Genomic DNA, 72,089 nt, shown 5'->3' with positions numbered 1-72,089 from the left:
GTGCGGTGGAAGCGGCCAGATTTGTGGCGGTCGGGTGACTGGTTTTTCCATCATGGCAATGCCCCTGCTCACACAGCCCTGTCTCTACGACAATTTTGGACCAAAAATGGCATGACCCCTATTCCTCAACCCTTATACTCTGCCGACCTTGCCCCGTGCTACTTTTTTTGTTTCCTAGAATGAAAAAATAGGTAAGCGTTTCGCTGATGTTGCTGAGGTGAAGAAAAAAACGACGGAGGCACTGTCAAGCATCACAAAAGATGAATTTAAACAATGTTTTCAAAAATGGAATGAAAGATTCGGCAAGCGTATCATTGCAAGTGGGGAATACTTTGAAAGAGAATGAAGGTCTGCGCTTAAAATGGGAACAAATAAGTTCAAACAAAAATAAGTCCGGTTTCTTTTGGGTACCCCCTCGTATGCTGATTGATGAGGAATCCCACACCTAGTTCTTGTCTGTCTGCTAATCCACGATAGCACAGTACGTGTCCGCCCTTTAGTAGTGTATACGTCTCATCTGTCCTCACTAAGTCCTATGACATCCCACTACCCTCTAATTCCTCCATCAGCACTGCTACGCTAGCCTTACTTGATATAGTTCTTGCGTTAAATGTTGCCAGGTTCAGTTTCCAATGGCGGCCGGTCCGGAGCCAGTGATTCTTAGCACCGTCTGCGGCGCCACAGGTATGACTGCCGTCTTGGTCAGTTACTTCGCAGCCGCTTGGGACTAAAGGCCGAGGGTTACTTGGGTTGTCCGTAGGTAGTGAACTCAAAGATCAGTAAAAGTGCATTTCTGCAGTGAAGACAGACAGATTATTGAAAAAAAAGGGGTTAGTTCGGCGGCAGGCACTCTCGCTACTCGCAGAGAGCCAGGTGCTCCTTTCTTGCGTTGGTAGGTGCCGCTTAGATACAGTTTCTTCTAGTTTCGGCGCCTTTCGCATGCACCGTATTAACCTGGCCGCACCTGCACGTATGCTGGCCGCTTTATAGGGACCTCCACATCAGCCAGGTGGCGCTCCTAGAGTGAGTACTGAGCGCTCTATTTCGAGAGAATATCCCAAGTAGGAACAGTGTCGGCTTCGTAGCTTCCGTGTGAGCACTGCTCGGACAAAAATAAACTTTTGGTTTCAGAGTTTGGACGCTCTTGCAGCAATGCACCGTTTGCATCTCGGGCTTCAGACTTCAGTTGTTTTGTTATGCATTTCCTTAGGTAACAGCAGGGATTTAAAAAAAAATCAGTGACAGAAATAAAAAAGTCACAACGCACATGAAACGTTTCTAAGTGCTAGGAAAAAGGCGTCGCGCCTATTAAGCGCCCACTTCAAATGCAGCTGAAAGTGCTTTGCATGTGCTGTCGCCGACAATAAAAGATTAATAGAATATTAAAAAATGCACCAGCATTACAAAAGTATAAAAGGCAGCGCGCTACGGTAACAATGAAAAGAAGTTAGGTTCGATAAGCACTTTGTAGAACAATCATAATAACAGATTGTACGTTTCAGGTTATTATAATGCTGGCGTCAAGAAGCGGCCGCTTGAACATTCGCCTTCAAAAATCGGTTCACACTGTTTCGTTCTTTGCGACGCACTTACAAGGCAAATCCAGCAATCGATATTGGCGTTATTCGAATCTTCCATTTACCACAGACGTACGAATGCGGCCTCCAAGCGCAGCTGAGAATTCGAAACCACCATGATAGACTCGAAGCACAGAGGGACAGTGAAACACATACAGTCCTGAAACCGTTTTCCTTCTTTTAGTATGTTGCGCTCTTGTGCTGCTAATTCCAAATGAATTGAAACTAACTAGTTTAACTATCACCTCTGCTAGTCTTAGTTCCGTGCCCTACTATAATATTTATGTCAACCTCATAAATAAAATCACGCTGCCTTCGCACACATGAAAAACAGAGCTAATCCCTTCCGAAGGCCAGCCTTCGTGTTCTTTACAGAGATGTAGCTACGACTGCTATTACCGCTGCATGATCTGAATGAAGCTCATGTTACCTGGACTGAAACACGGCACTCTGCGGTCTGCTGCGATCCTTGTTTTTCGCCTGTATTTTTTTGCACTGCTTGGATGGACAGTCCCCGGTTTTTCGTGAGTCGCGGTAATTGTTGTTGCGTTCCACAAAATAACAGTTATAACTTCCAGATGTCCGCGAAGACAAAATCCATGCCATTGCACAGAGCGGAATAATAATAAGCGCGAATGGTGTTTTACACAGCTCACGCGCCTCTACGCGAGTTCCTTAAAAATTCGCCTTTCGCGACCAGGGAAGCCACTCGCGGCACTGCTGTCACGCCCCCAGAGCTAAGCTTCGGTTCCAAATCAACTACGAATTAAGGAATCCACCGGGTACCTGATGGTTTGGGCAAGAAACCGGGTATCAAGGCACAAATAGCAGGTGCCCTTTGCCAGCCTGTTGGAAACCCGTAACCATAGCTCTCGTGGAGTCGTTAAATAAAATCCAATGGAAACCTACTCTGCAGCATTATGAAGTTGGTTCCAGCACGGTGACACGCCACTTAGATTTCCATCGTGACGTAATAATCGGCGCCGGGATATACATGAAGCAATGAGAGTATCCGCGGATAGGGAAGAAAGTGATGCCGACAATACTGTCTGCACTCACCAGTTCGAATTGTGTTACGACTTGTTCTATCCTGGTATCTAATACCTCATCCTACGGTTTCTAAGGTATACGGAACATAGATGTCTCTGTAGTTCGCGCACATCGCTACCAGCACTGGCATTTGTGATGATAGCGCAGTTGTGATAGTAGCTGTAATCATAACCGATCACCAAATGCGCGTGAGAATGAAGGATAGGAGAAAATGGAGAGTTGAGCTAGTTGGTACATGTTGCTTGGAAAAAACAGCGCTAAGATGAACTAAAGTATCTTGATCAAGGGGAGTGATGTATCATTGTAGCTTTCGGTGTTGCCATGCGCTCTTGGTTGTCGATGGAGTATATATTGCGTGTTGTTTCTAATAAAGCTTTAAGTTTATTGTCAGCGCCGGTCATGTGGTCCTCTTTTCTTTGTCTTTCGTCTTAGCGCTGTTTTTTCCAAGCAAGGATAGAATAAATTGTGGTGTTTGAGAATTTAACGGAAGAAAGCGACTCAGGCCATGAGGGACGCCGTAGTGAAGAGCTCGGGAAATTTAGACCACCTGGGCTTCCTTAGCGTGCACTGACATCGCACAATGTACGGGCCTCTATAATTTTGCCTTTATCGGAATTCGACCGCGGTGGACGGGATCTAACCCGCGTCTTTCGTTCCAGCAGCCGAGCGCCATCACTAGTGAGCCACCGCGGCGGCTATTATATCACCAGGAAATACGCGCTTCATCAGATATAAGGCATCACGGCCGTAACGAAAGATTCAAAAGAGGATGCGCACCATCCTCACTGTTCTTGTTTCTGCTTAACGTGTGAGACGAGATGCCTAGCAGTCTCGTCGAGAGAGCTCCCTAGTGCACAGAAAACCGACAAAGCACAACATGGCCCCGACGTCAACCTACTGGCTGCAAACCGACACGCGAAGCAACATCCGCTCACCGCTACGGTGCTACGGTTGAGTGGCCCGGTCGAAGATGATAGCTCAGAGAGGACTAACTGGCATATAGAAAAGAAGTTATTTGCACTGAAAAAGGTGGGCCGGCTTAAAGCCCCTATTTGTAGGCGGCGGGTGTGGTGCAATCACATTTCAGATCGCGCCAACGTTATTTAGCTGCGCAGCGGCTGCCTGGCCCGGTTCTTCTCTTGGGCGACGACAGGTGGTTAAAGGCAAGTTCAGACACGGTCGGTCTGGAGAGTACGCTCTGCATACCGATCGTTATTCAGATCAGCGAAGGGAGTGTTGAATCCCTATCTAAAGCGCCACTAAAGAGACGTCCTGATCAAAAAACATGAACTAAAATAAGCAGCGTGCCATATAAGCCAAAGTTTCAGAAGAGTAAACAAGGAAAATACAAGCTTCAAATTTTATATTATATAGAGAAAAAATACTTTTAGATATTGCACTAACTGGGCAGCGGCACCGTTTAAACTTTAGACACGTGCAGCTGGTACTGAATACAACTTCTGCCGGCACCGCTGAGAGGCAATGCTAAGCTATCCTAAAGAATTAAAACATGACCTCTCTTTTGCATTTCTTTTCATAATTTAAAGCAGTAAAAAGCGACTTTTTAGGTGTGTTATATTTATGAAATAATAAGAATTATTCAGGAAATTTGCAATAAAATCGATGAGGTTGCTTTTCTATAACGTTGAAATCAAAGCTGCCTGTTTTTTGACGTTACGGGTTCGGTAAATTTTGTGGCGCTATTGAGGAAAACGTTAGAGGTCTACAACTATGAATTTAGTTTGAAAGAAGGAAAAAAGACTGATGAATACTGAAAGAAGATTAAGCGCAGATATCTGAGTGCGTCCTGCTAAAATTCAGGCCGAAAAGTGCTCTCTCAGCAGCCTGTATAGCTCCTGTAGCAAAGTTCGGAATTTTTGAAAAAAAAAAATACCCCACACATAAACTGACTTTCAGTTTTTGGAAAGCGCAAGGTAAACGTGATTTCTGGAAAAAGTCTGGGGCGCAGAAAACTTTTATTACACATGCAGCACGGCTCGAAGCTTGCCATTTTGCAAAAGCGTAAAAGCGACGCTGTGCACTACTTTCGGGACATTATTATTTTTTTTTAATGTACATGGTTTCTTGCGAGTCGCCGCGGTGGCTCAGTGGTTCAGCGGTGGCTCAACGATGGCTCGGCTGCTGATCCGAAGGACGCGGGCTCGATCCCGGCCTTTGCGGTCGAATTTCGATGGAAGCGAAATTCTAGAGGCCCGTGTAATGTGAGATGTCAGTGTACGTTGAAGAACCTCAGGTGGTCGAAATTTCCGGAGCTTTTCACAACGGCGTCGATCATAGCCTGAGTCACTTTTTCGGACGTTGAACCAGTGTTGCCGACCCTAGGGAGTTTTTCGTAGATCAAGATAATTTGAACGTCATTTAAGGGAAAAGGGATTCTTTGTATAATCTAGGGAAATTTCATTTGCTCGGAGAGTTTTTTTTTTCTCTCTCAAATTGAAAAGACAATACAAGGTTTTCATTGCTTTTGCTCTACAACTGAAGAAGGCCCGCACAACACCTCTGCGAGCTCAAGTAAAGCCTGTTTCGCGCGCAAGTGAAAACACTTTGTTGCTGCGGCGCAAAAGGTGTTTAGAGCCATCGCGACGGCTCCAGCAGTCATAGAGGCGATGTTCCAACAAGTTACAATGTTTTCATAGCGCTGCGCTGCTGAATTTTCAGTCACTTGCACGCATATGAACCAGCCTTTGCACGGACGTAGTCGGACGTGTATGGTCCCTGACGTAGCCAGTGGAACCCGCTGCTGTGACCTGGCGTGCCACTGCCTTCCTTCAAAACGCGTGCCCCTTCCCCAGGCGCTATTTGGAGCTCACTGCACGACGTGAAATTCTGATTTAGTAAGCATATCTGCATGCTTATTTTGATAATTGGAAAAGAACAAGGGCGGCATTTTTTTTACAAAGGAGCGCCGTGTTGTAAATCTTAGCTAGTCTAACTAGGGGAACCATTCCCAGTTCACCTGCCGCGGTGGCTAAGTGGTTACGGTGCTCGGCTACTGACCCGAAAGACGAGACTTCGATCCCAGCCTCGGGGGTCGAATTTCGATGGAGGCGAAATTCTAGAGGTCCAACTGTTCGATATGAGTGCACGTTAAAGAACCCCAGGTGGTTGCAATTTCCGGAGCCCTTCACTAGTTCATCCTTTATAGCCTGGGTCACTTTGGGACATTAGACCCTCCAAAATGATAAACCATAATTCCCAGTTCCACTATGACGAACAGAGTGAGTTGCGGTCACATGAGGCATACAAAAGCTGTAGCAAACACTGCTTCTCTGTTTTAATTGACTCAAACTGTTACGTCAGTCACATTCTAAAGCAGTCGCAGCAAATGAGCAAGCAGCTTTCATATCGCAGTTTCCGTACACGCCTCAAGCGACCTCCGGGCATTTTGTATGTGGTATCCTTCGGCTGAAGTCTAAACCGACACATGAGGGAAATACATTCAGTTAATTCCACAATTCAGTTAATTCCACTAACATCTTGCGTACAGTGAAAAAAAAACATATACACGATATAGAGCGTCTAACTTGTAATTTCCAAAGAGCGTTAAGGTTTATATTGTAGGTTCATTTAGAAGTTCTTCATTTCAGACCCTTCATTTCAAATTTACAGCTAACTTTCTCGCCAACGTCTGGTATTAAGGTAGCTGCATAATACAACTTGCTAGTGAACTACGCATAAAAATACATTTTTTTCATACTTCTTGACTATATTTGTATCTAGAGAAATCTGGGGGATTTTTAGTTGAAAATTGAGGGAGAAACGGCTCTGGAGGTTGGCAGCACTACGTTGAACGCCCATAAGCCACAAGTCAATTATGGTTTCTTACAATACTGATATTAATTACTTTGTTTCTGCATAGTCGTCCATTACATGCAAAAACTCTTTTGAAGAAAAAAATGCCCATGGGACCTCCGTTACCGTTCTTATCTGAACACATCCATAGCAAGTAGAACATATGTCCAAGTAGATCATATATCCACCTATTTCTTCGACCACAAAGCTTCGTTCATGGCTATCAAGGACTGTTAGTGGAGTGTTTATTGAAGAAGGATTATGTGTGGGAAAATAAGTTTTCTGTAATTGCACATGCATGTCTTGCTCGAATTCTTTCCCTCAAGCTATCGAATTTCGCATTAGGAAATAAAGTAATCATCGGCAATTTTTTCCCGTTCTAGACTGCATTCTGCACACAGCCACGGCAACTGGTTTCGTAATATCCACGTGCAAGTTTAATGTGGGCAGGAAGCTTAAAAGCAATCGCGTTCGTTGTCTACCGCGGTGCTCGAACTGTGCAGTCAAAGCCGAGATAAAAGCGTATAGGTTCTCTCTAAGTTGTAAAGCTCTATAGAAGTAGTGGATAATCCAGTAATCTAAAATCTCTGTGTCAGCCGGTCATTTACACTTCATTAAAATTTAAGGCATTAGGGTATAAAACGGCGTCGACAAAGAAACACACAAACTACAACACTCGCGCTCTTTCTGCTGTTGTTGTCTTCCTTTTGTTTCTATGTTTCTTCAGCACCTTCGTTTTTCCACACCCATTCACATTTGCAGCATAATGAAGGTTTGCATTGCACTGCAAGACATGTGATAAAGTTATCTTGACTGGCGTAAATGGTGGGTCACCCGTGTGGCCGATATTGTTCAGCAGCGACCACTTGAGCGTATACAGGCACTGATTTGTAAGAAGCAAAAAACCACTGTTTTCTGCTCGATTCTGTGCATGTAGATTGCAATCACTAGTCGCCACATGCGCGCTAAATTCGAAGTGTGTATTGAACTTTACGAGGCGTGGAGCTACATCTGCAGCCGGTAATATTATCTGTGGCACCGAGCAAATAGTTCTCGCGGGTCTCCATCAAAGCAGGGGCTAACCCGCGTACCAAGCACTCGTTGAAATGAAATTGTTTTTTATTAATAAAGAAAATGGCGCAGTGATTGTACTACCTCTCAGTGGAGACCCGAACCACACCGCAAGGAAGGGAGGGAGATGGAAGTGAAACAAGACGGATAGAAAGAGGTGCTTAGTGGAGGGCTTCGGAATAATTTCGACCACATGGGGATCTTTACTGCGGACTTCAATTCCGTCCACGCTCATTTGCGGTGATCACTGCTTACCTGCGTTACTGCAAGAGAATCAAGTTATTACAATTCGTCCTGCAGACCGTCATTCTCTTAGCAAAATTTATAATTATTAAATCGAATTCTTATCTCATTAAAATGATCAACCGTCATGTGGTGGTATAGTCGTTCGTTTGGCCGTCGAAGAACGTTTATTCGTCTAGTTCGGTTAACTAGTGGCCCTTTTTCAAGCCGAGCTGTCTTGGCAGCAGTGACGGCACCGTGAACGCGTCGCTCCTTTGCTTACGTCGCCCCCTGTCTAATTACAGGTTAGTTTTATCGTATTTTTGTTACACAATCTTGTTACGCTTTGTTGCCGTTACTGCTGCCACTTTGAAACCGCACTGGTTTTCTTTGTCGCTTGTGCCAGTTGCCTATAGTGCCTTTTGCTATGCCTTCTGAAGTGAAAAAACTTCGCGAAGAGCTGAGAAAAGAGCTTAGAAAAGAGATTGCAGCTATGCGGAACTCGCTAGAACGCGACTTGCGCAACGACTCAAGAGAATTAACTAAAAGCGTTGAACACTGCAGCAATGAATTTGATGATATTGTAACGTACTTGCTGACGAAGGGGGGCTTTATTAGCAGGCACGAAAGAGAAGGCCAGGCAAGCTGCGGCAACAACAGCGACAGACTCCACACGGCGCGAGCCCTACTTCGTCGTCGTCGCCTTACTTCGTATGCGCCACCTGGCAATACTAGGTGGCATTATTCCCCCCTTATGAAGGAAAAAAAAAAAGAGCGCTGTCGCTGTCGACGTAAGGGTGAAACAAAAATAAACAAAAAAAAACAAGCAAACTGCCGCAACTGAAGCGCGCGAAAACATCAGCACGGTTGCGTCACCGTGTATAGTACGGCTTAAGCCGCACAACGTGCACAATGTCAGAGTCGGGCTGTCGGCGTCGCGGTTGCGCAGCACCGTCCGGAACCACTTCATAGTTAACCTCACTCACACGCCGTACCACTCTGTAAGGGCCAAAATAGCGGGAGAGCAGTTTCTCACACAAGCCTTGGCGACGAACAGGAGTCCACACCCAGACTTGGTCACCGGGTTTGTAGTCAACCTGTCGGTGGCGAAGGTTGTAACGGCGCGCATCCGAGCTCTGCTGTTGCCCGATGTGCACGCGGGCCAGCTGACGGGCTTCTTCAGCACGTTGGGCAAACTGTTGGGCGTCTGGGGCGAGTTGGTCATCCTCTGGGCACGGGAGCATGGCATCAAGCATGCTCTGGACTTCGCGTCCGTACACAAGGCGAAACGGGGAGAAGCGCGTAGTTTCCTGCAGGGCGGTGTTGTAGGCAAAGGTGACATACGGCAGGACCTCATCCCAAGTTTTGTGTTGAACATCTACGTACATGGACAACATGTCCGCAAGGGTCCTGTTTAATCGTTCGGTCAAGCCATTGCTCTGCGGATGGTAGGCCGTGGTCTTGCGGTGTGTTGTGCAGCTCAGCCGAAAGATGTGGTCGATTAGTTGCGCTGTAAACGCCGTCCCTCTGTTTGTAATCACGTGCGAAGGCGCGCCATGTTGCAGGACGATGTTGTGCATGAAAAACTCTGCGACTTCTGAAGCTGTGCCACGAGGGATCGCCTTGGTCTCGGCGTAGCGAGTCAAATAGTCGGTAGCAACTATGATCCACTTATTGCCGCCCTGCGACAAGGGGAAAGGGCCGAGGAGGTCCATGCCGATCTGGTCGAACGGAGCACGAGGGGCAGTAACGGGCTTGAGAAAACCCGCCGGCTTAAGTGGGGGCGTTTTCCGGCGCTGGCATTCTCGGCAGCTTTTAACGTATCGTTTGACATCAGCAGAAAGTCCAGACCAGTAATACATGTTCCGCACTCTGGCGAGCGTACGTGAAAAGCCCAAGTGGCCAGACGTGGGCTCATCGTGGCAGGCGAAAAGAACGTCAGCTCGGAGGTCGGCTGGAATGACGAGAAGGTAAGGTCTATCGTTGCCTCTCGAGTTCTTCTTGTACAAGAGACCTTGCCGCAAACAGAAGGAGCCAAGACGTCGAGAGAAGGGGCGAGGTATAACCGTATCACTACCTTCAAGGGCGTCAATGAGAGGGCGAAGGTCCGAGTCCGCCCTCTGTCGAGTCAGTAGGTCGGAGGCGGTGAGAGTACCAAGGAAGCCGCTGTCGTCATCGGGCGCTGCGTCGGCAGGATCAACTGGTGCACGCGACAGTGTGTCGGCGTCTTCGTGTCTGCGGCCGGACTTGTAAACAATAGTAATGTCAAATTCCTGGAGCCGTAAGCTCCAGCGTGCCAGGCGTCCAGATGGGTCTCGCAAATTTGCCAGCCAGCATAGGCAGTGGTGATCGGTGACCACTTTGAATGGGCGGCCGTTAAGATAAGGTCGAAACTTCATGGTGGCCCACACGACCGCAAGACATTCTTTTTCAGACGTGGAGTAATTGCTCTCGGCGCGGGAGAGAGTACGGCTAGCATAGGCGATAACCCTCTCAAGGCCGTCTTGGTGTTGAACAAGGACCGCGCCAAGACCGATGTTACTGGCGTCGGTGTGGACCTCGGTATCGGCATCTTCGTCGAAGTGCGCAAGAACGGGAGGTGTCTGAAGGCGCTGGCGGAGCGTAGAGAAAGCGGTCTGTTGCTCAGTGGTCCAGACAAAGGAGGTGGTATTCCTTGTGAGGCGCGTCAACGGCTCAGCAATCGTGGAAAAGTCCGCAATAAAGCGCCGATAATACGCACAGAGACCCAGGAAGCGCTGGACAGCTTTCTTGTCGGTCGGAACGGGAAAACGTGCGACGGCGGCAGTCTTTTCGGGGTCCGGCCGCACTCCCTCTGCGCTCACAACGTGACCCAGAAATTTGAGCTCTTCGTAACCGAAATGACACTTCTGGGGCTTCAGGGTAAGGTCTGCCGAGCGGAGGGCTTCGAGGACAGCCCGCAGGCGCTGGAGATGTTGGTCAAACGTTTCCGAAAAAACTACGACGTCGTCCAAGTAAACAAGACAGCTTTGCCACTTGAGGCCTGTGAGGACGGTGTCCATCATCCGTTGGAACGTAGCCGGGGCGGAGCACAAACCGAAAGGAAGCACTTTAAATTCATAGAGGCCATCTGGAGTCACAAAGGCGGTTTTTTCGCGGTCCCGTTCGTCTACTTCAATTTGCCAATAGCCGCTCTTTAAGTCAATGGATGAGAAGTACTTAGCGCGCCGTAATCTATCCAGCGAGTCGTCAATGCGCGGCAACGGGTAGACGTCCTTTTTGGTCACACTGTTCAGTTTGCGATAGTCGACACAAAACCGGAGAGTGCCGTCCTTCTTCTTAACAAGGACTACAGGTGAAGACCACGGGCTTTGGGAAGGTTGAACAACGCCGTCGTCAAGCATTTCCTGAACCTGAGTTTGGATAACCGCCCGTTCTTTAGCAGAAACACGATAAGGCTGCTGTCGTATAGGGCGAGCGTCGTCATAGGTGATGATGCGGTGCTGCGTGATGGGTGTTTGACGAACCTTCGAGGAGGAAGCGAAGCACGACTTGTATTCCTTCAGCAGCTGTTCCAAAGCCAGGCGTTGCTCCCGAGACAGGTGGCAGTTTATGTCGACGTTTTCAAGGGAAGGTTCGTCAGTGCCGGCTGCCGCGGACGCAAAACAAACGGGAATATCGGTAACAGGTTCGGCAGAAGCGATAGCCGTTCCTGCAAAAAGGTGCCGGTACTCATTAGAAAAATTAGTGACCAGGACCGCAGACCGGCCACCACGAAGCGTCAGTAGACTGCGAGCGGCGCAGATGCCTTGAGTAAGCAGAAGTGAACGGTTAGCCTCGGCGACTGCTTCTGCGTCATGCAAGTCGTTGCAAGTGACTTCAACCAAAACAATGCTCCGTGGCGGCAACGTGACACTGTCTGCAGAAACACGAAGGGCGGCACTGCGGTGGCAAGAGTCGGCGAGGTGGGTCGCGTTACTGGTCGAAAAGGTGATGATTCGTCGGCGGAGGTCGATGACAGCACCATACTCCCGCAGAAAGTCAATGCCGATAATGAGATCGCGGGAGCAATGGCATAGAAGTACACAACTGACGACGAACGTAGATCCCTGAATCTGAACGCGAGCCGTGCAAATACCCTTTAGAGTAACGAGATGACCACCGGCAGTACGGAGATGCACTACAGAACAAGGCGTAAGGACTTTTTTTAGAAGAGTCGCCAATTTATCACTGATAATTGAATAGTCGGCCCCGGTGTCCACTAATGCACTGACTCTGTGACCGTCGAGAAGAACAGGTATGTTCAAGGAAACGCAGCTGTTTTGGTCAGATGACGGTACTATCTGTTCACGGTCGGAGCGTAGCGGCGGCGGCAGGAGGTCTTCAGCGCAGCGACTCCCAGCGACCTCGCCCCCGAAGGTCGTTGGTCTCAGTTTTCCCGGCGAGGGCTCGGCGAGCGACCCTGTACTGCTCGCGGGGAGCTGTGCGGGTTCGGGGAAGAGCGCCGCGGAGAAGATGAGCGCGGCTGATGCGGCGCACGGGCTGAAAGTCGCTGTTCCGCGAGGAAGTCTTCAATGGCTGGAGGCCGGTGGCCAAACCGGGGTCTGGGCGAATCGGCTCGAAAGCCCTGCAGACCGAGGCGTCGATAAGAGCAATTGCGGTAGAGATGGCCTGGTTCTCCGCAGTGAAAGCAGAGTGGCCGGTTGTCAGGTGCGCGCCAGACATCGGCCTTCCGCAAGTGCACTCGGCGATCGTCGAAATACGGGACTGGTGGAACTGGGGACAGCGGTGCAGGAGGCGTTACTGGAATCGGCGGTGGCGAAGCTGCAGCCGGGCGTCTCGCAACTTCGGCATAGGTGGGGCGGCTGTAGTCTCCCGGCAGAGGTGGTGTTTCGACGGTAGGACCCCTGAACGCCTGTTGCACCTCCTCGCGAACAAGAGCGGAAATCGAACCAAGTGCAGACTGCGAAGGGCTGCAAAACTTGAGGACCTCTTCACGCACGATGGTGCGAATCAGTTCGCGCAAATCGTCAGGGTGGCTCCTGGCGGTGGCAAACGATTCGGTGACTGCAGCAGCATGCACGGGCCGGTTGTAAGTCGCAGAACGTTGTTGAAGAACCTTTTCCATCGTCGCGGCCTCGGCAAGGAATGCAGCGACGGTCGATGGTGGGCTGCGCACGAGGCCTGCAAAGAGCTGTTCTTTGACGCCGCGCATGAGTTGGCGCACCTTTTTCTCTTCGGGCATGGCCGGGTCAGCTCGCCGGAAGAGCCGAGTCATATCCTCCACGTACATGGCTACAGACTCATTCGGCATTTGAATGCGAGACTGCAAAGCCCGTTCAGCCCGTTCTCGGCGATCCGTGCTGGTGTAGGTCTCCAGCAGGCGTCGGCGGAACTCATGCCATGATGTTAGCGCATCTTCTCGGTTCTCGTACCACGTACGTGCCCCATCCTCCAGGCTAAAGAAGACGTTTCGAAGCTTGGCTGCGTCGTCCCACTGGTTGAACGAGGCCACGCGTTCAAACTCGACCAGCCAGTCTTCGACGTCTTCGAGCTGACTGCCATGGAATGGTTTGGGCAGTCGCGGATTCTGCAAGGTATAGTAGGCTGCAGCTGGCATAACAGGTCGATGGGTGGGTGCTCTTGCAGACTCCAAAAGCCCGTGCTCGGGAGGTAGGCCTTGGTTTCTCCGGCTAGCACGGTGCACAGGGGTGTCCACCAGCGAAGGACTGGAGCCCAGGGTATGCGGAGGAGTATTAGACATATACAGGGATCTTACCCCGCACCTCCACCAGACTGTAACGTACTTGCTGACGAAGGGGGGCTTTATTAGCAGGCACGAAAGGGAAGGCCAGGCAAGCTGGGGCAACAACAGCGACAGACTCCACACGGCGCGAGCCCTACTTCGTCGTCGTCGCCCTACTTCGTATGCGCCACCTGGCAATACTAGGTGGCAATATGCTCGCTAAGGTTTCATCATTGCAAGAGGAGAACAAGGCATTGAAATCCGAAAATGCTGCAATTTCATCCGAATGTGAAGAACTGAAGAAGCGATGTTCCGACCTTGAGCAACGACTAATAGGACTGGAACAGTACTCCCGAAATAAAAACTTTGAGTAAAGGGACTTCCATCCCAGGAAAATGAAAGCCTGCCAAACATGTTGCAAAAAATCGGCGAAATGATCGAAGAGCCAATACTGGAAAACGATGTTGATGTTTGCCACCGGGCCGCCGCGGTGGCTCAGCGGTTATGGTGCTCGGCTGCTGACCCGAAAGACGCGGGTTCGATCCCGGCCGCGGCGGCTAGAATTTCTTTGGAGGAGAAATTCTAGAGGCCCGTGTACTGTGCGATATCAGTGCACGTTAAAGAACCCCAGGTGGTCGAAATTTCCGGAGCCCTCCACTACGGCGTCCCTCATAGCCTTAGTCGCTTTGGGACGTTAAACCCCATAAACCAAACCAAGCCATGTTTGCCACCCTGTTCAAACGAAGAACAAGACTAGGTCGAATGTGGTTGTCCAGTTCAAAACGCGAACAAAGCGGGACACTGTGCTGCCAAAGGCGAAAAAGACAAAGCTTGCAGCTGAAGACCTCGGTTACGATGGTTCGGATACTGTCTATGTGAATGAGCACTTGTGTCCCCTGCTCAAGAAATTGCTGGGCATGGCAGTAGCTGGAAAGCAGGAGCAGAAATCGAAATTTGTTTGGAGGAAAAGTGCGCACATTCTTGCTAGGAAAACAGTCATCTGCGATTGTGCTTATCGCCTGCGAGCGAGACCTCGATAAGATAGCATTTATCTCGCGTTTTTTCTAATACCAAACAGCGAAATGATGCCCCGAGATGTGCACAATAGTGTTGCCTTCTGAGCTTTGTGCTGTGTCTGCTCAGAAAAAGAATGCTGTATCCTTCTTTTATCTTAATTCGCAAACTTTGAGAAGCAAGGGTGATGAGTTAGAAGCATTTTTTTTGTACACAACACTTCCGTTTCAATGTAATAATGATCACAGAAACATGGTATGAAAGCAGTAACGAAACTTTGCGCTTGCCCGGTTACAACACTCATGTGCAGAACCGTACTGCTGAACGAGGCGGTAGTGTAGTGTCCTGATAGCAACCGAACAAACTTACAAATGCACCATTCTTATAGACTTTTCTATAACCCATAAGGACTACGAAATACTGTCGTTGCAAAGCGGCAGTAGCGTCTTCTCCGTTATATACCGGCCTCCTAAAGGCAGCGTTTCTAATTTCATCTGCTTTCTTGATGAATATCTGCAATGGATTACAGAAACCAGGCTTAATTTAGTTTTAGGCGGTGATATTAACATAGACTTTCGATCTCAATCTGCAAATAAACGTAAGGTAGACTACGTATTGCACAGCAACGGATTTGTAAATGTTATAAATAAACCTACACGGCCGAAGGCAGCGACCACCATTGACGTCTTCATTGGTAACCGTTCAGTTGACTGTCTTCATTCTGGAGCTATTAATGCCCAGATAATTGACCATCTACCCATATTCATGTTTGTAGATTCCTTAACTCCATCAAAACAACGCAGGTTCCCTGTGGTACAATATCGGCGTATAAACCAGGCCAGATTAAATTCCTTTCGGGCAGCACTTGCAGGCGTGGACTGGCATCATGTGATCGGCAAAAATGATGCAGCGGACGCATATGGTGCCTTTATTACTACATTTAAGTGTATCTATGAGCAAAGTTTTCCACTTGAGACTGATAAAAAACACCGCAAGGCCCGCAAGCCCTGGATAACAAAAGAATGCCTTCAAAGGATAAAACAAAAAACGAATCTTTACAACTACTTTATCAAAAGCCATTTCCTTGACGACCTAGCGCGCCTTAAGGTGTACCGAAAAAAGTCACTTACTTTCTTCGCCAAGCAAAGCAAGAGTATATGGAAAAACTATTTTAATCCAGACGTAATTAAAAGGAGTGACCTTGTATGGAAAACACTAAATGAAGTTTTGAACCGAGGTGGACATGCCAACGGCACACCAATGAGTGGGAAACTTTTGGCAGAAAAATTTAATGATTTCTTCGTGTCGCTGGTAGATGGCAGCCATGGCCCCAATACTACGAAATGCCTTGACCAGCGGGTTTGTTCCACGGCATTCTTGATGCCAACGGACGCAAATGAAATTAAAACTTGCCTCTTGACTCTCCGCAATAGTAGGTCACGAGACGTAGGTTACCTTAATAAAATATGTAGCCGATGTAATTAGCCCAGTTTTAGAGCATATTTTTAATTGTTGCCTCGAACATGCAGTGCTTCCCTGACAATTGCAGATTGCCAATGTAACTGGTGTTCATTAGGGTGGAGACAAAAATGATTTGTCAAATTATCGCCCAATTTCTCGAAGTGTTTTGAAAAAATACTATACAAGCGAATGTCCAGTTTCTGCGAGAAAAGTAAAATAATAACACCTAGCCAGCACGGCTTCTGAAGAAACTTTCCTAGAGAAACTGTGCTTCTAACACAGAAATAACTAATTTTAGAGTCCTTTGAACAAAAACTTTTCACTCTCGGCATTTTTACCGACTTTTCGAAAGCGTTTGATCGCATCAATCAAAGCACAATGTTGGCGAAACTCGAGCACTATAGTTAGTTTTCGCGGAAAATTTCATCAAATAATCATATGTTACCTTAGTTGCCGTGTCCAACAAGTAACGGTAAACAACGAGTCATCAAATATTAAACTTCTGTTTACTGGCGTGCTGCAAGGCAGCATTCTAGGGCCGCTGCTTTTCCTCCTTTATGTTAAAGACATAGTCTGCATAAGGAAACTACCAATTTTTGTGATTTACGCCTATGACACCACTCTATTCTACCGAGCGGCACATGTGCGTGATCTTGAACATCAAGCTGCAGATTGTTTGCACCAGCTTCATGAATGGTCTGAGTTGAATTCGCTGATGATAAACACCGAAAAGGGCAAAGCTGTATTTTTTAGACCTCGCAATAATGATCCTGCTGTCTCACAAATTTCTCTAAAAATGGGTTCCTCATTCATTCAAATAGTTCCTACGGTCAAAAGTCTAGGAGTGCTTTTTAATGAACATTTATCTTGGGATGAACACGTTTCAAAGGTCGGGGACAAGTCCAAGGTTGCTGGTATCGTGTCCCGACTGCGATACCTTTTACCAAAATATATTAAGCAGATGCTGTACAATGCACTGTTTTCTTCTGTTGTTAATTATTGTATTTTGATATAGTAAGTAGTAAGTGCATGAAGGAAGAGGAAAGGAAACTAGCACGGGCCTGTGACTGGCGAGTTATCGCCACCACCACTGCCGGCGTGCAGATAGGGAGGAGGATAGGTAGAGGGGATAAGAAAGAAGTAAAGGGAAGGGAAAGAAGAGCGTCTATAGAGGCACCGTCGCTGTCATCAGCCGCCAGGGACTAGCAATAGCTGTCCAAGCGCGTGTCCTCCAGGAAGGCAAGGAGGGACCGAAGGGCCTTGCTGGTGTTGGGTCCGGACGGGAAGAGCAGGGCCCGTGACGTGTCAGCTGGGAGACCCAGTGCCCGGTAGCCAGCTGAGAGCCTAGCCTGTTGTGCGGCCAGGGCAGGACAACCGCACAGGAGGTGTTCTATTGTCTCCTCCGGGTCACTACAGCGGGGGCAGTCTGCACAAGTAGCCAGGCCCTTGCGGAAGAGTCTTGCCCCGGTCCAGGCGCAGCCCACACGGAGCCGGAGAAGGAGGGACCTCTCCCGTCTTGCAAGTCCCTTGTCCGGCAGGAGCGGGGGGGGTGTCCCTTGGGCAACCCTGGTGTCGGGGTGTTCCAGCAGGAGTAGCCGCTCCGTGATGGATCGGGCAGCGTCCAGGGGAACGACTGAGGTGCAGCAGGGCGTGGAGGCCTCGTGGGCTGCCTTGGCCAGGGCATCGGCAGCCTCGTTGCCCTGAATTCCCACATGGCTGGGGACCCAGCCATGTGGGAATTTCCATTTTGATATAGGACACATCATTTATTAATATTAAACGGGTACATATACTTCAGAAGAAAATTGTCCGGAATATCAATTGTTAATGCTTCACGATCTGAACACACCGAACCGATTTTTGCATCTCTAAGCATTACCCCCTCCCACAAGTTTTTGAAAGTATACTGTTAAGGCGGCATAAAACAAGTATTAGACAAAACAATCCATTTTTGATGAACCTGTCGAACTTAAATTGTAAAGAACAGAAGTACACTACCCGTACCGGTTTCACATGGTTCGTGCCAAAAGCTCGAACGAATTACGGTCGCCAAATACTTTGCTATACCCTTCCGTGCTCCTTAAATAAGGCATCTATATTGCTGTAACCCTAGGTACCGTCGGCACTTCGTGCCACGAAGATTTTTACTCACGATTTGTATTTTTTTTCCCTGTGTGCTCACTTGCCGTGCACTGTACAACATTCTGGTGCTGCTGCAAGTTATTGTAGGGTGGGTCGACCTCTGTCAAGCCTTCTCTCTGGCTTTTTGTCGGCGCACCCAACATCCTCAAGATGTTGAATAAAATTGAATTGAATTTTCACGGAGGGGTGACGGAAGTAAGAAAAGCAGGAAAAGAAAAATTCGTCTGCAGTATGGTATATTTATAATTTGTGAGAAATATAACACGTGGACAAAAGTGAAAAATTTGACAATTTTTTTTTTGCTACGAATGTTCAAAGTTTTACTTCTACCATAATGAGAAAGCATTCATTTTCTTATATAAGTATATAGACAAAAATAACACAAAATTAGTATGAAATTATTGAAATATGTTCGAAAATACATTTTTATCGCGGTATTTTTTCGCTAAGGCTGATGATTAATATTCTTTCTTCTTGCGCTAGACCCCGATGTTTTGGGTTCTGCTTTCAAGACAGTCAGAAGCGGTAGTGTAATTGCAAACGTGAGGTGAATTACGGGTATTATGGCGGGGAAGTCTACTTAACGTTTATAGGAATAGAGCTTAATGTTATCGGTATTTGTGCTTACTCGTCGTGCGGTATCGAACGTTTCCAAGCCGCTTCAGAACGTGCCAGACTAGAAGGACCACGCTATCCGCAGCCGAATGTCTAGCTTAACAGACGAGTCACACCTGTGGCACGATTTTTATCGCTCCTGCAATACCTGCGCTCAGAGGGCTTGTACGATGATGGCATGACACCGTGTTTATTTTTGAGCCACAGCGCGCAACAGGGCCAGTAGACAGCTTCCTCGCGCAAGGCAGTATACTCGCAAGAACATTTTGAATGCAGCTCAGCCTTCGAAGCGCAAGGCTAGCGTGGCCGCGGGATCATCGCTCTGGCAGCCATACTGAGACTGCAGTGCTGCCCCCTATAGGCCGGGAAACGCTCGAATATAAGGAGCATTCGCTGGCCGGTCCGGTCACATCGCAGCATAGATAACAGCTTGCAAGGCACATCTAACACGCTCCGCTCCTTCCTTTTGCAGGTTAGTATTGATAAACGCAAGCTTTTCGAACTTTTTTTTGTTGTCGCTTCTACCAGGTTTTTAGGTGTGCTAGTTATTGTGCGCTGGACTGACTTAGGATATTACACAATTACCAGTGGAATACTATGATGTGGGCTTGTGAGATAAAGAAATTTGCGGGAATATGGTGGCCGCGGTTGGCGAAGGACAGAGTTAATTGGAGAGAAATTGAAGAGGCGTTTGCACTGCAGTGGGCGTAGTAAGGCTGTTGATGATGATGATGGTGCGGAAGTTTACAGAATAATTTTGAAGAGAACTGAAGACCCTACTTGAATCTACCAAACGCGGCCTATGGAACGAAATTCACAAGATTACGAAATGACGAAACGGAATTGACTAAACGCATTGAGTATGCGTAGAGGAACAGTGAGGAATTAGGAAGTTTAAGGTTGAAATAGCCAAAATTTGAAGGTAACGAATCTAAAACAGGAGCTCGGTTCTCGATGTTCAACCTTGAAACAAAGATCTCGGGACATTCCGATGCGACTTATTGAAAAGGAGCGATATTCTAAGTACTTAAACATTAAAATTCAAACCGTACTAGGAAAAGAAGATGACAATGACAAAGTGATTCTGCCAGAGCGTGGGTTTGAAGTTCAGGGACCTATTAAGGACCTGGATGTTCAAACCTGCCAGCCTGTATCCACTCGCAACTCTGGCAAATCTAATATCGTCGTTAAATACGACTCCAAAGCAGAACTTCGATATGTGCTGAAAATCGCAAAAAATTTTCTGACGGCTTAGCACTGCTAAGCAAGAAATATTGTGCGAAAGCACGTCTTTTTCAGGTGGACACTCCGACACGTGCCTAAGAGCGCTACTGAGGTGTCCACTGACCCTGGGAGGTTGTTAAGCGTGCTTTCCTTGAATTTCGTGACTTTTGTGCTCAGATGGAAGTTGACTGAGACGACAGCGTGCAATGCAAAGCGCAAGAGTGTGTTGCAGTTGCCGTGGGTTTGTGTCATTGCTTCAGAAGCAACAGCTACAACAACAAGAGGCGTGATCGGCTGCGGTGTTTGCATACTGCTCTCGTGCAGTTCCAATGAACCTAATCTGGCGCATTAGTAGGAGTAAACCCCGAGCAAGATATTGCAGTGTTTGTACGCTTGTTCCAAGTAAATTAAATAAATAAAAATAAGCCTAATGAATATCTATGACTGGAACTTGAAACCACGGATGCGCGAACAGATGAGCTTTGCTGGCCACCGCGCGAAAGCACTAGGCTATCGCAGGAGCCGATTACGCGTTGTGTTAAACTGAAATACACACTCGCGCTGTTCACTGTGCATCGCCTCCCTCATCAGCTAATAATATTATCAAACTAATATTTGCGCTTCGAGCTATGTCCATTGAGAATGTGTTGTCACTTTTTCTTACTCGGGTACGGGTTATAGCGCTTTCTTAATGCTTCTTTTACTGTCTATCAGAAATATTTTCTACTGTAGAAGTAAAAGTGCCAGAAACAATCGCAAAGAAACACTTAACATACCGACCGCTTGAACTACTTCTGAATAAGAAGCGCATGATCTTCGCTAAATTTGATAGAGCTAAGGATACTGTACTGTTAGCCCATTTTAAAACATAGCGCAACGATTTCAACAATGAAATTATGTCAGCTTGGACGACTTATCTCCTTAAGCTGTTTGTTGGAGAGCTCTATTGTAATCCTAATAGAAAACAGAAACGCCTTAATCTGTTATTAAGTAATTTTAAACGTCCAAACAAAGTTACAACCTTGACAGTTGAAGGTACTCAGCTAAGCCAATCCTGTTTGACCAATGCTTTTATTTTTTTTATTGCAGTTGGCAACCGCTCTCAAAGACCGTGCTTGTTGAAATATTTGTGGCAGAGTTTCGAAATTCCTCTCCTTTCACCCGACCGATGAAAAGGAGGTGTACTCTTCTCTAAAAAGATACTGAAGGACGCGACGAGCTTAGACTCTAGCGATGTCCAAAGCCAATCAATGAAGCATGTTTTACTTATAAAAGTACCATTTTTAATGCATATTGAGGTTCTCTCGGTAATATGAATGAATATCTGAAAAGAAAATGTAAGCATTCTTCCTAACCGAAACCAAGTTATTTTCGTTAGTAATCTAAATTAACGGCTAGGATTTCATTCTTCCCGCCTCCTTAACCAATTCGTCGACAATAATGAATTAACTTTTATATATGGGTTTAAACACTGTATGATAAGGAGAGTTGTAGAGGCCATGGGAATGGTCTGACCCATATGCTTCCAGCGGAGTATCCTTAGCTTAGCCCTTTTTATTTTGCAAACAAAAAAAAACCGCGAATTTTAAAAATACCACTATACAGCGTGCTCTGCGCGCTAGAACCCACCGCGCTTTCCATTCGTGTCTTGAAAAAGCAGTGCTGGATTATCGCCTCCTGTGCTGCCCGCGACAGAGCTTCGCGTTGCTTCTGATGCCCGCATTAATGCCGGCGACAGCTGACAGCGCGCTTTTCTGGCGCATCGGCTTCCTGTAATATAATTGCTATTTTTGTATAATGCATGAACTGGCGCTGCCGGATTTGTCAACTTCAACTGTTGACGAAGTATGCTGAACGGCCATTGCGAACGGCTTTTTGTTTCGTTAGCCACGGCTCACGTTCGACAAGAGATGAAATAAATGTTCACGCCTTCACTGATACATAACAAAAAACACACACGCATGTCGCTTATTACACAGTATTCCAAACGGTTATTCGAGAGCTTTCCTGAATCCCCGATGGACAACCCAGTTCATCGCGATCTTTTCAGAACTCAGGATCTGAATTCTAATCGCCCATTGAAACAAGCTCTTCGGTTTTTCGAAGCAACGGAAACTTGCTCCACATCGCCAATTGCAATACCCATCACATGTAACACGAATGTTTCAAAGGGCAAACACCTCTGGCGAATATGATTTGCTGGCAGCAGCTCGAGCTTGTGCCGTGTTGCGAATATTTAATGAGGCACGTGTGTATAGCTGTTGCGGATTCAATGAGTGGTCGTAATTAAGCCACGCTTTCCGCATAAACGGAATACTGATATCCGCTTCTTTCTCGCTCCGATTTTTTGGATTCTTGCTCTCTTCTTTTTTTTGTGCCTGTTTGTTTTCGCTGCTCGGTATAAGCACTTGCTGCTGGTAACGTTTCGCGCAGGTGCGTTGAATTCCGAGTGGAGAACCCTGCGTGGTATGCAAGTGCTTACAAGCCACCGCGCACACAAGACGATCGTCTCTGTGTTCCGTGCAGTGAGATAGCCTTTGTATTGGACAATTAACTACTAAATTTATAGACTTGTATCATGATTAGAGGCCGCATTTTTAAGTACTAAAAGCCCGTTTTAGGCGCCATAAACAGGCAGCTAAAATTGCATTTTAGGCACCTAACAGAGAAAAAATAGGCACTCAAAACTTTATCAAAAGTGCACACTTGTGTAAACTTTATCAAAAGTGTCATTTGTGTAAACAGTGTTTTACAGTTTGTGGCTCCACGTCTCTGGAGCCACACGACTATCACATGGTGCTTGCCATTAGAAGGGTCTGGAAACCATAAATACGAGATGCTAGAAAATGTTACACACAGTGCTGCTTGATGCGGAATATGCCAAAAAGAATCATAGTTCTGCACGGGCTTACGTACATCCACGAGGATTCATGGTAAAATAAACATCATCCATCTAGAAATCACTGTTAAAACTATGAAAGAAGTAGCAGACAAGCACTATCTGGGGCACAGGGAACGAAAATAAGGCAGGTTACCCAGGTGGAAATTTTAATCAGTTAAACTGTTTCGAGCAGGTTTATGGAACATTTTACAGTTGGTTTCAATTGGAACCAACTCGGAATTATTTGGACGAGCCTATAACTTACTGCGTATACTTTCTGAAATGTGGTGCCATCTGGTCAACTACCACTTTAACAGCCAAAGTCATCAACAAGCTGCCACGATACAATGGCAGAAAATAGAAAAAAGGTTGCTTCGTTATTTTCGGCTGGTGTGGTTGGTATTGTGTACACAGCCGGCGTAGGTGCAGTGTTCACCACAGCCACATGACGAAGTCATCTAATGTTGCCACGTGTGTGTTCTACTCGAAACCGAAATTGATTCGAAAGGAAACAGAATCTGAAAGCAAAACCACAGCGTATTTCAGGCCCCTTTTCTGTAAAATAGGACATTTTTAGGCACCGACGTCGGAAATAGGCATTTATAGGCACTGACACCCAAAATAGGCATTTATAGGCACTATAAAAAGAGTATTAAACCTATTGTCAACACTTAATTTGTGCTCATATGTAAGAATGGTGCGCCGACGAAGCGTTGAAAAAAATAGGCATTTGCCTAAAATCCGGTCTCTAATCATGATACAGCCGTAGTCAGTGAAGGTAACGGCAAGATTGACTGTTTGTTTTTAGATTTCCAGATGTCTTTCGGTACTGTCTCTCCCTCGGAGCTTATGCAAACGCTTCATGCTTTTTTTTTAAAACAGTGCTAAAAAGACACGGATGACGCAGATGCAGACGGGACAGGAGCTGTGCCGCCCATTCCTTTTTGCCCTGCTTACTAAACACTGTTACCGAGAAGCCCAAGCCACAATACTGTTGTTTCAACATCTTAACATTTATGAAACTATTACCACCTGCATCGCAGACTAATTAACTTTACGGAAAGAGAAGGTAGTATTCAATGGCACTTCCTAGAGTTCCGTCTTTGTTTCATCTAACGTCCTCAAGGGGTATGTTCTGGTTCTTCCCTTTTTTCCTTGTTTCTATTAATGACATCTCACAGGGCACAACTTCTCAGATGTGATTGTATGCGGAAGTGCGGAAGGTTGTGTTTTATACTGTAATGTCACAAATGAGACTGCTTGTACAGAGCTTTAGGGCAATATATTACTCTAGAGTAAAGAAAAATGCTTCATTTTTAAACACCAGCATGTGTGTTCACGTCAGCTTTACAAAGAAATACAAAAAGAATTCGAATAAGTATATTAGGAGAATCAAATTGTCAGAAATTAATCAAGTTACTAATATCTGGGCTTAAGGTATACGTCTCCCTTTTTGAGAAAATAATTTACAATTTCAATCTAAAACATGCCCTTCTTTTTGGCTTATAAAGCTTTGTGAAATGAAACGTTCTGTATAAATCTTGCTAAAAATATAAATAAAAAATTGATAATAAGGTTTTTCTGGAATGTGGGCATTGCAGCCGTGGTGGCTATATGGTTGTGGCGCTCGGCTGCTGACCCGAAAGACGCGGGTTCGCTGCCGGTCACGGCGGTCGAATTTTGATGGAGGCGAAATTCTAGAGGCCCGTTTACTTTCCGATGCAAGTGCACGTTGGAGAACCCGAGGTGGTCGAAATTTCTCGAGATTTTCACTGCGGCGTCTCTCATTACTCGAACTGCTTTGGTACGTTCAAACCCCATTAACTAAACTAAACAAAATGTCGGTATTGTGCAATTGTTATAACTCTATGACGGGTGGTGCGATGCAAAATCAACTTGGCGGGTATGTCTAGAGGACAATAATCATTGCAATCAACCAGCGTAATTCATTGCCGTACTCGTCTTAATAATAAAAATAAGCTGCTCCTTGAAGACACTGGACAAATAACAAATAATGCGTTTTAAAGCGCAGCTCTTTGGCGCCGGTCCCTGCGTTTCGCGGCGTCGCCGTTGTTCCTCGTAACCAGCTCCGCAGCCGGGGCAGCGCGCTGCTCTAGCTGCGCGCGCTCCTGGCGCCATCTCCCGCCCGCCCAAGCCGAAACGCATGGCCGCCGCCGTTCGCCGCTGCGTGTACACCCAAAAAAAGTAGACACCAAAACCACGCCGCAAGGAAGGGAGGAAAGTGGGAGTGAAACAAGAAGGTTAGAACGTGAACGTAATTCCGGACACGCTCGTCTGCGGCGATTTAAGTCAACCAATATCACTGCTTACCTGCGTTCCTGAAGGAGAATTAAGTGATTAAAATTCGCCCTGCAGACCGTCATTCCCTTAGCGAAATTTATAATTACTAATTTGAATTCCTTTCTCATTAAAATGATCTGCCGTCATGCCGCGGCTGAGTCGTTCGTTCCGCCGTCGAAGAACGTTCACCGTTCTTGGGTGAATTTAACTTGTGGCTCTTACTCAAGTCGAATTAAATATTGTCACAGAGTAGTGGCGGCACTCAGAAAGGCAGCGAAACAAAAATTCGTCTGCAGTAGAGTGTACCTTTGCGATGTCAGAAATATATTGAGCAGACAAAAGTGGAATTTTTGATATATTTCTAAGTTCGAGTTCTTACTTCTACCATAATTAGAAAGCATTCATTTTGTTATTTAAGTATCAGGACCAATTAACACAAAATTACTATGAAAATATTGCAATATCCTAGGAGTGCATTTTTAAGACGAACTTTTTTCGCTAACGGTCGCTGAATAATATTCTTTCATCTTGCGCCAAGACCCCGATGTCTTGAGTTCTGCTTTCAAGGCAGCCAGAAGCTGTTGTGCACTTGCAGACGTGAGGTGAATTACGGGACTTATGGCGGGGAAGTCCACATGATCGTACGTGTGTGCGTTAGTGTGCACTGGGGCATCTTGAAATGCTAGTCCACGAGCAACGTTTATAGGATTAGAGTCTAATATTATCGATGTTCGTGTTTACTCATCGTGCTTTTAACAAGCGTTTCCAAGCCTGATCGGTACGTGTCACACTTGAAGGATCACGCTACCCTCAGCCGGATGTCTAGCATAACAGACGAGTCACACCTACTGCGCGATTTTTATCGCGCCTGTAGTAACTGCGGACAGAGGGCTTGTACGATGACGGATGGCATCGTGTATATTTTTGAGCCACAGCGCACAACAGGGCCTTCATTGACAGCTTCCTCGCCTAAGGCAGCATACTCGCAAGAACATTTCAACGAATCTCAACCAGTGTAATGCAAGGCTAGCGTGGCCGCGGGATCATCGCTCGGGCAGCCATATTGAAATTACAGTGCTGCCCCCTAAAGGCCCGGAAAGGTTCGAATATAAGAGGCATTCGGCGGTCGGCCTGGCCACTTCGCAGCATAGATAACAGCTTGCAAGACACGTCTCATGAGCGCCCCTGCTTCCTTCTGCGGGTTAGTATTGGTAAACGCTATTTTAACTTTTTTTTGGTTGTCGCTTCTGCCCGATTTAAGTGCGCTGGACTGATTTAGCATATTACATAATAACCAGAGGAATTCTTCAACAAGGCACTGAAGCTTATGGGAGAAGTTCGAAGAGAACGGAAAACCCTACTTGAATCTAGCAAACGCGGCCTAAGAAACGAAATCCGCAAGATTTTGAAATGAGCAAACAGAACTGACTGAAAGCATTGAGTATGCGTAGAGGAACAGTGAGGACTTAGAAAGTCAGTTTGAAACGGCCAAAAAGTCGGAGCTAACGAATCTAAAAAAAGGCTCGTTTCGCGATGTTTAACTTTGGAACAAAGAAGTCGGGACCTTCCGATGCGGCTTATTGAAAAGGAGCGATATTCTAAGAACTTAAACATTCAAGTTCAGAGCGTCCACGAAAAAAGAGGATGGTAATGACGCAGTGATTCTTCCAGGGCGTGGAGATGCAGTTCAGGAACCTATTAAGAACCTGGATGTTGAAGTCTGCCACCGTGTGTCTACTCGCAACTCTGACAAACCTAACATCGTGTTTGGTTTGGTTTGGTTTGGTTTATTGGGTTTTAACGTCCCGAAGCAACTCAGGCTATAAGGGACGCCGTAGTGGAGGGCTCCGGAAATTTCGACCACCTTGGGTTCTTTAACGTGCACTCACATCGCACAGTACACGGGCCTCTACCAGTTCGCCTTCATCGAAATTCGGCAGCAGCGGCCGCGATCGAACCCGCGTCTTTCGGGTCAGCAGCCGAGCGCCGTAACCTCTGAGCCACCGCGGCGGGGCCTAACAACGTGTTTAGATATGACTCCAAAGAAAAACTTCGACATGCGGTGGAAATCGACAAAAATTGCTGATGGCTTAGCACTGCTATGCACAAAATATTGTGCGAAAGCAGCTTTTTTCTCAAATGGACACCACCGCCCTGTACCTGAAAGTACGACTGAGGTGTACACTGACCCTGAGAGGTAGTTTAGCACGTTTCTTTTTTTTCTTTTAATTCCGTGAATTTTGTGCGCAGATGAAAGTTGATTAATGCGTAAGCATGCAATGCACAGTGCAAGACTGTGTTGCATTTGTCGTGGGTATGTGCCATTGCTTGACAGGCAACAACAACAAGAGGCGTGATCGGCTGCGGCGTTTACATAGTTCTCTCGTGCAGTTTTCAGTAAAACTGATCTACACTTTTCCGATGTGTAAACCCCGAGTAAGATCTTGCGGTGTTTCAGGTTTTCGCCAAGTAAATTAAATAAATAAAAAACAAGCCTACAGAATATAAACGACTGGGATTCGAAACCACGGAAGCGGGAACAGATCATCTTGCTGGTCACTGCGCGAGAGCACTAGACGATCGCCGTAGCCGATTAAGCTTCGTGTTAAACTGCAACACACAAACGCGCTGTGCAATGTGTATTGCCTCCTTCATCGGTTAATAATACTATCAAACTAATATTCGAGCTTCGAGCTATGTGGCGGCAGTGGCAAAGAGATGTGGGCTGCATGCAGTGGGGTGGACAAGGCTGTGGCAGAAACACGGCTCTAGAGTAATACGCGTTGGCGTTGATAACAATGCTGCAGAAACTCGGCACTGGAGCGTAGGCCGCCGGCGTCCATTGGGTGAATTGGCATTAAGGATGAAAAGTTGAAGACACGCATAAGTGGCTCCCTGGTTAAGTGGACACCGCAGTTGCACGTTCAGGCACGTGACGTTGATGACGACCTGCAAAAAACTGTGCTTTCGCACAATATTTCGAGCTTAGACATGCTAAATGCCCGGCCATTTTTACGGCGCTACCGCTTATAGTGGTCATTCCTCGTATCTGGGCGGTGTTTGTCTGTCTGTCTCTTTTTTCTGAAGCCGGCTTTGTGGCAGGCTGCTGACCTGCCCACCGTGTGGAGGGCAATCTGTCTTCAGTGACAGGCGGCAGCCCATGTAGTTGTGAGAGGCTGCTCGGGAAGCGCAACCTAAGTCGCAACCAAACCCAAGCGAACCCAAGTCCCCTCGGTGGCAGACGGGTGGCTTATTTGCCAAGGTGTAGCCGTTGGTAACCAGGTGAGAACCTGGGGTGCTCATTAGGCGGCACCGCCCCTAAGCGCACCGAGCTAAGCGGAATGAACAGCAGCGGTTAGGAGGAGAACCTGATGCGATTGATGCTTGCACAGTAGCTGAACGAAAGGAGTTTCGTTGGTAACTAAGTGGTAGCCGGGTACCCACTCGTAGGTCGCAGCTCCAACCGACAAGTGACGTCATGCCAGCGCACATTTCCGCATTTGGCCACACATCTGGCATTCTGTTTAGGAGGTGATTTTAACATAGACATAATAGCTAACAAATCGGCACAACAAGAAACAACAATATTGATTGACGAACTTCCCAAATGTCGTTAAGAGGCCAACACGCATAACTCCTATATCTTTTTCTGTTAAAACCTTTCGGTCAAAAACTATGTGCTTCCTAACGCAGGGCGTTTGGCGATAGACATTAGTGACCACCTCCCTATTTTGCTGCGCACCGAAACACATTTGCATCCAGCACATTCCATGAACTCTCGTCCCGCAGTTGTTCTGGCAAAAGAATCTCGAAGCATTCTGGAGTTGCATAGATTTAGTGGATTTAGGAATCTGTTGTCACTTGTTATCACTCGGATACGGGTTATAGCGCTTTCTTAAGGCTCTTTTTATCACAAATATTTTCTACTGTTGAAGCAAAAGTGCCAAAAACACTCGCAAAGAAGCGCTGAATGTACTAACCACTTATACTACTTCTGAGTATGAAGCGCGTGATGTTCGCTAAATTTAAAAGAGCTACGCATACTGTACTGTTAGCCCATTTGAAAATATACCATTTGAACAATGAAATTAGGTCACCTTGGAAGACTTACTGCCTTAGGCTGTCTGATAGAGAACTATATTGTAATCCTAATGGAAAAGAGAAACGCCTTAATCTGTTATTAAATACTGATACACGTCAAAGCAAAGTTACAAATTTGACACTTGAGGGTACTTAGCTAAGCCAATCCTGCTTGACAAATGCTTTAAAATATTTTTTTTACTGCACTTGGCATCCGCTTTCAAAGACCGTGCTTGTCGAAATTTTTGCGTCAGAGAGTGTCCAAACTCCTCTCCTTTCATCCGACCGATGAAAATGAGGTGTACGTTTCTCTAAAAAGATGCTGAAGGACACGATAAGCTTAGAGTCATGCAATGTTGAAAGCGAATCAACAAAGTATGTCTTACTTATAAAAATGCAATGCTTAATGAATATTGAGGCTGTCTCTGTAATGTGAATCAAGATCTAAAAAAACCAATGCATTCTTCCTAACTGAAACCAAGTTAATTTTGTTAGTAAACTAAATTAGCGGCTAGCATTTCATTTTTATTAATTCGTCGACAATAATTAATTAAATTTTTAAATCTGGTTTTAAACAATGTGTGAATACGAAAGTTCTAGAAGCCATGAAAATGGTCCGACCCATATGCTTCCAACGAGGCATCCTTAGCTTAGCTCTTTTTATTTTTCAAGCAAGGAAAGCCCTACAACTTTAAAGATACCGCGTTACAGCGTGCTCTGCGCGCTAGAACCAGCCACGATTACAGAGGTTTCATCCGCGTCTTGGGAAAACACTGCACGATTATCGACTCCTGTGCTGCGTGCGACAGAGTTTCGTGTTGCTTCTGATGCCCATACTAAAGCCCGCGACAGCTAACGGCACGCTCTTCTGGCGCATCGGCTTCCTGTAATATAATTGCCATTTTTGTATAATGCATTAACTGTCGCTGCTGGACTTGTCAACTTCTACGGTTGACGAAGCCAGCTAAATGGCCATTGTGAACCGCTTTTTATTTCGTCACCCACGGCTTACGTGCGGCAAAAGATGAAATAAATATTCACGCCTCCATACACACAAAAAAAAGCAGACGCGCGCATCGCTTATTACGGAGTATTCCAAACGCTTATTCGAGAATCTTCCTGAATCCGTGGTGGAGGATCGTATTCGTCGCGGTCTTTTCAGAACTCAGGATGAGAATCCTAATGACCTAATGGAAGACAAGAAAGCTTGCTCCGCATCGCAGATTGCAATACCCATCATATGTAACTCTAGTGTTTCCAAGGGCAAACACCTCTGGCGAACCTCTCTGCTGGCAGCAGCTCGAACTTCTGCCGTGCTGTGCAGATTTAACGAGGCACGTGTGTACAGCGGTTGCGGAATCGGTGCCTAGACGTAAACTAAGCCACGCTTTCCACATAAGCGGAATATTTATCTCCGCTTATTTCTCATTGCGATCGATTCTTTTAATTCTTTCTCTCTTCTTTTTTTCTTGGCCCGTTCGCTTTCGCTGCTCGGTATAAGCACTTGCGGCGATTAACGCTTTGCGCACGTGCGTTGAAAGCCGAGTGGAGAAACCTCCGTTGTACGCAGGTGCTTACGAATTACCGTCTCTATGTTCCGAGTTGCGAGGTTGCCTTTAGATTGCGCAATTCACTACTAAATTAATAGACTATTGTCGTAATACAGCTGTAGTGATGGTAATGGCCACACTGACTGTTTTTAGATTTGCAGACAGCTTTCCACACTGTCTCCCACTCGGAGATAGTGTAAACGCTTCAACACCTTAGCATTGATGAAACTATTACCACTCACAATGCAAACTATTTAACTTTACGCAAATAGAAGGCAGTATTGAATGCATTTACAAGAGTTCGGTCACTCTTACATCTGGCGTCCCCCAGAGCTCCGTTCTGGGCCCTCCACTTTTCCCCATTTTATTAACGACCCTTCAAAGAGCATAACCTCTAAAATGTGAATGTATGCGGAAGGTTGTGTTTTATACTGTATTGTCACAAATGGGTCGGGTTCTACACAGCTTCAGGACGATATATGTAGTACAGAAAAGTGCTGCCCAGAAAATTCTTTATTCTTAAGCTTTAAGAAGTGCGTTCACGTCAAGTTTAGGATAAAATGCACAAAAATTGTGATATGTAGCATAGTTAGGATAATCAAATTGTCAGAAACTAATCAAGTTACAAAGGTCTGCTCTTAAGCTATGTCACCGGCTTCGAGAAAGAAATTTAGAATTATATTCAAAAATATAACCCCCTTTTTGTCTTATGAAGTTTAGGTAAATGAAATGCTATTTATAATTCTTATTAAAACTGTTAAAAATTGAATTTATTGTGAATATAAGTATTGCCGACGCGGTGGCTCATTGGTTATGGCGCTCAGATGCTCACCCGACAGACACGGGTTCGATCCCGGTCGCAGCGGTGGAATTTTAATGGAAGCGAAATTATAGACGCCCGTGTATGTCAGTGCACGTTAAAGAACCCCAAGTGGTCGAAATTTTCGGAGCCGTGCAGTACGGCGTCCCTTATACACTGAGTCGGTTTGGGAGGTTACACCGCCATAAACCAAACTAAACTGGGATGTGGGTATTGCACCAACACTCATAACTCCGCAACGGGCGGTGTGATTCAAAATAACCTTGGCAGGAGTAGAAGACAATGTCTAGAGGACAATAACGTGTGCAATCAGCCATTATAATTCATTACTGTACTCGTGTTAATAATAGAACTAATCTGCTCCTAGAAGGCACGCCACATATAATGCGTTTTTTTTATTTTTTGCTCAAGTAAACCAACGTCGAGTCTTGTGTAATCTTTTCAATGTTGCTTCAGCAGCGCGAAGCTTTAGGTCGTCTTGAGAGACAGGCAGTTTAACGGGAAATCAGTGCTAGCGTCCGCCCCCCTCCTTTCCCGACGTGAATCTTTTGCCGGTAGATGAAATGAACGGCGGCGCAACAAGGACACTAACAAGAAAGGGGACACCACCTTTCTTGTTAGTGTCCTTGTTGCGCCGCTGTTCATTTCGTCATGCACCAACTCGCTCCTCAGGCTATTCTTCTGAAGTATTTTGCCTGCAGAAATGAAGCCGCCAGCCGAAGCGAGATTTTACCTTCTACCCACCCGCTGCCATATTCAATACCTCTCTCCACCCCACACCCGCCCACATTTTCCCTCGAAAGGCGTCATCCACCTCCCACCGAACCAACTATACCCTCCAAAAGCGCCACCCACCACTCCCTACCCCACACCCCTGGTAGAAGGTCGTTACCCGCCATCACCCTCCAGAAAAATTATATCGCGTTTAAAGCAAATCATGCGTTAGAATCGAAACATCAAAGTAATCATCGAGGCTAAATTCAATTGCTTGCGCAGAATTTTCGCGTCACGTATCTTATTGCCGCGTATTCTTTTTTTCAGATTTACTCTGTTCTCAAGGTTGCCCACGGAAAACTGAAGCAAGGATGTCGGCGACAGCGGGCCTTGTGTTCCTTGTCGTACTTCTCGCCACAATGCTGTTCACGTAAGCACTCGTTGGAGGTCATTTCAGTCGGCTTTGGTTGAGCAGATGACATTGCTGTGCGCGCAAGAAGTAGTGCAAAAACGCATTTCACGTGTCCCGCGACTTGTCACTATCTGGACGGTCGGGAACATGTTTCGTTATCATAAATTGAATGCTTTATTTCAATTTCAGTTTATTATTTTGTTTCTAATGTCACTGCTGCAAGGTCTGGAGAGCTAAAAGTTGTTTCCAAGGCCACTTTGGCAGGTGCTGCAGGAATAAAAGTTGTAATTAGGCAAATCACCTGGGCCTGCAGAAGCTATAACGTGCGAGGGAAAAGTTGGCATTTTAAGCGGTACACAAAAGGAGGGATTGGGAAATTACCCAACAAGTAGATACTAAGGGCTAGGACCAGTATCGTTAGTGTTGGGAGAAATATATGAAGCTGGCCGCCTCGAAGAACATTTAGCTCGCTGTTGAAAGTAAGTGCCACAAAAAGACCAGCGTCATTTTAACAAGCTATTGCTGTGATAAACAGCTCCTAGCCAAATGCTATGAGTTACAATCGTTTACATTCTAGAAACCGATTAGGCTGATTCCGCTCTTATGCCGGTTACTTACATTGCTTCACTATACATCCTATATACCTTACCTTCGAGTGATAAGCTAATTATGAAAACGAATAATATAATGGGAGACAAGTGTTATTTGTTCGTTATTTGGTATGACCTTGACCTGGGGTCACGACATCTACCGCCGGCCTCTGACGATGAAGTGCATCTGTGTTGCCTCTAGCATGCTGCATGGCAAAGCATGAAATACCTCGTACGGGTGGTGCTAAATATCACCAACTCATACGGGCTTCCCTTATCTTTAAAATACTCTAGCAAGAAATGCAGCTCAGCGTGAAACCTCTTACATGCCGTTTTTTATCATAGCATTTCAGTAGCACAAAGTGTCCAATCATTGAAGATGTCGACAAGTTGTGATTTCGGTGACAGCGGCAGAAGCCCTGCTTTACGATCGTGAACATTTTGAAAGATGCGCGAACAAAAATTTGGCCGCCTGCAGAAATTTACTGTTTTCGAACTAAAAGTTAAATATAGACATATATAAAATTTATTTACTTATATGTACGGAAAACTGTGTGCAGCAGAAAAACCTTAAATTATTTTGGGCGAGGCACGGCACTGACAACATTGTGCACGGAGTGGCAATCAACAACCAATAGATTATGGGAGTCCTTAGCCAACGCAAAATAATGCGTAGAATTAAAGTTATTTTTAACCAAAAAGAACTACCTCAATGAATACATGACCAAAATAAACGACCTCCTTGGTCTTTTGTTTTGTTGTTTTTGAAAATCAGAATACAGCATACGAGTCACAAGAGAGTACGTCAGATTTTTTCAGGACGATTCATTAAGGAAGCTCACAATGCACGTTTTGCAGTGTGAATCGAATCAAACCATTGCACACCTTCAGGCAGTGGGTTAAAATATTAAAAGTTTAAAATTTGTTAAAATACGCACAAAAATAAAAATAAGAGGAATATAAAATTGTCTTCGTTTTCCATTCTTTGCGCAAATTTCAAGAACCTTAAAACCGGTTAAGATACTCAATGACTTTTGTAATTTCTGTGGATGTTTGAACTGATGTTTCACCCCTTACGCAATACCCCTTTTTGCGGCCTATAATGTAATGAAATGGAATGGAATGAAAATGACAGGAGTAATAGTTTTTGAGGAGTATGACCTGCAAGTATGCACGACATAGAAAGGACCAACTACCGGTACAGTAATTATAACTTTCTTGTTCAGCTTCTCGTGAGGTGTTCCACGCCGGTAAATTCATAGATATTGTACAGAGTAATAAGGGAGTAATGAGTAATTACTCCCTTATTACAAATCTACCCCACCTTGGGGGATTCCCCTAAACATTTGACCAACACTGTTCCCACTTCGAGTTATTGATCAATTCGCTCTCGCCCTACCGTAAGCTTGCCGTCCCGGTTAGCTCAGTTGGTACAGCGACTGCTCCGGTGTAGCGGTGGTCCCGGGTTCGAACCCCGGACCAGGGCAAATTTTTCTTTAACTACGAAGTTTCTGAGAAAGCTGTATAGTTTTCCTTTGTAGCCGTATGGCTGCGCTCGGGTGGATGCCAATGAGTAATTACTCCCATATTATAATCTGCCAACCTTCCTTCGAATAGAAAGCGGACATTAACTATATATTCAGATACGATACCTGAATACGGAAGCTCCTAAACACGTATACTGTGTTTATAGATGTAATCTAGTAGTAACCTAAGAGTATCAGTAACTAACAGTAACAGTAGCCTAACAGTAACAGTAATTCAAAATAAAACCTCGTTTTCATAACGGCGGTGTGCTCTATATGAGTGAAACAAAATGAACATTGTTGACAGTCGTGTGGCCGAATCAGCCGTATTTTTTTTTCTGAAAAGGTAGTTCAATATGAAAGTTTAATTGGTTAACTTTATGAATATCAGCTACGGAGAAAAAGTAAATTTGGATGTTGCAAATCTAGAAAAAAAACTATGTAGACGATGAAGTAACTTGAAGAGCTGAATGGGGTAGTATTGGATTTCACATCTGTCGAAGCTTCTGTCCCAAATCCAGTGTGTGTGTGCGTCAACTTCTTTGCAATTTTCAGACCGTCAACCGGCATATTCGAACTGCTAGATGCAGTATCCAGTCTCCGCTATGCAGTGACGGTGCCACGACGTTAGCGTATATCAGGTCTTTCACTTAAGAATTTCAGTAATTAGTAAAAAAAGAGGCTTTTTGAGTTTTACCGTACGGATATGCCAGCGTATGCCGATGACGTTGCCCTTTTCTGCTCTGATAAAAAGTGTGTGCTCCAGGTTCTGCGTCTAACATAGCTCGAGTGCGTCTCTTAATCTTGATAAATGAAAGGGGTTCTGGGTAGGCCACTGGGGTACAAAACCAAGCTTTTGTGGCGGCATCAGGTGAGACTGTGAAAATTTGCAGTATTTGGGGGTTCCCTTGCATCAGTATCGTAATAGTGGGCCTCACTGGGATTCTCAGAACTCGTTAGTTAGGCGACAAAACCCAGGCTTTGATGGGTAGGGAGCTGCCTTTATTTGCTCGAGCACAAGTTTGCAATATCCTCTTGGTTTCGAAGCTTATATATGTCATCCGTATGTTGCCTTGTGAAAGAGAAAAAGTATAGGCAATTCATAGGATTTTCGAGACTTTTGTGTAGCGTTCTCAATGGCAGCCTATGCGTCGAGAAAATTTGTTTCTCCCTCTGGAGGCTGGTGGAGCTGGTCTTCAGCACTAATTTGTTCATCAGTTAGATTCAAGGTTTTTTTTTTTAACAGGCAACCAATCCTTCCTCCTAGTTATGTTTACCAAACGATTAACTGTTCATTTGTCTATTCTGTTTGCGTCCACTGGTTATAACAGTGAGGGGACTTTGTGGGGGGTTTCTTAAACAAGTCGCCGACACATTCTATTTTGTCACTGTACGGTTTTCCTCAGAATTCCGATACAGTCTATCGAGAAGACAGATGAGAAAATTTCTGAGGCGTTGTTTCCCGTACCGATGTCTTGGCAGCCTTACCTCTTCGTTCTTGGCAACAGTGCGTTAAAGCGGGTGCAACGGACGTATGTTCAATCGCCCACAAAGGCTTCCTTTTTTAAACTACACAGGTCCACTCTACCTGTCAAAACGTGGCTTCGTGAAGAAGGAAATTTTGTGCCATGCTTTGTGAACTGTCGCTTGCGTCAGCAGCCAGAATCTATTGATCATTCTTTTGTGTTTTTTCGTGATGCCGTGTTTTCTTGGGACATTCTTCGACGGACTCTCAAAAAGGACATCGAGATTACGCCCTATAGTATTATGTTTTTGCCTGCAATAATAGGTTCTAAGGTTCCAAGTGATCTTTTAGTGTTCACAGGACTGTTTAGCCTCTTGAAGAGCCACATGACAGATAGCCACGCAGAACCACCACGTTCATCGAAGCCTCTGTTCAGAGAGCATTGGGCTATGGTGCGGGCGAGTGTAGACCGTTTTTTCGGCGAGGAGGAAAATATCCTCGAACCCGGCTCGCGCGGAGACGCCCTTTCTCCTTGATATATGCGGACGGCGGCGGCTGTCGCATTCTTTTGCGCGAAGAAGTGGTTGTAAACTGTTCTCCGCCCACAAATAGCCATGAGTGAAGACTCAAGGTCGACAGGATACCACTGCGCTGTTGTCGACTGCAAAAACAACTCCCGAAAGCGTAAAAAAATTAACTGCCGAGCCATGTGAACTCCATCAACAGCCGCTGAAAGTGTGTGGGTGCAAACTATTTCAACATTTCAACTGCATCGCTTTCATTCAGACGAAAACAAGTGACGACTTTGGATCGCAAGCATAAACAGAAAAGGTTTCATCCCATCGGCCGGGTCTCATGTGTATTGCGAACATTTTGTTGGTAGAAAACGGACGCCAACAAAGGCAGTCCCCATACTGAAGTTTGGCTGTGAGCGAAAGGTATGTGCTCATCTGGCTGTGTCAAAAAGCGCCTTCCCTTTGAACACGCGGATTTATGCACATCAGATGGGCCAGGTAATAGCAGTGCATGATGCATTTTCGCTCAGGTGAAAATCTTCCGCAGACGTATCGTAAAAGCGTAAAACGAAGAGAAAGAAGGTGAATTAAATTCTATGCACAGATGCTCGGAGTTTGTTTTGTGCATGTCATGGCGCCTTTCCTCCTGACGTTTAGCATGCAAATGTCAGCGCACTGTTCCGTCACTTTATAACTGTACAGCATAGTTCAGTACACAAATGGAATGAGCTACACTCTTAAAAAAAGTTAGTAAAAAGTTAGTAAATGCAGTAACTGCAGCAGTTACTAAGTCTGACTTCGTTTTACTACTTTTTACTGACTACTTACTACTCCCTTCAAAGTATAGTTAGTAAAAGCAGCCCTTGCTACGTTTTTACTAACTGAGGTCGCCAGTTACTACCTAGTTAGTAACCGTTCCTTTTACCCCAAAATAAAGTCAAAGAATGTAACTGACGCAGGCTGTTATGCCAATAAATTGGTTTTGTAATTAAACATTTCTGCAGGGGCATGCGGCTAGGTAGATTAAGCTGTTTCTACAATATCCGCTTCATAATTAAAGCTGGTATCTTAGCGCAACCGGTACGAGCAACTAGCCCGTAATTACGAGCTTGATTTATGGAGTATATAAGCCTGAGAAAGATTTGCAGTGCGCAGTGCGCGAGTGTGACCCTTCCTGATTTGTGCTTTGCGATTTGTGATAAGGTTGTTGATGCCATCATCTCGCATAATTTCTACATGTAATGCGCGGTAAGCTTAAACCTAAGTGTGTGATTTACTGCCAGCACGCTGTGATGTGGATTGTGGAATTAGTCAAATTGACTCTGAAGCTTTTTTATTTTTAGAGTGTGCACAAATTTGACAAGCCACACCAGCGCACCGTACGAAGAACCTAGCAGCATATGCGAGTTTCTATTCATTTTCTTAGTAAATACCACTCGCTTCCCGTTACTAACTGCGGTTTGCAGCCGGTACTAACTCAATGGGTTAGTAACTGTTACTAACCTCCCCGTAACTAACTGCAGTTACTAACAGGATATTAACATATGTGACAACCAGTTACTACCCCAAAGTTAGTAAGTACTACTACCTTTTTTCTAAGAGTGTAGGGTTCACAGCCCCATAAATGTGTTCTACATTTTAATGAACTAAGTTGTTTCACCTGGAAGGAGCTGAGTGTGCCATAACTTCTCGTGTAGTACTTCAACTGCCTCATTTTAACTATCGTGGAAGTGTTTGGGCCCCTGCCACTATGAATGTTTGCTTTGTGCAATAATGCACACGGGCGATAAAAAGAAATGCGAAAAGCGCGGCACCTACGTGCTCCGCATTGTTCTCATTTTATTTCAATCGTCATGTACCTGTGTGGCTGCAAAAAACCGCTTGAGTGGCCCTTGATACAGTCATGGATGTCTGTGCTAGTAAATGGCTTTAGTGAACTAGTTTTTGAATGTCTGCTACAGCAGCATAACAATCGCAGCAATCAGGAGTAAGTACACCTGCTTGAGTACCAGCAGACATCAATGACAAGAAATATGCGCTGACATCGAAAGCTGTCAAGATTAAAATGCCTAACGTTAAATTCTCGGGCGGCTTAATGAAGACAACAAAAATACACCTCCTCGCCGAAAAATAACGGGATGCAGTGCGCCGGAGATACGACGTGGCGTTTTTTTCACTGTCTGGCTGTAAGCAAAAGTTCTGCCCCGTACATCCTCTAGTATTTAATTTCAGTTGTTCGGAAAAAGTTACTCGCAGCCGCAACGTCTTCCACGGTTAGTAGAGTGATGGCAAGAGCAAAGCATCGCTTGTCGCATATACACGTAGGCTTTCGGGATAATAACTCCACGCTGTAGCTACTGGAACAGCTGGGTGTAGTTTCGCATATTGGGCCTACTCGACAAAATGAACTGCTACAAGCATCGTGCTTCAAACAGTCGTCAAGGAATGACCAACTTCACTAGCTTTCAATAGCCCTAACTCGTTACATCAGTCTATCCCAAATTTAAACATTACGGCAACTATAATTTGACAGCAGTTCCGCGTCGCTTCCTCCACCGACGTTTGCGCCAGCGGTACGATATCGCTACTTTGCACCACATCTGTTATTCACAATTCGTAGTCAAATTTTCTTACCTATGTCAATTAGTCAATCACCGGCACGACGGTGAAAGGGCCGCAGACACCATCGTCAGGCGAAGTGACGGTTATTTTTTGATCGAACGGCTTCACTGCTGTCTGAAGAACATTTTCTGTTCGTCCGGAGCTCTTATAGCACGAAAAAAATCAATCCGGAACCAACTAAATACCGAATTGTGCTCCTTCCGTCCTAGCCGGTGTGTGTGTCGCAATATGACCCCACATACCAGCATGTCGATCGCGATGTGCCGAGATGCTAGATGGCGTTACCTTTCCAAAATGGCGGCGCCCTAGAGAAAACTGCCTATATGCTGCGCAGGATCGGCCTTCTGCCTGGCACCCTTTCCTCGATGTATGCGTGTCTCTCCCGGAATTTCAATGTGCCGGCAAAGTGAGAGTCGATGCTGGTGTGGTTGTGTATGAAGGGTTGAGTGATGCGACCTGCTTAAGTAGCACTTGAAACCTATCAGTGTAGGTGCATTTCCACGCAATAAAGAAAAAAAACATGTATGCGTGTCCTCGCTTTAGCCTGTCTGGCTCGGAACCCAATGGTCAGAGGTGTTGTTTTTGGGCGCTCTGCATTTACCACGCGTACCTACATGTCCTAATGATGTTTGACTCGTGTTGCGACCTTCTTATGAGCAGTTTTCTGATGTTTTAATCACATTTAAAATCTGCCAGTACATTTGTGACGTAGCCACCTTTTCATACAATTCGTATTTTTCACGTACGCAGCAAGTTTCGCTCATGCCGCTGACGACTACAACGGCGATGACGACCAATTTTGTGCAGAACCGGAACCTTATACTCTCGCTTAAAAGAATAGCACAAGTGACGCAACTCGCAGCTGATGCGGCGCCGTGGTTTTCGAACACGCCTTAAGGCTTGTTATCGGCGTTTTCCTAAGCACAGAGAGCGTGTTTATCTGCCGTTACGGTGACATATCTCTTGCGTCAAAGGAGCGGTAGCGATGATGGCGCCAGCTAGTCACACGCTGAATATTCATAACACATGCACTGGAAGAACGGTTTGTAATAACCTCATGACTCGCGCAGCTTCCACCCTCTTCGTTCGATGACGTTCTACGTCACACCTGCGGTAACTGAGGACGTTCCACGTCCGCCGCTTATGAATGTGGTGGCGCTGATGAACACTCTCAAGGTTAGGTTACTTGTAAACATAAATACCCCCGAAAGCAGAAGATTTCACAGCCGTCGCCGTAGCTCAGAGGTAGAGCACCGGACGCGTAATTCGGTGGTCGTGGGTTCGGATCCCACCAGCGGCATGTGGTTGTTTTTTCTTCTGCTTTTCTAATCAATTAGCATTAGGCGATAACATAATCAGTAACCTTCTAAATTGATCAACACCACAAATTAAATAAATGAAATTAAAAAAAATCCCCTGTACTTCTTGGTTTCTGTGGCTGATGGCTTCTGTCATATTTATAACGAGCCCCTCATTCCCCTTCCCTTGTTTGCTTAATTGCTTAGCGAGGACCTTGGTTCAGCCTTGACGCCATAGGAAGCATAAGAGGGTTCTCACGCAGCTTCCACCCTCTTCGTTCGATGACGTTCTACGTCACACCTGCGGTAACTCAGGACGTTCCACTTCCGCCGCTTATGAACGTGGGTGGCGCTGATGAACACTCTCAAGGTTAGGTTACTTGTAAACATAAATACCCCCGAAAGCAGAAGATTTCACAGCCGTGGCCGTAGCTCGGAGGTAGAGCACCGGACGCGTAATTCGGAGGTCGTGGGTTCCGATTCCACCGGCGGCATGTGGTTGTTTTTTCTTCTGCTTTTCTAATCAATTAGCATTAGGCGATAACATATTCAGTAACATTCTAAATTGATCAACAACACAAATTAAATAAATGAAATTTAAAAAAATCCCCTGTACCCCTTGGTTTCTGTGGCTGATGGCTTCTGTCATATTTATAACGAGCCCCTCATTCCCCTTCCCTTGTTTGCTTAATTGCTTAGCGAGGACCTCGGTTCAGCCTTGACGCCATAGGAAGCGGATCCCACCGGCGGCATGTGGTTGTTTTTTCTTCTGCTTTTCTAATCAATTAGCATTAGGCGATAACATATTCAGTAACATTCTAAATTGATCAACACCACCAATTAAATAAATAAAATTTTTAAAAATCTCCTCTGCCCCTTGGTGTCTGTGGCTGTTGGCTTCTGTCTCATGACTTTGAATTCGGCAAAAGTAGACAGGAGGAGTAGATGCTGAATTGGCTCATTACATATTGTCTGTGATTTCAAAACCATTTGACAATCAAGATGGCCAAGGTCAGCTTGTGAAAAGTTCTACCAGCGCAATGAACGCAACCAGAAAAAAAAAAGCAGTCAGGACGATCGCTGATATGAGCCCTGAAGCAGTGAGGGTGCCAGCGATTGTCCTGCCAGCTCTTCTTGCGTTTTTTTTTTCTTTTAAGCTGGTACATTTTTCCTCAAAGTAACTCAGGCCGAACAAACGGACGGATGTACTATAAAGCCGAGGCTCTGGCAATACCGAGACAGATTTAATGCGTGGCCTGACTGCCTGGCATTTAACGTGCCATAGTTGTACCTAGGCTATGAACGGCGGACACCGTAGTAGAGGGATACAGACTAGTTCCAGCCTTCTGCGGTTCTTTAACGTTGAATTGGTTGGCACGGCGCACGAGAGTCTTTTCGGAATTGCCGAGACCGACCACGTATTTTCCTTGCGTTTTGAATTTTTTAACAAACCATTTAATATTACTACTAATAAACTTTGAAACGCGGCCGGAATTTCTTGCAGTGACCTCGGGCTCGGCAGCAGCTAACAACACAGCGCACAGCGGCGGCTGAGGCAGCGTGGCGGGTCTCATACTCATACCCCGCGAAAAATTTTCTTACAGAGGGGTGGAGACTACGGCACGAAGAGCGCCCTCTTTTTCTACGCACCAGAATATAGTCTCCGCTTGCAGTTAGTTTTCTCTTAAAAAATAGTATATTGCCAAGATTGGTTAATTAGAACGTATTTCTAACATAACTACCAATGTTTAACGTTATTGACTCGAGGAAAACGACAGTCTGCTTGATTACAACGAATTTTGTGGTACTTCTTGTCAAAATAAGTTTTCATAGATGGCGCCAGCTACACCGGCAACGAAGTGAAGCTTTCTACAGAGAAAGCAGCACGCCAGGCAGCCAGGTGTACCATCGTATGGCTTAATTTTGGCGGAGACGCAGTTAAGGACGCTCGGCCCTTGTAGCATTCCCTTCATTGCCAACAAAGTTGCTGCCGATTATAGCTTTTCTCCCAGCCGCTGGCTAAGTGGCACACGAAAGTAAGATGGGGAGAACATGTTCACTCAGAAGGGGCTTCCGACTGTCGCTTTTCAGGCGGCGACGGCGACAATTCTCCTATTTCAGAAGTCTCGGCATTCCCGGTCCTCGGCCGAATCTTCTATGGGGAAACCTAATGGAGTACCATTCCACGGTGAGGATCACAATCCGGGATGTGAATGCAAGAGCTATAAAGGGTAGCGTAAAAGCAACGGGCTTAAACAACGGATTTTCATAACTGAAGTATACAAATTAACTGCAAAACACTGGAAATGATAAAACTTTACATTTTACCTCTGGGTGCCTATTGGTTTGTTTGTACACTAGGTGGCTACAAATGGTCTTTATGTCTAACTCTTCACGACTGCACAAGAGGTCACCGAAGTTGCAGAAATCCGCCTTGTATTTATTGAATATAATGAAGCATTGCAATAATCACAAAGCTTTCGGGCACAACAGCAGGGCATAAACAGCCGTACAGAAAAGACAACATATATTATACAGAATGACGGGAGCTACGTCAACAGTGTCTATTGTGAGTGCAATGTCTGTCCTCGTATGATGCGCGCCTACCTTGGAACGCCTTCTTTTGCCGCCGCAGTTGTATCTGAGAATTCTAACCAATTCGCCCAATAGCTTGTGTTACTTTTTCACACAGATTTTAGTGATTACCGAATGCAACGAATGAATACGCGACAGGACTATAGTTTTTGCCGGAGTTCACCTGGAGCTAACTGACAAAGAAAAGGAAAATGACTGCCGCTGACCTGGATTTAGTAAGGCTAAAAGTTTGTAAATATTCGGACACCTGCAGAGAGAGAGAGGTCTATTATCTCCTTCAGGCGTCAAATTAAGCTTTCGTGATGCTTTTGTAGACAATAGATTTCTAAATTTCGATGCGATGATCATACCTGATGTATATTTTTTTTTCTGCACAGGACCTGTACAAGGTGATTGGCCGGTGGATAAAAAAATATGGCGACATCTACGGGTAAGCACAAGTCAAACGTTATTTTTTTATTTCTTGGAAACTAAAGCCAGCCTATATTTGGTATACGGCCATCAAAGCCACTTGCACTGAAAATATGGCGTGGGGATGGCTCAAAAATGAAATACACGCATGGCGCCCACCAGCTGTTCAAGCCAACAACTGGCTATAACACCGGTACTTTAGTAGCAGATCTCTGAGGCTAGGCTCCGCGGCTCTTCATTTACAAACTGTTTTCACCAAGTCTCTTTAGGTAATGATATATATAGAATTGGCAATGGAGAACTACAATATTTAAATTTACTTTCTCACCAATAAATGCGCGCTTTACCGCTAAACGATGGCCAGCATCGTGAAGAGCAAGGCAGCGAAGGCAACGATGCCCAGCCAAGTGAAGCCCCTAAGTATTTAGTTAATATCTATTTCCACGGGGCATGCAAGCCCGCAAGACAAGCCCTCAACTAATATCTGTATTATCCTCTATGAAAGCGTCCCAAACACTCGCGCGCTGACCTACATGGAGCAACACCAACTCTTCCTATCATAAACGATCGGTTTTCGGCAAGGCCTTTCTGCCGAAGGTGTTGTTTTTCCTCAAACGTGATGTCATCGAGGGCATCCGCCCCGGTGTGGAGCATCTCTCTCTGTGTATTAACGGCAACATCCGGCAACACCTTTCTTCGCCGGATGCGTGTATGCTGCGCCGAATGCAGGCTCTCACTTTGCCCGATCTCTACCATCTGCACCACCTCCTAACCACCTAACTCTCTATGTGAATGCATGCCAATGGTGCGGTGTCACCTCTACTTTCATCTAACGTGGACATGCACCCATAAACCCCATTACCTAAGCCTCCAAATGCATCTTAGAGCAATGGAAGGTGCGGCTGAGCAGCGCCACATTGGAAGCTGGGGAGGCGCTCAGCGCCATCTACGCGGCGTGGCCACAGCCACTGGGGTCTCGGACTGAAGGCCCCACCTTCTTTGCCCCAAACACGCTTTTCCGTAGTTTCGATAAAATTTATTTCTCCTCCTCCTCCCGACTTCTCTGCGTCGCGTAGAGTAACGTGCTGAATTCTAATGACTATTTAGCCTCGTTTCTTTCTTTCTCAATTCAATGCTATATCCGATCTTATTTATTTTGGCATTGTTTCAACTTTCAGTCCTATTCTGGGTTTTCTTTGTTTCAAGCTATTTCCTTTCTGTGTTCATGGTTATATTACTTGAATTTCTGTGAGGGCTTGTGCCTGATGCCACTGGCTGATGCCACTGGCTGACAAGTATCTTCCTGCTCGTAGATACTTGCAATATTGCCTCATTCTGAGACACCTGCATCTCGCCTCCAAAAGAAGGCGCGCTATTGAGAGGATCGTGAAATTACATTCACAGAAGATAGGAAGAGCGCACGAGCCATCGCTATTCTATCCATCGTCACCACGCCGCAAATAGCTTTAAGCAACCTTCAACAATACTGATGTTGTTGTTGTTGTAGCCTACGACAGAATGGCACAACAACACTGATGATATCCGCGTATAAAACTGATACTTCTCTTCTTCCCCTCAAGTCATACACACCTACGCGCGAGCAAAAAATAAAAAAAGCAAGTCAGAACTGCATCACGCCGCGCCTCATCCCGCTTGCGTATCTTGATTATGCCCAATGAGGAGACTAGCTCAGACTGCCCAATTTACTTCATTTCGGTAGGGACGGGTAAGAGCGCGCGGCGACCTTTCTCTGTAATCAGTTGCTGTCACCAATTTTAAAAATATATTTGTAAATTACAGGGTCAATTCACAGCTTTCAAATTTGACTCTACCACTCGCAAAGACCACCTGTAGAGCTTTGCTTCTTTACAATATGACAACGAGAATCATTTGAGGGTACCTTTAGGCGCGTCTTTTAATGGCCACATGGGCCCCAGGGAGAAGGTGCGGGAAGGAGGAAGGTGGATCACAGCATTGGGGAAAGGATTTGAGCGGGAGTTTGTTTTCTACCTCGTAGTTCTCACTTCTAACTTAGGGCAACGTTTTCACCTGCAGTTTCTACAACGGGGACGTGCCATTTGTCGTCACCACCGACTTGGACATGATCGAGTCTGTGTTCGTGCGGAACTTTAAGAACTTCATGAATCGAGGCGTAAGTACCGGAGGCCCAACAGCGACGGCAGAAGCATGCCGTGCAAAAAAGAAAGAAACGGTTGTTCTTAAGGGTAACGGAGTGGATTTCCAAAAGGAGGCAAGCATAGCAGGGGGTGAGAAAGGTGGGCGGATGAGATAAGAAATTTGCGAGGATACGATGGCTGCAGCTGGCAAAGGGCAGGGTTGATTGGAGAGACATGGGAGAGGCGTTCGCCTTGCAGTGGGCTTAATCAATCTGACGATGATGATGATGATGATGATTATCGAAACAACCAGCGTCACCGCGCGCGTGTGGCCCACCTGTGGCCTAGATTTTGAGAAAGCAAACAATAGCGCCTACAAAGACAAACACGGCGGTAGAACGACGCAGGACCGTCATGTTTGTCTTTGTAGGCGCTATTGATTTTTTTCTCAAGTACTATGCACCATCTAGTCCTAATTGAAGTACTATGGCCTAGCCATGCTGAATAGCAGCGGCTTGGATTGTGTTGCTTTGCGACTCAAAATTCTTAGAAGACCAGATTTTCTTAGTCTCTCGTGTTGAGTTCTGAAACGAGAGTGATGGTACAGAAGACATGCCATAAAAACAAAATTAAACCGTTGTCGTGCACACTTTTGAGAAAAACTGAACTTTGGTGAAATCATTGCCTGCTATGCTTGGAATCAATTATCATCTCCGCTTTTTGTTTTCTGCTCACATTTCTTACTTCAGTAAAGCTCACAGTCGACGAAAGAGATACGTCACAGTGATCGCCGTCATCCCTGCCTCATGCCCTTGCTTTGATACGCTAGTCGGGTTAGGAAGAGGACTTAGGCAGGAGATACTACGACGCAAAAAATATTGCTATCTATGTGCCTGCCCTAAAGCTAAGCGGTTATCTAACTTAGCAAATAGAATTTAAATAGGGTCTTGTTAACAACAATTCTTTTGACGCGTACGTATTTTTGTTCTTGCGGACTTATTTAACGGAGCTTTAAACGCTTTTAGTTCTTGCTACACTTCAGATTTTATCAAGCATAAGAAAGTCAGCATTAATTCGTCGGAAAAAAGCGGAAGTTTATGGACTAAGCAAGAAGGCTTTATTGTTATGCGTGTGCAGGAGTATTGCGAACAATAAATTAAACAATGACACATTGATTTCGAGCTTCGAATGGAATGGGGCTGTTTGTCAGCTTCGAAAATGGAGGCGTTTAATAGGGCTGATAAAGGCGCCTTTCTTCAGGGGATACTAGAGAAGCGTATCAGCTCAAAAATGACATACGCGAGATAAAAGTAATGCAGCATACAAGGCGCGATCATAGGAGCGTAGTGTCGTGTCATGGAAAGGAGTAGAAATAATTACTTGCGTTTGGTTTTATAACTGACGCTGGCCCACATTCAGTCCAAAAAATCAGAGCAAGGCGGTAGATGAAATCTCTCTCGCGGATCAACTTCTCCAATGCCAATAATTTTGAGAGAAAAGCGTATATTCTTTCCAAATGCGTTGTTCTATTTCCCCAAACGCGTAGAAAGACTTCAAATACCATGAGTAAAGCTCCGAAATCACAATTGTAAGTGAAATAATTTTCATGTCGCTGCACTAGATAAAAACGTCACTGCGGGTAGAATTGAATAAGATAAACTCTAGCTGTTTTTTCTGCACGCGTACACTGCCAAACACGCTAATCTATAGCGCTGTAAGGGATCGGTAGTGAACGCGGGGGTCATCGGAACGCGGCTGGGGGCACTCAAAGCGGAGCGTCTCCTTTCTCGGAACGCGGCCGCTCGCGAATGCGCCGGGAAGTACGGGTGTCCCCCGCCCCGCGGTACCGATTCGCACACGTGCTGGCACGAATGTGTATTTGTGTTAGTTTTTATTTTTATTTTGTGGTGGAGAGAATGTTCTACCCCGCACGTGCAGGCACGACTGTGGGTTTGTGTTTGTTTTTACTTGTATTTTGTGGTGGAGAGGGTGCTTCACCTTACGGGAGCTGGAGGGCTGGCAGGCTCTCGATAAACCAATCATGTGAACCTTGTAACATGAATGGAAGCCACTAAATGTGGGCCGGGCCTTTAGGACTTTAAAACCGGGCCTCAGAGCCGGAATAAGGGTTCTGCGCTAAGGTGAGATGCTATGCATCTTCGGCTACGCCGAGTAGGGGCCTCCTCTAGTATTAGCCAGTTCCACCTTTTTGTTGTGTATCTTTTTGCTGTTTAATTTGTCTCTAGTGCCTGAACTTGTATGCAATGTAAATAGCTGTACATAAACTTCAAGTATTCGCCTTACCCCTGCGTCTCAACTCATCACGAGAGCGTCTCTGACGGGGCACCCCTGGTGCAGAGATCAAGCTTCAGTCTTCAAGTTAGATAAACCGTCTCTGGCGGGGCACCTCTGGTGCAAGGAATGAGAACCTGTGAAATTTACTAGCGCAGTATAGTAATGTTCATTCAGCGCAGGAATGTCTGCATGAGCCTTTCTTCCGCGGGCCAGCGTATTATTATTATGGAATTTTTTTATTTGCAAATATTATTTCCTGTTTCCAGGGGACTGCTCTTCACATTGTTACTCTATACCAGCGTCAATAGGAACCTCCGTCGATTCATTCTGGCATTCGTCGTGTCTGTCTATTTCGATGCCAGGAAGGCTAATATGCAGCTAAATATCTTCTTCTGGAGTATCTTTCGTCTTCTTGTACTAAAAGCACTGGAGGAGGCCTGATAACAAATATTAATGAAAAAATGCTCCCAAAGAGAAAGCAATGCGCCTAAACCTTTTCAGTGTAAGAACGTCGCTTATTTGGTATTGCCTAATACTGGATGCTATAATGCGTAGTCAGCGAAACTGACCGGCTAGGTTATGCGAAAAACTTAGATTAGAAGCATTATATTTCTTTCTTCCCAAAAATATCACTTCCTAGTACGACGGCATCAGAAGTTAGCGGCCAGGAAGGTCTGTCACCGGAGCTGGTAACTAGCAATAAATTGAGATGATGCGCAATACGCACCACTATGTCATTGGTGAAACTTCGGCATGGGGTTAGTACGTCGTCTTATAAATCCCACAAGATAAAAAAAAACTGGTGCCAACACTTCACAGGAGCTGCTCAGGTCATCCTAACTGTAGATCAATAATAAGATGGGCTTGTTTGTCCCGCTGTCCCACAAAGGTTTTAATCAACTGCCTTAGTACTCGTACCCCCTAATAGAATTCAGTGCGGCGCATTTGACAGCTATAGCTGTAATTGCATAAGTAATTGCGCCCTACCGCAGCACAGCTCGCGCTTCGATGCTGCTCCAAATTCTTCGCTATATATGAATGTTAGTACAAGCATCGAATATTCGTAAAAATGGTGATTGGTCTTTGATTTGATTCAATCAATATTTCATTCGTATGTCATTGTTTTTAAAAAGAACTATTCGCGCACCACTGCTTTGAAAAAATTCATGAAAAGAGCGAGTCAGAACATATTAACAATCGTATAATATTAACTCTTTTAACTTCCTATTGCCTAGTGTATCATGTCGCACTTTTTGCGAGACGCCGCGGAAGCTTAGTGATTTCGGTGCTCGGCTGCTGACCCGAAAGACGCGCGTTCTATCCCGGCCGCTGCGGTCGAATTTCGATGGAGGTGAAATTCCAGAGGCCCGTGTACCGTGTGACGTCAGTGCACGTTGAAGAACCCCAGGTGGTCGAAATTTCCGGAGCCCTTCACTACGGCGTCCTGCATAGTCTGAGTCGCTTTGGGTCGTTAAACCCCCCTAAACCACCAACCACAAACCGCACTTGTTGCAGCAGTCAGTTTTAATGCTCTGCGGAAGTAATCCCACCGTGAATAAAAAGTTTCCACCGTTGTCCGGCGGCATAGTATTGTGCACAGTTTCCGGAGGGAAATTCCCAGTAGAGAGAGGGAATTCCCCCTCTCCACTAGAAGGGGAGAGGAGGGATAGGTCCGAAGGTGGCTGCCACAGGAAGAACCTAAAACAAAATAGCACTTCGTAAAATAATAGTCACTGATAAAATATAATACCGATAAGAATAATACATAAGAAAACATCAAGAGAAGTATGAAAGAAGGAAATAAAAGTTAGAAGACTTAAAGCAAAAGCGCGGCAATCACATAATGACAAATAAGTGCCTCCGTAATCATTTTCTTTCGGTCTTCGCATCTCCACAGTGTAACGCGCAAAAGTTTTCTGGACGTTTCACAAAGTGTAACCATGCAAGCAACTGCAAAACACAGAGAATGTGCACCTCAAGGCGACTCTTAAGCACCCTCGGGACTGGCTTTTACTGCTAAATCAAAGCCGTACTGCACAATAATTCAATCATCTTCATCATCATCATCATCATTTATTTGACCCGGAAAGGCCCCTGGGGGGTATTGCATAAGGGGGGGGGGGGGTAGTACATTCAACATGACTCACATTGGTGGAATCAATCAAAGTAGAGCAAGTTTATGGCATTTCACTTTGCCTTCCTGAGTGTTCAAACACATGCGCGCACTTTTTATGCTCTAGGAACGGCAGAAAAAGCTCTAACCTGTATCTAGATAAAATCACAAAATGAACAAGGGAGGGGAAAACCTCAGGTTGCTTGAGCCAACGTTTCGACAAGGGGACTTGTCTTCGTCTGGGCAAAGCCTTCATCATTGGCAGGGATTAAATAGGGCCTTCGCTCCGAGGAGGAAGGCCCCGGGAATGGGGAAGGAAAGTGGTGTGAGAGGGGATGCGTGACAGGAAGGGGAGAGAGGTGAACCTTGATTCGTTAAGCTGCAATAGTGGAAAAACTTATATCCGGGGGGTGTGTAATGAACAAAGATTTTGAAGGGGCTGCGACGGGGGGGAGGCGTTGTAGGACCTGAAAAACTAAGATAAGAGGGTTAGTCTGCGTGGTACAGGGAAATGAGAAGAAGGCAAACAACATAGGCTGGCACTGGAAGGAGGGGCTTTTCCAAGGAAGGACAAGGCAGGGGGGGGGGGGGGGGGGGAATGGCTCGAGTTCAGAGAAAGCCAAAAGGTGGGGCGGAGGGGGGTAACAGGAATGTCATGGTTTCCGAGAACGGATAGTAGGGGGTTAGGAGCAAAAAAAAAGGGGGTGAACAAAGGGAGAGGGTGAGAAGACCGGAAATGGGGTGGAAGATACGACGTGGGAAGAGTGCAGAGAGCGATAATATACTTATGCGAGGTTCTAGGAAATGGTCTGACCGCGTGCAAGACATTTGTTAATTTAAAATTATGCTAATCCTGGAATGTACCTGAGAGATTCCAGGTTTCCTCTGGACATGTTAATCCCTGTTGGTTGCAGTGTTTTAAATTTGTGGATTAGGAATGCTTCTCTGTATTTTCTGTCCCTAGTCGATTTGAAGCCTGACTGAAGAATGAACAATTTGAGTTCGTCGAATTTAGAACCTCGCATAAGTATATTATCGCTCTCTGCACTCTTCCCACGTCATATCTTCCACCCCATTTCCGGTCTTCTCACCCTCTCCCTTTGTTCACCCCTTTTTTTTTCTCCTAACCCCCTACTATCCGTTCTCGGAAACCATGACATTCCTGTTAACCCCTCCGCCCCACCTTTTGGCTTTCTCTGAACTCGAGCCATTCCCCCCCCCCCCCCCCCCTGCCTTGTCCTTCCTTGGAAATGCCCCTCCTTCCAGTGCCAGCCTATGTTGTTTGCCTTCTTCTCATTTCCCTGTACCACGCTGACTAATCCTCTTATCTGAGTTTTTCAGGTCCTACAACGCCTCCCCCCCCGTCGCAGCCCCTTCAAAGCCTTTGTTCATTACACACCCCCCGGATATAAGTTTTTCCACTATTGCAGCTTAACGAATCAAGGTTCACCTCCCTCCCCTTCCTGACACGCATCCCCTCTCACACCACTTTCCTTCCCCACCCCCGGGGCCTTCCTCCTCGGAGCGAAGGCCCTATTTAATCCCTGCCAATGATGAACGCTTTGCCCAGACGAAGACAAGTCCCCTTGCGAAAACGTTGGCTCAAGCAACCTGAGGTTTTCCCCTCCCTTGTTCATTTTGTGATTTTGCCAAGGACCATCTACCACACCCTCTCTCTACCATGGACTGTATCTAGATAGTAAGTTTAAAATGTTGATATATATTTATTGAGTCTATGTAACGTCTAGAGTGTATGAACCATGAATGGCCAGATGCTAGGAATTAAAGCCGTACAAACGCTGTTTTCATGCCCGCTCCCACCGGTTCCCTATCTCAGTGTCGGGCGCTTGAGTGTTAAAGTTCTGAATATACTCGTACATATAACCAGGTTACCGTTTTGAATACGACAGTCGCACTACGAACGAACTGATGTGTTATTTGGTGCTGAATGTCACTGATACCTTGAAATATGCAGAGGTAGCTCACTTGTTGGAACCTGTCTTTGTGTGCTAATTAGCTCCTGTCCGCATCCAGGTAACCATGGCAACGCTGGAGCAGCATCCGTTCATGGGAAAATCAGTTTTATTCGCTCCTGCTCCCTACTGGAAAAACATCCGAAGCTCGGTGGCCGGTGTCCTCACTTCAGCCAAATTGAAGCAGGCGAGTGCGCATTGACATGGGTCAAATATTGTAGAGGAGTACATGGCGTCCGCCTTCTCTGTTCACGAAGTTAGAGGGAATGATATCGAAATCAGAGCGAATCAAAAAAATCCTTTGGTAGCCGTTATGCCGACGCTCGGTCCATTCATCATTTTGCTAACAAATTACAAGCTCTCTTTAAAGTATAAATATTCTTGTCATACCGAATAGGTGCAAAAAGAGTAATATTTGGTGCAAATAATTATAAAGAAATGTTTCATTCAAGAGAAATTTCCTTTTGACTAGTACACCTTGTCTTGTTTTGCACATGTATTTTTTTAATCTGGTTAAATGCCGATACATAAATGTTCTCTTTATATGTTTTTTAACTGAGTATATATCTTCTCTGAACCTTGTATAATCTTGTTCTGTTTCTCGCATAAGAATGTATGCCATGTACGCATATGCGTCTCCTTTCTTATATTTCGCATTTCGCTGTATGCACTGACTTTCGCTGCTCTCTAAAACGTCTCCGGGACTTAGTCAAGACTCCAGTCGTACCTTTTAGCCCGGGTAACGTTTCGGTGTAATACTAGAAAAATAAATTGGTATGAACGGAATTCCAAACCTTGGAGCGGACTTCCGACCGAGACTTCTGGACCAGAGGAGTTATTTGGGCGAACTGCAAAATCTGCAGGGCTTATAAAAATGTGGGCAAACAAAGCTACCCGAACGATGAGGACGAACAAGACGAGGAGGCGTAATCTTGTTACTCCGCAGTTATTTTTCTTTTAGAACTTTGGATACAAAAAATTTGCAGGGTTTTAACTAGGTTAAATCGATTATGGTGCAAAAGCGCGGGCAGTATTAGCGCTCGAAAAAGACGATGTGCAGTTCATAGAGAGAGTGTGGGTCGCAGTTTAATACAAGGACTATTTGGCTGCTGCGATGGTACGGCCAACCAGGGACAATCGGCCGTTGCTTCGTGTGGTGCCGTGATGCAGTGTTTCTATGGGACATACTTCGGCGGACAATCACAACGGATACCGAGATATCGCCGTACTCTATAAGGTTCTTGCCTGTACGGAAAGAGTGCGGAATTCCGTGCGATCAGTTAATTCGATTGGACTTTTTAGCCTCTAGAAGAGCCGCATGATGGTTGGTTCGACACGCAGAACCACGGCGCTCATCAAAGCCTCTGTTCAAAGAACAGCACGCCTTGTTGTGGGGGCTTTAGGCTGCGCAGGACCGGCTACCTGAATGGCGGCCGGTTCTTGACAAATACGTTTGTGTGTCCCGCAGTTTTGATGTGCAGGTGATTGCAGTGCACGAAGACATGGAAATGTGCGTCTCCATTGAGGAATGGTATCTGTGTACTTGAAGCATTTGATAGCTCAACAGGATTGATTTTCATGCAGCAAAAAACAAAAAAAAACACCGGCGATAGCCTAGTGCTCCTGCGCAGCGGCAGCGAAGCTCCCAGTAATGGATATTGATCTCATTTCTTTTCTAATACATCATGGCGTCGCTGTTGCTAGGCAACGGCACAAGATCCAAAGATGACAAGATTCTTGGTCGACGTTCACGAGCGTATGAGTGTCTTCGCACTAATACGAAAGCGCCTGAAACTCTGAAAGAGCAACAAAGCTAATAATTCTTGCTATTAGGTTTGCTTAAGGTAGAAGGGCTCAGAGGCAACTTAAAGACCTCAGTCTCACCGTAACTACTTAGCAGCGTGATATCCTATGCGGTCGTGTGGTTAAGCTCGACGCCATTTACTATGCTCTCAACCAGTGGTGACCTAACGAACATGTGCTGTAACCCTGTAATGTAATGAACTTCGAGGTTATCACAACTAATTACCCGTTCATTGGAATAATGGGAAATACTGAGATATTTATTAGGCGAAAGAATATTGCCACTGACAAGATGACTACGAACTGGGCAGTGGCACAGCACGGAGTGGTCGCACTAGGCCTGCCGCCATTTAATCATGCCACCACCATCCGTCATGTCGTCCTGTTTTCGTAGGCTTGTCTTCACTCAACAGTATTAACTCATAGTTTAATTTAGATAATTCTGGTAATTTCTATTGTCCCAAGACGCTAAGCGTACGGGCAAATACGCAACCTTAAGCACTGGGCCAAGATAAACATTAAAAATTTCTTCATCACCTGTAAACGTAGCATTACGCCTGAGTGATTTTTTTGCCATTTTGGAGTTAAGGCACGCATTTGGTGTCAGTTATCTTTCAGTAGGCCTCCTGCATTTCTAGAAGCGGGCACTTTGCCGTTTCATTGAGGTATAGCAAAAGACCGCTTAATTAACGCAGTTCTGCGATTACAAATGAAAACTGTTCATTTTCGCGCTCTGCGTCAATGGTGATACGATTTCAGGGCACGTGTCAAGGTCTTTTTGTGCAGCCTTTCCTTAAAGATGTTTCTCACCAACAATATACCTTTGCATTTCCGTTCCACGGCGTCCAGACGATGCCAGTTCTCGAAGAAGACGTCGACATTTTCCTGCGCTTGCTGGAGCAGTATGCCAACACGGGCAAAGAGGTGAACATGATGCGAATGTGCGAGCCCCTGGCCATGGACTTGACCGGCAAACGCTGCTTTGGGACTGACGACCGATACCAGGACGACCCGGACCACCCGTTGATCTGCCTCGCCAAGAAAACCGCGTATAACGGAATGACCGGCGCACTTCACATGGTGGGCCGTGAGTCATTTAGTTTAGTATTCTTCCATTGCTCGCGGCTCTCGATGACGTAAGCCATGTGAGAAGACGTCACACTGGTCGGGGCAGAGACACGTCACATTTGTATAAACGCACCCCACGCCTATGCTGCGCTGGTGAAACTGCGCTGACGACTACGAATGAGGAAGCCCAAAGATGTGATTGAAACTTTTGTCGAGTATTATCGCCTTTAATCGCCTGGGTAGAAACTGACTGGCGTAGCACTATCCCTGTCTCTCGGCAGTACTGGATGTGGTGGCAGGCGCATAGCGTTGGCGCTGTGACTAGACCGGCCGGGCTTTTGAACGGTCGCTTGCTTCTCCACCTCCGGTTTCTTTCGCCGCTATTTACTTCGCGGCAGAATGCAACGAAAAGAAAATGATTCGTTACAAAATACGGACCCCGTATCGGACGATTCGAAAGTTATCGCGTTCCTTCCGGTGAAAATGAACTAATATATTGAACCTGGAGGGACGGTTGCTTGTTCGGCAACGAAACAACACTGTCTGATATAGAGCAATCATTTGGCAATCTAAACGTTTATATTTCTTTCATCCGTCTTGGTAAAATAACTTTAATAAGAAGAGGTTAAGCCTGAAGTCACAACCTTGAAATCACGTCCGACGGTTGTCTAATTATCAGGGAGCGAATACACGTCTCCTGAATTACCAAATATTACGTATTCAGGTGTGAAGGAATGGAACCGGCTCTAAAAAGTCGGGAATCCGTCGTTCAGGATTCGCTTCAGTCTCTCTTTACTGCTGACGCTGTCCTGAGCGGGTCAACAGCTTGATTTTAATTTTATTTTCTAAATTTGGTAAATATAACGGCCATGAGGTTATTCCACAGCAGAAGGTCCCAAGGTATCAAACGTAGGAAGGGGAACCTCCTGCTGCTGGTCCCGCTCCTCCCTTTTTTAGGAGAAAATATAGGGACGTTAAATTCTGACTGATTCTGATTCACGGCTGGCTGTTTGTTGGCTTTATCACATATGTGGTTATAAGTGCTTGGCAGTCTTACCGCCTTTAATGAGGAGCCTGTGGCACCAAGCCTGCCTAACCTAACCTTAACATTACATAAACCTAAATTATCGACAAAGGACCAACTGCAGCAGTCGGGCTACAACCGGCACTGGCGATAGAAGGAGAAAAAGGACCGTGAACCCTAGTAACTAGCTGAACTCCCAGAAACGATAATGTTTAAGCTCCGGCCGGTTTGAGTAGTTAATGAGCGCAGGAGCTCAAACCTGGTGCAGCTGTTAGAGATTCATTTGTTTGCCGTTTTTCGTTAATACTACACCGAAAAAGTCATATTTTTAACTCCAAAAACCTATCTTCGATAATTATTGAAAGTCTTTACTGAAACACCAAGTACTTTGAAATGCGCACCCACACACAATCACTTGGCATTCTTTTGCATGGTGGTGGTGTGCCAAGAATATTGTGAAACATCCTAAGCAATACCTTCATTAGTGGTTCCTACCGTAGAGTTTCTTAATATCACCTAGATGGAAAGCTGGCGGCGCTGCACATCATCCACAATGCAGAGAAGCAGGGATGCCGAGATTATGAGGTTTCGTAGTTGGCTTGGTTATTTTTCGGCACGAAATGTGGATCGTGCCATAACAGTACGGCTGTTTTCGTGGAAAACCTGCAAGTGGTGCTGAGAATGTTTTCTTACCTGCGTAGCACGTGTTAAGTTTATTAAAAAAGTGAAAACCACACTATCAAAAATAATTTCATCTGCGCGCAAGCGACAGATTCGCAGCGCAGCTGTGGATTCCAAGGTATAATTCATGTTTTCTGCCGAACAGTCGCTAAGGCTAAAAAGAACCTCTTCTTCGCGGCGTTCCCGCGATGCCTGAAGTGCTCTTTAAGAAACTCGTGTCGACGACCCAGCTTTCCCTCTACGTAATATAGAGAAACTCTATAGTTCCTACTCAGCATGCACTACTGGCTTCACGATCATCTGCAGTTCATAGTTATTTTCTTCTTTCCAGAGTGCGTCGGAAGTTTAGGGCCGTTGATGAGGCCGCTCTGCTTCCTTTCGCTCGTACTGCTAAGCTTCCGTCACAGAAAGAAGGTGCTGGAGAAGACAATCGAAACAAGAATAAAGAATCCTTCGGTAAGTCGAGACTTCGGGAATTTTATACTCCGGCAACAATTAGAACCCCTGCACCAGTACTTTGTGAGGCTATATCCAAGCGGCTTCAGTTGTCTCTCCATATGCCACTAATTCGCCCTCCTCACCTCTTATTATTGAGCATGAATGCATGCATTCGATGGATGGACGGACGGACGTTTGGATGGATGGACGGACGGACGGATGGATGGACGGATGGACGGATGGATGGATGGATGGATGGATGGATGGATGGACGGACGGACGGACGGACGGACGGACGGACGGACGGACGGACGGACGGACGGACGGACGGACGGATGGATGGATGGATGGATGGATGGATGGATGGATGGATGGATGGATGGATGGATGGATGGATGGATGGATGGATGGATGGATGGATGGATGGATGGATGGATGGATGGATGGATGGATGGACGGACGGACGGACGGACGGACGGACGGACGGACGCAGGATGGACTTGAACGAATGTATGGTGGGATGGACTTGATGAACGAATGTATGGTGGGATGGACTTGGTGAACGAATGTATGGTGGGATGGACTTGGTGAACGAATGTATGGTGGGATGGACTTGGTGAACGAATGTATGGTGGGATGGACTTGATGAACGAATGTATGGTGGGATGGACTTGATGAACGAATGTATGGAGGGATGGACTTGATGAACGAATGTATGGTGGGATGGACTTGATGAACGAATGTATGGTGGGATGGACTTGATAGACGGATTTGATGGATGACTGGATGGATCTGATGGATGAATGGATACGTTTTATAGATTGACAGACGGAAATAACGTCCTTTTTAATCGGAGTGCATAGGGTCGTCACAAGGGTCCATTGTTCGCGGCCATGAATCTGTCCGACCGTTACATCTGAAGGGAAAGTCCAGAAAAAAAACAAAAATCTTCCGCACAGCGAGAATCGAACCACCATCCTTTTGTTCTATAGCCGAGGGTGCTAACCACTATGCTACACAGATTTTTTTTCTCATGGTATTTATTTACATGGTTTTGTATACAAAGCATATATATACATATGTGTGTGTGTATACACACACAAAAAAACAACTATTTACAGAGCACCTAGGTAGGCGCTACGTGGCAGAAACATAATAGTAACATATTATAACTAAAAGGCCGGTAAGGATATACAGCGCATCAGGAGAGGAAACCAATCCGGTACAAAGTCCAATTTTTTGTAAATGTCCGTTACCTGCAGCAACATTCGGCTAAAGTGAATTCTGGGCGAAACAACAGGTTCAACGTTGCGACCTTGCATGCGCGTTTTCCAAAGACTATGAAGTCCAATCAGAAGAATCATATCATAAGGATTCGAGTCAGGTTGGGAAACAACGTGTTGTATATCATCGTATTTATTTCTACATGGTTACGTACAGAAAATATATATATATGGTTTGGTTTATTAGGGTTTAACGTCCCAAAGCGGCTGAGGCTATGAGAGACGCCGTAGTGAAGGGCTCCGGAAATTTTGACCACCTGGGGTTCTTTAACGTGCACTGACATCGCACAGCACACGGGCCTCTAGAACTTCGCCTTCAAGAATTTCAGCCGCCGTGGCCGGGATCGAACTTGCGTCTTTCGGGTCAGCAGCCGAGCGCCGTAACCACTGAGCCACCCCGGCGGGGCAAAATATATGTATATATATATATATATATATATAGCCAACAGCCACAGAAACCAAGAAACACAGGAGAATTTTTATATTTATTTATTTTGTGGTGTTGCTCAATGGAGAATATTACTTGGTATTTTATCGCCTAAAGATAATTGATTAGAAAACCAGAAAAAAAAGCAACCACATGCCGCCGATGGAAACCGAACACACGACCACAGATATTGGGCGCAGGATGAGTGCGCGACAATAGCTGAACTGCAGGATCCACAAGCAACCCTTAGTGGCCTAGGAATTTTAAGAGCTTGAAGTAGGAGTGTGTATGACTGAGCCGCTGATGCAGTGATGTTATGTTTCTGTTTGTTTCTTTCACAGTCCCGAAAGCCAGACATTCTTCAGAACCTGCTTGAGGCGAAATATATCGAGCGCGTAACCGGCTCTGAAGCAAAGTTGGAAGAAAACGGTGAGCCGCGCCCTCTGTCGGGCCGCGCATCAACCCCACCAGGTTTAAAAAGGCCCCGTTGCAGCCGTGCACCTCGGGACCTCATTCTCCAATACTTCATGGTTTACTTTTTTATGCCATCATAGTCGATTGAAGAACTTAAATGAGGAGCGCTGTGTATAAGAATCCTCATACTCTTTAACTGTTAGCAGCTTCCAATCTTCGCCAGCAAATTTCTGAGCCTTATCACTCCGTCAGATTACAGCGTCCCCGATTACGCTTCCGTAATTCCACAGCATCTATTCTCTTAACATTGATAGTACAGCGTTTGGCTGCTGTATGTAGCAGTGTGATGCCAAATTTGCTTCTGATTCTGAATCCATTTGTTCTTCTTAACTTTAAACGCACTTCCTTCATGCATTACATGACGAATAAGAATAAAAAGCATCCAGTGCAACGACTGACTGAAAACACACAGCGAAGCTGACCTACAATTACACTAACGACATGTGGGAAACTTAATCATTATCAGAGTGCTGTGCAAGTTTTAGGCAACGTTCAAGAATATTGCTGCCCAGGATGCAGCTGAACCAAGATGTCACGAGGTCGACGGGCGCGAGCATTAATTCATTAAGTACTTCATTCATTGCGTACCCGGATGTGTTGTACCATGAACATCCACACCTGAAGCCGGGAAGAACCTAACTGAGAGGAATATTACTTGATGTGCTAAATTATACATAGAACGCGTATCGAAATTTTAGGGCGAACTGTCTGTTCAAAGCTTGATTTGTGCAAAGCAGCTGACAAGAACGATTCTTTTAATGACCGATAAATAGCTTATTCGAAAATAATAGGGGCATTTATGGGGAGTGAAGAAAACCGATTAGGCCTTAGGGCAGAAGTCTCAAAATGCGGCCTGCATAGCTTTAGAGAATGACCTGCCTGCGTAGCTTTAGAGAATGTAGAGAATGACCTTCTGCGTATGTGGGAATTAACCAATTACGTTATTGCGTCATACCCTTAAAGAGGAGCTTAATTGTCTCATCCAATTTTTATCTCTTCTTGTTTTTCCCCCTCCAGGTGTACGCAAGTCGAGGGCGTTGACCATCGACGAAGTGATGATCAGTGCGGCGTCGCTCACCCTCGCTGGGTAAGGTGCGCGAGAAAAGAAGTCGGCTGAGGGCGAACACAAGTCCGCCTATATCGATTGATTCCGACGCTCTCTCGGCAAAGGGGTTACTTTCACGGAAGGCAGAGTTCTGATGAGCCAGAAAGCAATTCACATGGACACCTAATTCTTATGTGTTGGCAATGCGACACTATTAGCAGTATTCATTTTCCAGAAGTTGCGCCACTTCTCTCCAGCCAGTAAGGAAATTTAGCCTCCTACAACACACTTCCTTCCACATGAGACTTGTAAATCTGTCACATTAGAAAGAAGAAAATGTGGGCATAGTCGCCAGTGGCTGTCCCCAAAAGCGAACTTAATGCGTAGCATCCCATTCTCTTTTTTTGAGTGGTGGTTCGAGTGAAGCGCAGTCGTATTTAGGGTCAGCGCTATGTTCTTTTCATTCTGGAATGCTTTAAGATTGTGAGTGAGAGCCGGTAGACCGTTAGCAGAAACGTCACATTAGAACTAGCACAGCAGGCACAGAGGAACACCAGGGGGTGCTGTCGCAACGCATGGCGGCGCCAGTGAATGTCCAACAGTGTGGCGATATAGACCATCAGTATTCGTTTGTGCTCAAGAGCAGCTAGAAGCGGAGAAAGTCACGCCATTGTTGCATTCATCTCAAGAAATCATAAAGCCGAGAAGAAAGAAAATGAAAGACAGAATTAAATCAAAACTTTCGTGCTCTTTGCGCCCCTTCTTTTTTGCGATAATTTACTACTTCCCATTCTTGCGCACGCTCTTAACTAGAGTCCTTCCCTGCATCGTTCCTCTCCTCCAAGCTCCATCGGTGGCTCAGTGGTTACAGCGTTCGGCTGCTCACCCGACAAACGTGGGTTCGATCCCAGCCGCGGAGGTCGCATTTTGATGGAAACGAAATGCTATAGACACGCGTACTGTGCGATGTCAGCGCACTTTAAAGCACCGCAGTTGGTAACAATTATTCCAGCCCCTTCACTACGGCATCCTTCATCGCATTAGTCACTTTTGAATGAACCATCCGGCCATCATGATTTCCTCTCCGCCATCCCTTCTTTCCCCTAAAGGCAGAGCTCGAGTGTCACCCTGAATTTTCTCCTGTTCGAAACTTACCGTGCTGCCGTTACCAAACTTCTCCATTTGTTAGTCGGGGTTCGTGTCTGTATCTTGTATCCCTCCTCTGTCTCGTGGTCTTCCGCTGTATTTAACTGAGCACGTAGAAGTAATTGTCCACTCCAGTGTGCTATTGTTGGCATATCATTAGGCTTGGCCTATTGGTTTGTAAAGTATTTTTGTTGTTTTTGAATGTTACGGTGAGAACAAATGTGATTATAATCATGTCACCACGCACTTAAGTAGAAAGCCGCGACTGACGGTATATTGCGGATCACAATTTTTCGATGTTTATGAGCAAAGCGCTTATGAATCGCTATAGTGAATAATCCGTGTATAGTAAACTCTATTCGAAGGCACCTCCTATCACAGGTTTGAGACAATGGCATCCTCACTGAGCTACCTCACATTTACGCTCGCCAAGCACCCGGATGTGCAAGAGAAGGTGCGTGAAGAAGTCAGAGAAGCTGTCCGTGAGCAGGTAAGGATGAAAGCTAAGTGTTTCAGAATACGTTCTTCTCTGTGAATGAGTTACTACAAGTTCAAAGACTGTCTTAGCTCTCTTAAATATAATGAAACAGTTCTCGCAGGGTTTGCTTTGGGACGTACTAGTTTGCTCATTTATATGATACTTCGAAAGCTCAAACAAAGAAGACAAATTAGGAGAAGGATCACAAATGTTTTGTCCTCTTTGTTCGCGCTGTTGAACAATTATCAGTCATTACCAGTTCGCCCAGTCTGACGTTCTTCTTCATGCTTACGCATGGATTACTTCACAGCGCAACACACAGCTCATAAAGGTATATGGGACAAGCTCTTCTCCTTGCTTTATGTGCTGCTTGGTGCATGTTGCGCTACGAACTAATAAATCTTTCGTAGAGCGATTATTTCCATCTGTTGCATTCTATTTTATTCTTATCGTCCGCATGCTGGCTGCCAGTTGAGAAAGCTAACTTAACTCTAGAATCAATAACAAATGGCGAAAATGAATAACTCTGAAATAGAATCGCTTACCTATCCCTACCACCGTGTCCTATTTTCGCCACATTGGTGGTGTTGCTGCTCTGCGAGAGCCGCTCCTGTCCAGTCGCAGAAAAAGTTCTTGACATTAGTAGAAAAGCAAACAGTGATAGACGAATATTAAGAACAAAGCAAGAAGTGCTTCACTGCAAAAAAAGGATAAACAAATGTTTGTTTTTCATGGCACAACACCAAACAGGTTTGTAAAAAGAGGGCTTGTATGATGGACGGGAAATTGAAACGCTATTAGTGCCGCGCGGACGCAAATCAGAGCCAACAGAGATGAGCATGGTCATTAGATCTTTGAACTTAGAAAAACAAGTGGCGAGAGAGACAGTGTGTGCTAATGCGTTTCCTGACAGAATGATAACGAAATGCTGCAAGCTGTTCGCTATCGTCAAGAAGCACGGAAGCAGCTACCGTTATTATTCCCCGTTTAGCGTTTGGCGCTGCCTATGCTACCATGCTGATATCCCGCTGGCTACGTTCTCACCCAAAACTACATTGTCATTCATTCAAAGCAGGAAAGTGAAAAGGCGGCTAAACCTAGGGGAGGCATAAATGAACTCACAGCCGCCTAACTGGAGCAAGCATTCTCCGTTGCGATTATGTGCACGTCCGGCTATTTGCAATGCGAGGCATTTTTTATTGCATAACCTTTTTTAGTGCCTACTGCTCCCTGAAGCTCAGGTAAGCAAGTTAGCAGTCATCTTGTGATTTATTTGCATATGCGTTACTTGTACTCATGCCACAACGTTAATTGGTGAAGCTGAGTGTAGGCATAACGAGTGTATAGTACGGCATCTCCTAACGTTTTACAATCGTGGCAACAAACCGACGTTAACGAGGGCGCCACTGTTGACTGCGCGACGCGCTTTGTAATACAGAATTTCTCGTGCAGGGCACGCTGGATTACGAGACGGTGATGAAGAGGCTGAATTACCTGGAACAAGTCATGAACGAGACTCTACGTCTGTATCCTCCTGGTCTAACGTGAGTGTACCGGCGACTATCCAGCATGAACGGAGCATACGATCTAGATTTGTTTATGCGCGTCATCACCTTTTATCAAGAGCGTGGCAGCAGGTGACCTGTCGTTCGAGACTGCTGTTAAATGTGGGTGTGGTTGCGCGTGGTGGCCACCTGGCAGAAATATCCAGTGCTGTCCGAGCGGCGCACTTTTTGGAGCCTGTTTTTCCGAAAGACAAAAGGCGAGTATTACTAGCTATACTTGAAAACATGAACTGAGCTAAAATGGCACATGAAACGGCTTAGAAGGTGGCTACGAAATAACTGCATTATGTACAGTGAAAGCCATTGGGCGTTCATACACCGTGCAGGTTCGCAAAACTAAGCAGGTAATTTGCAAATAATTTTTAAATATTCTCATCACCGCGGCTCCGGGTGACGCGTGCTGCCGGTTTCCCGCGCGACTCCTGCCTTACTACGTGGTACGGCTCGTGTGACATCAGATCTCAGGGCTGCCATTCGATCGCCGCAAGCCAAAACGACGTAGTATACTGATGAGGCACACACGGGACCAACCAGACTTGAGATGTAGCTTCCTGCATCTTCCTCTCTCTTCGGAGTGAGCTCCACCAGGGGAGCAAACGGCGCTAGCGTCGGTCTTGAGCCGCAGGGAGATCACGCGACTCTTATTCCTGTGCGAACGGAAAGTGCGGAAAAGTATTTATGTGCTTTAACAGACACAGGCCAAATTATTTCGTTATTTTTCCTTGTTAGCGACGTCCAGCGTTGCCTAACAGTCCTGACGGTCGCAGTTTCTACGATATCCTAACCGTCGCACTTTTTATGAAACAACTGCACTTTCGCTAAGTTTAGGAATTACATCCACTTCGGGTGTGTGATTGACGATTTCATACATTTGTTTTTTTAAGCAGCGACCTTCCGAAAAAAAACGGTTCATAAAAACAAAAGATCGTTCGGCTCAGGAAAAATACTCCCGCTAAATCTCCGTAACCTTCACGGCTCCCTGCGAAACATCCTTATATTCCAGTACTGCTACGCTGTGAATGCTCTACGTGGGGTGCAGTAATGACACCGTCATCGGCGGTGGGGAGAGGACCGTCAGCTTTGTGAGTGAGTGCAGACATGTAGCGGTGCATGGAAGCTGTGGTTGTAAAGGACAACCGATGATCGCCACTAGTGTAGAAAGAGGCGCTCAGAGAAGAACTGTTGCTGCACTGATTGCATCCGTTGTAACTCTCGCGAACCGACTCGTATCCTCTTAGTTGACTGGGTGAGAAATTTGAGCTCATCATGTTAATGATATTTGCTAACAGAGCTTAGCACTATAAATCAGAACGTGGAAGAAAGTATTCTTCATGCTTATTTTCCAATCACGTAACTGATCTGCCATTGATGATGTCGATTTGCCACTGGTGGACGCTATCTGAAACTATTTGCAGGTTTGTCACTAGGGCGGCCCAGCAAGACTTCGAGTACAAAGGAATAAAATTCAAGGCTGGGACATGCTTCATGGTGCCGATCTACCAGATACAGAGGGACGCACGCTTCTGGCCTGAGCCTCTTGACTTCAAGCCTGAGCGGTGAGAGGGCAGCCTTTAGATACACAACTGCACGCACTCCACTGCGACATTGCCTTAATCAGTTTAGGTTCTCAGAGTGGATGGCGTCTGTCGTGTCGCGCCATCATCGTGGCAGCCCTTGAATACGATGAATGCTTTGCGATTGTTGACTCTTTGAAACTGCTAGCACAACTTTATTAAAACTTCCAAGATGTCGAGATTTCGAGTCAAGAAGATTGTGAATGCCTGCTTATGCATAACAGGTTATAATGATATATAGTGTCTAGTGGATTGCTCCCGGTAGATTAGGTTCAAAGTCGCTTCTCGGCAAGACTAAAGGCTTAAATACCTAATTCCCATCTGTTGTCCGTTAGAAATCAATAGAAGCTTTTCATTGTATGGATGTCATTTCTTGAAAAACTACGAGAGGGGGACTGGTGCGTTGGTAATTGCTGTTCTGTTTTTCCACCGCTAGATTCTGCCCTGAGAACGAAGGCAAGCTCAACAAGAGGGCCTTCGTTGCGTTCGGCGTTGGACCGCGCAACTGCATTGGGATGAAGTTCGCCGTGCTTCACTTAAAATTCACTATGGCGAAACTGGTCCAAAAGTACTGCTTCGAACTGGGGCCGTCGCAAATGGTGAGGACCAGATTTCGGAGTTCAGCCGCCAGTACATCCGGATTCCCATTTCCCTGCCTCGCACTAAAGGAAATTCGGTTAGAAAGAAAATTGGAAATATATTCATCTAGCTGTTCTATTTGTCAGTATGTATGAAGTGTTTGCTAGCTGGATCATTGTTTTCATGTTTTCTTTTTTGCTTAGGTAGCGTAACGACCAGAAACCCGAGCCTAGAAACCAACGTAAAACATAGCCGTTAGGCACACATTATCCATGTGCTGTTCGATGTGGTAAACGTCCTGCAATATGGCTTCCCTCCGAAATTCAACTCCCGGGTGTTTAACCCAGCATACTATACCGTACCATTCCAAACCGCACCATACAAATTGTTTAACGTGCACCGTTTCCAGTTCGCGTGAAGTGAGGAACTCAAAACACTCACTCATCCGCAGCGCACGTGGCACTCGACTGCCAATATTGCTGCAAAATATCACGCATGCGTTGACTTGAAAGCCATTGAATGGGATGCATACAATGTGGTAAAGGGCGCTTGATGCGCGCCACTTGATATAGTGGCCAACTGATATAGTGCCCACGTTTTGACCATAGCAATTATAAACTATTTTCCAGTGTTTTCCTAACAGCGTACGAATATTTAAGACACTCTGGTGTAGTCGGTAGTTGAAGTCACTTTCACTCGAGTTGTATTTGACCTTTTTTTTTGTTTTTTTCAGGGGAAAATGACGTTGGCCTCACATGCCATGGTGTCTGAACCTAGCGAAGGACCATGGGTCGTCTTTCGTCACGCCGAGTCCTAATAATGGCGTGCTGTCCGATTTTGTAGAAAAGTGTGTGTTAGTCTCAGGAAGCTGACGATACAACTTGAATCTAAGCGCTGTGATACTCTGCAGGACACGTGTTTTTTTTTGCCACCACAAAAGCAATAAATGTTGGCGCCTGTTTTCCCTGCGTTGTTCTGAGTGTTTCGGTCTCTGTACATACTCTGAACACTAATTAGCCTGCATGGTAGCAAAAAGGGAGGTAGCCATCCTCTAGTGCATACCCTTTTAGAGTCAAGAGTATCCTTCCCAAGCACTGGGGTAGACCTCCATCACCAAAAATGCTTAATATTTACGATTCGCGAAGGAAACAAGATCCCTCTTCAGTAAACTGCGAAGTTCTCGAATTTACGAAGCTTTTAACCGAAGGCTTGAACTTTCGCTATTTGAGAAACTAATGACCTCCAGTGGCGCTGAAGCCCACTCCCATTGCCTACTGCAACAAGTTCATGCGCTTTGCGATGGGGTTATGCCTTCGTTGCGAAGATTAAGCATTCCGTATAGTATTCAGTGACGGAAATCTACCCCAGGACTGGGGCAGCATACCCTGCCGCTTAAGGAGAGTGCCCAAGAGGGCAGATTATTCCCGTTATTACACCCATATAGGCTACTTCATATTCAGAGAGTAAGCGACAGAAATTAGTCGGACGAATGAAGTAAAAAGAAATCACTGTTTGTGCAACGCAAGCAGCCGTTTAGTCTACAGGATAGCCAACAATTCTCCTTCAGGCTAGAAGATTTCGCTCTTGTCTCTCCCTGGCAGTCCAAGTGGTAGACGAAAGGAAATTGGACAAAGTAAGTTGTTGGGCGAGTTGGTGATGATGTTCCATATATACAGCGCGATAAACGGGACAAGATGAGAAGGAAAACCTCGTGAGGACCAACTTCGAGACACACACGAATACGTATTAGAAAAGATGGGGCTTCGGCGTTTTGCACGGGCTCTTGCATGGATTAGCTCGTGTAAAACATTTTCGCGCTGATGCATTCCGCTTCCGTGGTGTTGTTTGAAAACCTCGCAGCGCCAAAAGGAGGGCTGCTTCTCCGGCGTTTAAAAGAAATCCTAGGCTCAAAAAATGTCGGGTAGGTTCAATTTCCAAACAACTGGCGTCTGAAAAAGACCAAAAATGACAAAATTGATGCTTAATAATTCAATATCTTCCAGCGAAATTGACGAAATGTGATCAAATTGAGCACATTTTGGTTAACTGTGTGTAATATCTTTGAGCTTTATTGAAAAGTTCTTCATTTTTCTTTGTGCAAGCGTACCCGTCACCCCGAAAGCGCTAACCACAGATGTCTGGGCACCAGTAACCATACCTTCATGGGTCGCCTATCTGTGGTGACGGGTAACTTTTAATAACCGAAACCAATAAACTACTAAGTGCAGCTCGCAGAAAGTTCGCACTTTTAAGTAAATATGCACCATCAATAAATGCGCTAATTATGCCTACGTTTTTGCAATTAGACCAGAATTTATTGAACCTCTAATGTACGTCACTTTTGCCATTTATGGTCTTTTCCAGAGCACCACCTCTGAATAACTGTTGAGAAAATGGGAACAATCGAACATTTTCTGAGATTGGCATTTTATTCAAAGCCTGCACAAGCAGCCCTCTTTGTGGAGCTGCAGGTTTTTAAGCAACAGCGCACACGCAGGCAAGTCGAACAGAAGGATTGCCAGACGGAAAGAAAAATTCAGAGACAAGCTGACGCTGGTGCTCGGACTATCTACGAAGTCTATCGCGATCGGCTTCACGCGCCCTTAGGCCTTGTCGCCGCTCTCCTCCCCCCTCCATCCCCCCTTCACATGAAGGCAGACGACAAGAGCGGGTTCGCACGCTTGAGAGGCAATATGGCTATAAAGAGAACGTCTATTACGTGGACATCACAGGGCCGTCGCCCGCGGGATTCTTCACGGCTGCCGTAGTCCACCGGGGAATGAATGTCGATGGGCTATCTTTTCGGGCCCCAAATTCAACACGAGCGGAGGAAGTCGCAATAGCTCTCGCTGCCGCCGATCCAAAATCGAAAACGGTTATCACAGACTCTCGCCGGGCCTGTGAACATTATCTTGCAGGCGAAATATCACCTCTGGCCTCGCAAATTCTAAGACGCGCTCTCGCCGATCCAACTCGCACAAAAGTGATCTGGGCTCCTGGCCACCAGGGTCTACGAGGCAATGAGGCCGCTGATGCGGCCGCCCGAGCGCTCACACACCGGGCTCCTCATCCTAGCTCTCATGGCTCAGAAGCTCATAAACCGCTTCTGCGGTTCCGCGAAATCCTAATTTATTATTGCGACCGCCACCGTCTCTACCCGGCACCTGCCAAGGGGCTGAGTAAGGCGGAGGAGCGAACTCTGCGGCGCCTGCAGACAGGAACCCTTCTCTGTCCTGCAATAGCAAAACACTTCGATCCGAACACAGATGGGCGCTGCCCGCACTGTGGAGAGATCTGCGATATCTTTCACATGGTGTGGGCATGTACTCAGAATCCTCACCTTCCCCCCTTCCCCACCCCCACCCGAGAGGCATGGGAGACTGCCCTCCTCAACTGCTCCACACTGGAGTCCCAAAGGGCTCTGGTCAAGCGGTCGCGAGATGGGGCCTCGTCATGCGGTGTCCCGGACTAAGGATACCGGCCATGCAGCAGGGTTATTTTTTTTTAACCCTCAAGCTCTCTTTGATTAAAGTTTTTCACCACGACCACCCTTATTAGGTGGAGGAGGGACCCGGTGTTCTTAGTGGTCGTAGAGGTAGCGATTCCTGCACATCTGGGATTCGTGTTTTATTAAGGCGGAAGCCTTTAATGCCTCGTCGTTGTAAGCAGAAGTTGTCGACAGAAATGTCACGCTTTTCAATTGGTCGAAACGGTCGTGACGTCACAGCGCGCGAATTTCAAACGAGGCCAATTGTACTTTGGCTAGTAACCATGCAACCAATTACAGGGATCGTATAGTGATGCTCCAAGTAAGTGGGAATTAGTTCAGTTAATTGCTTAATTGCCTAAATAGCCTAAGTAACCTTTCTGGTCAGGTGAAATAAATAAATAAAAGCGAGTAAGAAACTGGTCGAGTTTGGGAATCGAACCCCGGTCTCCGGAGTGTGAGACGAGCACGCTACCACTCCGCCATGCCAGCTCGATGGTTTGGAATGAACAAGGGCGCGTCTAGTGAATACGGTGTGTTCGCTCACTCCCAGCCTCCTCCCTTCCCTTCCGGCGAGGTTCAGGTGTCCACCGAGATATGCGAGACAGATACATTTCCTTTCCTCAAAAACCAATTTACCGACGAGCGAGGCGTAGAACCGAACGGGCGATGGCGTTCTGAGGACTCCCTGGCAGCGTTGCAAGACGCTGTCGGGTTCCACTCTTAGAGGCGAAGCTTAACATCTTAACCCAACATCAGTGACACAAGCAGCAACACTGCGCTTAAGGGTTTCGCAACACCGCAATTTAGGTCAACAAAGTGCTCCCTGAACTTTTGTTAAATGAATAGTTAGTGGCTCCGTGTAGTTAGCCTCTTCAGGCGAAACTCGAGAGTACCTTATAAAGAGAAAATTTCTCTGTGCCCTTTTTTGTAGCACAACTTATCTGCACTCACTGCCAACGTTTTTCGCACTCCAAGAGCCTTCCATTGCGGTGTTCGTCACAGCCCACGTACAGCTTCGACACGTTGCACCTCATACCATCATCGAAGTTACTATGGGCATTTTAGCGTCCACTGCTGGAGAGATGTTTTTCCTGGTGGCCTTCAAATAACCCTGTCAAACGTCATCGAGTATAAACTTCTTAGCATAATCTACCCACTCGATTTTTATAACGCATTATAGCGACATCCACCGCCTTTTCCCGGCCCCTGCAAAGGGGCTGAGTAAGACGGAGGAGCGAACTTTAAGGCGCCTGCAGACAGGTACTCTACTCTGTCCTGCAATCTTAAAGCATTACGATCCTAACACGGATGGGCGATGCCCACACTGTGGGGAGACCTGTGATATCTTCCACATGGTGTGGGCATGTACTCAAAATCCCCACCTTCCCCTACCCCTTCCAGAGAGGCATGGGAGACTGCCCTTCTCAACTGCTCCTCGCTTGAGTCCCAAAGGGCTCTGGTGAAACGGGCTAGAGAGGGGGCATTGTCATGCGGTGTCCCGGACTAGGGACGCCGACCATGTAGCGTGGCCACTCTGTGGCTCCCAAACTCTATTTCAGAAATTAAAAGTTTTCACCACCACCACCACCTGTCCTTTCTTATGTTCAATTTCTGCTCTTGCATTCCCCTTGGTCGCCCTAAGGTACGTTTGGTTGCTATATCCCTTCGCATCGCATTCCCTACCCATGTCCATTTCCGCCTTTTAATTTCGCACAGGGCACCTATGTGGAGGGGATTTGAAGCTCCTCATCGCAGCGGTTACTTCAAGAGACCATCGAGGGTCACTGTAGGTCTCCCTAGAAAGTGAATTTCTTCCGAAAGCAATTGCCGTTTCCACGATAGCAATTATAATATAGTCGAGTAATCATTGTGCCTAATTTCAGAAACCGACTTTCGCCACAGTGGTGACGACGTACCCACTATTTCATGACCTGTTTGTAGCATCCATATGTGCTCCTTGAAGCTGTTTCTTTATTTTTTAATGAAATTAGTGGCTTCAGTGATGTCTTCTCCTTCCCTGTTCATAAAATGCAACAAGGACGATTCAAAAATACTACAAAATTGTTTTGTCATGTTGTCGTCACGGCAAATTTTTCTATACAATTGAGAAGGCGACTATTGTCGCGGGAGTCCTCTGTCGCGACAACAGGGACTGCACATTGCTAGAGAAAATCCATTTGTTACTAAAATAATTTGTTTGTCAGGTCCCGAAATACTAGAAAAAATCTCTTGTAACAACACAAAAATTTTTGTTGTGTTCCTCGGTAGGAAGTTCATTTGAGTCTGTACATCAATGATTAATCATTGGAACAACAGCGGTCATTCCCCCTGAAACATCGCGTAGTAATTTTCACAGCGATATACTTCTTATGGTCCTATCCGTCCCAAGAATCATTTAAAAACACTGATATTGAAAAAGGATGCGTATGGCTTAACTTTGGATATGTCACATTTATGGGGTATAGAGCGCCTCACTGACGACACCTGTGAACGAGGCCCCTTCGAATTCTGTCCCTACTTACTCGTAGGAGAACGCGCGTGGTTCGAAACAGAATGCGATAGTACAGTTTAGGACTACCTCAGGGCTCGAAACAACTCCGTGCTGAGCAGATGTTTTCCTATATGGACCGTCTGCAAGCAGCCGTTCCAAAGATAGACAGTTAGAAACCTTTATAATAAGCTTGAAGGATGCCTATGCGTTTTCTTGTGGATGTTGGCGATCTTGATCGTAAATAGCATACGCTGTGGCACCTGTGTATTTGCAGCGGATGCACTGAGGCAGCCTTCGATTAATCAACGCATCCTCAAACCGACAAAACGTC

At 45.9% G+C, this 72,089-nt stretch overlaps 1 protein-coding gene across 1 annotated transcript; it reads left to right on the top strand.

Moving 5' to 3' along the window:
* The first annotated feature begins 42,771 nt into the window (after window positions 1–42,771).
* LOC149333201 (cytochrome P450 3A1-like) lies at window positions 42,772–66,634 on the top strand. Its single transcript, XM_089556002.1, has 13 exons — window positions 42,772–42,876; window positions 43,661–43,713; window positions 45,750–45,846; window positions 52,254–52,379; window positions 54,845–55,082; window positions 57,100–57,224; window positions 59,258–59,345; window positions 60,408–60,477; window positions 61,963–62,071; window positions 63,512–63,603; window positions 65,040–65,180; window positions 65,635–65,797; window positions 66,511–66,634. The coding sequence occupies exons 1-13, from the start codon at window positions 42,859–42,861 to the stop codon at window positions 66,592–66,594; spliced, it is 1,404 nt and encodes a 467-aa protein (XP_089412128.1). The 5' UTR covers window positions 42,772–42,858; the 3' UTR covers window positions 66,595–66,634.
* Window positions 66,635–72,089: the final 5,455 nt, after the last annotated feature.

The sequence above is a fragment of the Amblyomma mixtum genome, chromosome 8 (assembly GCF_055824585.1).
Source record: "Amblyomma mixtum isolate Tamu chromosome 8, ASM5582458v1, whole genome shotgun sequence".
NCBI classification, from domain to species: domain Eukaryota; kingdom Metazoa; phylum Arthropoda; class Arachnida; order Ixodida; family Ixodidae; genus Amblyomma; species Amblyomma mixtum.
Note: the sequence above shows the minus strand (reverse complement) of the source record. Positions and strands in the feature narration are given on the sequence as shown.

Coding starts and splice junctions, on each gene's coding strand:
- LOC149333201 (XM_089556002.1), top strand. Junction 52,380..54,844: donor CTTCAGCCAAATTGAAGCAG/GCGAGTGCGCAT, acceptor CACGGCGTCCAG/ACGATGCCAGTTCTCGAAGA. Junction 62,072..63,511: donor GAGAAGCTGTCCGTGAGCAG/GTAAGGATGAAA, acceptor TTTCTCGTGCAG/GGCACGCTGGATTACGAGAC.